General features: G+C 28.5%; 1 protein-coding gene, 1 long non-coding RNA gene and 1 pseudogene across 3 annotated transcripts; 1 reads left to right on the plus strand and 2 right to left on the minus strand.

Moving 5' to 3' along the window:
- Nucleotides 1–11,355: 11,355 nt before the first annotated feature.
- Nucleotides 11,356–13,280, minus strand: LOC149513434 (uncharacterized). The gene is made up of 2 exons (XR_016330391.1): nt 12,739–13,280; nt 11,356–12,265 (listed from the first exon to the last, which is right to left on the minus strand). It is a non-coding gene; the product is annotated as an uncharacterized LOC149513434 (long non-coding RNA).
- Nucleotides 13,281–32,863: 19,583 nt separating this feature from the next.
- Nucleotides 32,864–46,497, minus strand: LOC111310402 (nicastrin-like; annotated as a pseudogene).
- Nucleotides 46,498–46,605: 108 nt separating this feature from the next.
- LOC111310401 (Ribosomal protein L9/RNase H1) lies at nt 46,606–49,427 on the plus strand. Of its 2 annotated transcripts, none has more exons than XM_022909832.2 (6): nt 46,606–46,705; nt 47,032–47,182; nt 47,288–47,422; nt 47,970–48,074; nt 48,496–48,600; nt 48,945–49,427. In XM_022909832.2, exons 2-6 carry the CDS (start codon nt 47,039–47,041, stop codon nt 49,107–49,109), a joined length of 654 nt encoding a protein of 217 aa, XP_022765567.1. In that variant the 5' UTR covers nt 46,606–46,705; nt 47,032–47,038; the 3' UTR covers nt 49,110–49,427. The 2 variants fall into 2 exon arrangements, with proteins under 2 accessions (XP_022765567.1, XP_022765568.1); XM_022909833.2 differs by having other exon boundaries at nt 46,610–46,705; nt 47,018–47,182.
- The last annotated feature ends 22,662 nt before the right edge of the window (nt 49,428–72,089 follow it).

Raw genomic sequence — 72,089 nt, forward strand, 5'->3', positions numbered from 1 at the left:
ATGACGTTTGAGCAAAAAAAAAAAAAGCGCTTCCAAATTTAATGAAGCTTGTGTCACAAAATGTCGTTAAATGTTAAATTTAGTAGTGCTTGAGTCAAAATGATATTAAATTTAGTAATATTTGTATCAAAAAATATTGTTAAATACTTAATTTAGCAACATTTTTTTGTTAAAATTATCTCTAAATTAAAAAATTTACTTATTTTAAATTTTTTTATAATATTTATTATTATAATTAAATAAAAAATATTAAAAGAAATAAAAATAAACTTAAATTCATAAATTGAATATTATAAATATTTAAATATTTAAATACATAATTTGTTTTAATATGTATGTAACACAAAGTTTAATACATGCAATGATATTCAAATTATTTTAATATATTATCAAATTTTTAAAATTTATGAAATCGATAATTGTATAAATTAGTAACAATTTCATTTGATGAAGGATTTTTTTACCTTTGTTACTAGCGTACTCAAGAACTTATTAAATAAAATAATACAAGTTTTAACACTTAATAGTAAGCTATTTTTTATATTAAAAAAATAAAAATAGTTACTAAATATAATACCTGAGTTAGTAGACCATCTAGATTAGTTTTTGAAAACTATTGTTGCACAAAATTGATAAGAGTGTCAAATCGATCATGCAATTGTTAAAATTTTACACGCTTTCGATCTATTCTAGCACGTTGCTCTTAAATTTTACCACGTTCCTCTTAAAATTTAGCACATTTTTGTTCTTTTTCTGCTTTTATTTGTGCAAAACATTGTTGCATAGTTTACAACCCATCTTTCAATATAAAGATATCTCGCGAAGATTGATTTGCTGAAAATATAAATTATTGGGAATGTAAATTGATGAGAGTTACGTCCATAATAGCTAGATGGTGTTGGACCCAATCAAACGCCTCATACCCATCCATGTCTTTCTTTTCCAACAACTTCTATGAAATCCGATTTTTCAATTCTTGCATGTTGATAAAACCTTTGAATGCTGCTTCAATCTCAGCGATCATTTTATCTTTTACTTTCTCTTATAAATTAATTAGATAAAACTTTCAAATTTAATAATTAATTCATAATATATTTAAAATAGTAAATATTTATTTTCTATATAAAATGAATCTAACAAAATTATCACAATTTCTTGTGTTTCAACATTCATGTAAAATCTATCTTTTTTTATGTAGGTTAATCGAAAAAGTTTCACACGTCTAATTTTTTCATCTCTTTCAATCTCTTACATAAAAACACATTATTATTAAATACATATCAACTGTAACTTATTTATGCATATCAAGTACGGTTATCAAGTTCAAACATTCAGACAAGTTTAATATCATGTATGAGTTATTTAAACTGTTAAAACAAAAACATAACTATAAAATTATATTTTTATCCTTTAACAGCATAAAAAGTCCTAAATAAACATAAACAATAACAACAGTTTACCCTTTCACACATATCAATCGTGAAAACCAAGTTCAATCATTTAGACAAGTTTAATATTATGTATTAAAGCTATCCAAACTGTTAAAATAAAACATTAAGTTTATGCAAATTTGCATTTTTATCTTTTAATGGCACAAAAATTCCTAAATAGAGGTAAATAATAACTTTTTCACATATATCAACCGTGAAAACTAAGTTTAATCGTTCGAACAATTTTAATATCATGTATGTAAGCTATCCAAACTATTAAAGCAGAACAATAACAATAAATTTATATTTTTACCTTTTAATAGCACAAAAAGCTTTACATAGATGTAAACAATAACTTTTTCACACATATCAACCATGAAAACCAAGTTTAATTATTCAGACAAGTTTAATATCATATGCTGAACCTATACAAACTGTTAAAATAGAACAATAGTAGCAAATTTACATTTTTGCCTTTTAACGGCATAAAAAGTCCTAAATAAAGGTAAAAAATAACTTTTTCACACATATCAATTGTAGAAACTAAGTTCAATCATTCAAACAAGTTTAAAATCATGTATTTAAGCTATCCAAACTGTTAAAATAGAACAATAACAGTAAATTTCTTTTTTTACTTTTTAACAGCATAAAAAGCCTTACACAGACGTAAATGATAACTTTTTCACACATATCGATCGTGGAAACCAAGTTCAATCTTTCGAATAAGTTTAATATCATGTGTTAAAACTATCCAAACTGTTAAAATAGATCAATAATAGCAAAATTGTATTTTTGCCTTTTAATGGCACAAAAAGTCCTAAACAAAAAGTAAATAGTAATTTTTCACACATGTCAATCGTAGAAACTAAATTCAATCTTTTAGACAAGTTTAATATCATGTATTGAAGCTATCTAAACTATTAAAATAGAATAATAATAGCAAATTTACATTTTTACCTTTTAACAGTATAAAAAATCCTAAATAGAGGTAAATGTAACTTTTTCACATATATCAATCGTAGAAATCAAATTCAATCATTCGAATAAGTTTAATATCATATATATAAGCTATCCAAACTATTAAAATAGAATAATAACAACAAATTTGTATTTTTACTTTTTAACAGCACAAAAAAGCCCTAAACAGAGGTAAACAGTAACTTTTTTACACATCAACCATAAAAATCAAGTTCAATTATTCAAACAAGTTTAATATCATGTATGTAAGCTATCCAAACTATTAAAATAGAATAATAATAGCAATTTTGCATTTTTGCTTTTTAACGGCACAAAAAGCCGTACACAAACGTAAACAATAACTTTTTCACAGATATCAACCGTGGAAACCAAGTTTAATCATTCGAATAAGTTTAATATCATGTACTAAAGCTATCCAAACTGTTAAAAAAGAACAGTAACATCATATTTGTATTTTTGCCTTTTAACGACATAAAAAATCCTAAATAGAGGTAAACAACAACTTTTTCACACACATATCAACTGTGAAAACCAAGTTCAATCATTCAAACAAGTTTAATATCATGTATATAAGCTATCCAAACTGTTAAAATAAAACAATAATAGCAATTTTGCATTTTAACCTTTTAACGGCATAAAAAGTCTTAAATAGAGGTAAACAGTAACTTTTTTACACATATCAACTATAAAAACCCAGTTCAATCATTCAAACAAGTTTAATATGATGTATGTAAGCTATCCAAACTATTAAAATAGAATAATAACAATAGATTTGCATTTTGTCTTTTAACGGCATTGAAAGCCCTACATAGACGTAAATGACAACTTTTTCACACATATCAACTATGAAAATCAAGTTCAATCATTCGGATAAGTTTAATATCATGTATTGAAGCTATCAAAACTGTTAAAACAGAACAATAACAACAAATTTGTATTTTTACCTTTTAACGGCATAAAAAGTCATAAACAAAGGTAAACATCAACTTTTTCACACATATCAATTGTGAAAACCAAGTTCAATCATTCGAAAAAGTTTAATATTATGTATTTAAGCTATCCAAACTATTAAAACAAAACAATAATAGTAAATTTGCATTTATGTCTTTTAATGACATAAAATGTCATAAATAAACCTAAATGATAACCTTTTCACACATATCAACAATGAAAACCAAGTTCAATCATTTGAACAAGTTTAATATCATATATTGAAGCTATTCAAACTATTAAAACAAAATAGTAATAACAAATTCGTATTTTTTTCCTTTTAACGGCATAAAAAGCCCTACACAAATGTAAATGACAACTTTTTCACACATATCAACTGTGAAAACCAAGTTCAATCATTCAAACAAGTTTAATATGCTAAATTGAAGCTATCCAAACTATTAAAATAGAACAATAATAGCAAATTTGTATTTTTACCTTTTAACGGCACAAAAGTCTAACATAGACGTATATAATAACTTTTTCACACGTATCAATCGTAAAAACTAAGTTTAATCATTCGAACAAGTTTAATATCATGTATTTAAACTATTGAAACTGTTAAAATAAAACAATAATAGCAAATTTGCATTTTTACCGTTTAACAGCATAAAAAGTCATAAATAAACGTAAACGATAACTTTTTCACACATATCAACCATGAAAATCAAGTTCAATTATTTGAACAAGTTTAATATCATAAACTTACTTTTTTCTTTTGCTTTCTTCCAAAGCTTTTTTGATCCACTCGTGTGGCTATATTTCTATTGCTTTCTACTAGAATCTCGATATTTTCTCTTTCCTATCATAAAAAATAATTACATTTATAGTAAAAATACAAGTATTACCATCTAAAATCATAAAATAACTTTATTATTAAAAATAATATTAAAAGTTATAAATTAGTACCTATCATTTTCTTAAGAACCAAAATCTAACTAATTGTTCATATTGTCACCTAATAACATTCCAAGGTAGATTTTTCATTATGGCTTCTATAGTACTATTTTGAATGAAATATTTTTTCTTCAAATTATGCTTATAATCTTTCCATTTCTTTTTTCAATGACTTAAGCACAAATGAAGTAAGTATTTCAAGTACAAATCTTAACTGTAACAATATACAAAAAAGTTATAATCGATAAACTAAATTTAAAATAATTAATTTTTTATATGTAATTAGTTATACTAATACCTTAATAAAGTTTAAAGCATTAGCCTTAACTTTTGTTGGAACTTTATGCCATGTTTCATACTGAATAAGCAATTTCATTCCATTATAGGCAATCATGCCTAGAAATCCAGCCAATAATTAAGACTCTTCACTAATTGGTTGCCTATTAGAGTTTGCAAACACTACAATACGCTCATTTGGAGGTGGTGCAAATAATTCTTTCAAAGTTGTCTAGCTTCTGGTCCTTTGTTGACCATTGTTATCAATTGTGAAAAAATAAAAATTCAATTAATATATTATCAATATTTTAATGATTAAAATCAAAATCTAAATATGGGGTTTGTGATACTTGCATTTAAATTAAAAGCAAAATCAATTGGTAGGATAATAGCTAAACTTGGACCTTCCGTATTACCAAATCCAGTATCAATTGAAGGCTTGAAACTAATTGAGTTAGAACCTACAGTAGGCACATTTCCCTTAAAAAAATTTAGTCAATGGCCAAGATTAATAGGTGCCATAAATAGCTATGAACTAATATCTCTGATATGTATTCCCTTTAATCCACTCCTCAACATTGTAGCTTAGTTGTATCATAAAAGCGAATCAATTAAAAGTCGAAAAGTTTAGACATTGTAAATATAACAAATGATATATAAAGAATATATCTAAAGAACATATATAAAGACATCGAAAAGTTAAGAAATCATAACCAACGATATATAAACAACATATCAATTTAATTAAATCAAAAGATAATGTATAATTTATAATACAATAAATATATAAAAGCGAATGCCACATAAATTACATATAAGAATTTATTACATTATGTTTTAAACACTCTAATTACAAAATATGGATGATCCATCATAGTTCATAAATGTCTTCATCAACATCTTCATGGACCCACTGAGTAGAGGTACTAGAGATATTTTCATCGAAGTTTTGTTTAGCAAAAAGAAAGTATTCAATTCCATGTTCAACATCATCTTTGATATCTAATCCCATATCAAATAAGTCATTAGATATGTTATGAAGAGCAATAAACCAACCCAATTCTTTGGAGTCTTCAAAATAAAATACTTGTTTCATCAATGAGCTATTGTTTGGTGTGAATTAATCGAGAAAAATTTATGAGTGTAATTTCAAACTAATCTTTCTTAATACCTCTTGCACTATTCACATTAGTCCAATCACATTGAAATAAGACAACCTTGCACTTGCAATAATAATCCAACTCAATGATGTTATTAATTATGCTATAATAGTCAATATTTCTTTCTAAAAGATTTGTGTCCCTAGCATTAGCATAGCTAGTTGTTGATGACATAACAACAACTCCTGAATTTTATATTCTAAATCTCTCATGGAAATTTAGTGTGAAATCTAAATTCATTGATGATGAAATCTTTGTATTATTTCACAATCTTGCTCGAACCTTGTGAAAGACACTTCACCTCTTCACTAATAAACTTTTCACTCCAAACCTATAAAGGTGAAATAAATATATATGTTATTAATTTTATTTATATCTTATCCATTCTATGTACAATTATTGCAATGGGAAGTATGGATTACTTACAATTTTTTATAACCATTCATGAAAGTTTTTGGTGAACAACTTATCAAGCTTTTGAAGGTTTGATCATCAATAATGTACATGAGCTCTCAATTTATTTCTATACTTACTACATGCATCAAGATAAAGTACTAAAAATAAGAAAAATACAATTAATTATGCTCAATAGAATGAATTGTTTCCTCATAGGAAAACTTACATGTGAAACAATTCAATTAAGTTATGATAAAAAAGAACATATCAATGTGCTTATGACCAAGATTTATTATCTAACTTCACCACTTCAGCTTTGCCTATTGGTTGTCTAAAACTTTCAAACAATAAGTGTAGGCAAAGTCAATATGTTGCATACCAATATTTCTCGATGGTTTATTAAATCTATTTTCAACATTTTCCAAATAACAAGAACAAAATGTTATACACCCTTCTACTAAATATGCTTCAGTAATAGAACCTTCTGGATAGCATTTGTCACGATAATAAGACTTTAACCTTTCTAAAAATTTAAGGTATAAAACATTTGTCATACACCTTTCTAACTAGAATGATCAACACTAACAACTTAATCGAGCTATTAACAAATAATACCCTTTGATAGGATACATCCATTGATAATAAATTGGTCCACCGACTTTTGTTTCATATGGAAAGTGGATAACCAAATGCATCAGGAAAAATATTCTCTAAATGACATAAAGTAATCGCGGCTCTATCTTGAAGTTTGTCAAGCTCTCTCACATTCAAAATTTTTTCACAAAGAGCTTTAAATATGTTACTCAATTCAAGTACCACTGAAGTGACTTGCTTTGACATTGGTGAACGTAAATCAAAGAAAAGTAAATCCTGCATCAAAATATGATAATCATGTAACTTCAATGACTAAAGGTTTTGCTCTTTTAAATTCACACATTTTGATATATTTGATGTATACCCATTTGAGATTTTCACATTTTTCAAAACCGCACAAAACATATTTTTCTTAGCTTTGGACATCCTAAAACAAGTAGGATGCAATCGAGAATTACCATTAGAAAGCAACTTCGGATGAAGGTCATGGCAAATCCTTATATCAACTAAGTCATGCTGACTCTTTAAGTTATCCTTTGATCTTTAATTCACATTGAGAATTATCTTGATAAAATTTTCTCAAACATTCTTCTCTATGTGCATCATATCAAGATTATGAAGTAATAAATTATATTTCTAATAAGAAAACTAAAAAAAAATACTTTTTTTTCATAACTCAAACTCTTTGGGATCATATTTTTCATCTTTCTCCTCATCACTTTAAACACCAAGATCATCAACTTGAATAATAATAAGAGGTCGAACACCTTTAAAGATCTCCCTTACTCTTTTCCTTAATTAAGTCATTTTTTCATAAGTAAAATTGATGTCTTTTAACTTTGACAAGATATTAGATCCAATAATTGGTAAGGGCACTCTTTTCAACTTTTCAGTTTCATAAAAAATATGTTTTTGGAATCAAAATCAATGATTATCATTTAACCATCATATAACTAAACTTTCTACCATTATGTGACCACTTCGAACATGTTTGCATAGCACAATATGAACAAGCATTACAACCTTTTGTGCTTTAACCAAATAAATTTGCATAAATAAAAAAATGTTGATAGTCTATAATAAAATAGTACGCCTATTGAAGTTTTATTTTTTTGATGCATCATAAGTGTCAACTCTTGCCTATAATTATTTTAACTTTTCAATAAAAAGTTATAAATAGATGTCTATATCATTACCCAAATCTTATTCCTCAAAAATTATCATAGACAAAATAAATGACTATTGCTTCATGATAATCTATGGTGGTAAATTGTAAAAGACCAATACAATTGACCAAGTACTATAAGAAGTACTCATAACTTTGAATTGATTGAATCCATCAGATGCTAATCCAAGGATAACATTTCAAGGATCAAAAGCAAAGTTTGGAAACCTAGAATAAAATGTTTTTCATGCCAAAAAATCAACAGGCTACCTCAATGATCCATTATCCATCCTTTCATCATGATGCCATCTCATAGAATTGTAGTTTTGGATGACATGAAGTCATTGAAATCTTGATATTAATGAAAAATATTGTAAAACTTTTACAAGCTTCTTTTTAACATGGACTTCATCGTCATCCTCATTCAATTTTTCATCAACATTTGTATCCAACCAATGAGAATTACCACACAAATGATAAGATTCTTGATTTTTTTCTATCACCCCAATACAACATGCAATCATTTGGGATAACTATGAATTTTTTCATATCCAATACCTAAATCCTTGATCATCTTTTTTGAATCCTTACAAGATTTAGGAATTTTTGTAAAAAGGAAACTTTTCTTTCATAAACTTCAATTATAAAATCAAAAAGTTTCCCGCCCATTCACATAAGCATTTCAAGTGAAAACGATGCACCCAGAAAGATAACCTTGAATGTTTAGATCCCTCATAAAGTTCTTCATTCATATCTTCAAACAACCTATAGAACTTTGATGCTTCTCCACTAGGTAATTGGTCACCTACACCTATCTCATGTTCATCAAATTCATTTATTTCAACTTTTAACTCATTAAATCTATCATTTTGTAGAGACGGACTATGAAAATATTGGTTATAAATATTGAAAACATCTTGCAACATGTCTTCAATGTCATCTTGCCTAATAGGATCATGTTGGTGTTAGGGAGTCTTGAAGTTGAAGGCACTCTAGTTGATGATCTTGACGGCACAAACTCTCCATGAAAATACCAATTAATATATCCTGAGAGAAATCTAATACAAATTAAATATTCTAAAACAACTTCATGGATTTGCCAATCGATATTAGCATACCTCAAATATGGGTATAATATCATATTATCTTCACTTACATTCTCAAATGTAAACTTAAGAAAATTTTTCATTTCATCTCGATACTCTTGATTTAATCTTGACTTTTGTATCCAACTTTTATCCATTTAGTACTTGCAACATTATCAAACCAAAGTTATATAATTAATTATATGAAAATGAACTCTAACATAATTACTTAAACTAACCATAAATTGAAAAATAATAACAAGTCAATATCACCAAATAAGTTATTCAAATTTTTTGTATATTCTACACGATATAAAGAAATAAGTTAGTGCATCTATATCATGCTTGTCACATAGTAAAATATGAAATGAAGACAAAAATAATATTCCCAAATATTGGAAAGAAAGTATATGTTGAAACTGAACAACTATGGAATTTAGAATTTGAAAAAATGAACAAACACTCGTGAAGAGTATAGAGGTTGCGCAAACTTAAGCTTGCCTCAAGTGATAAATACTTATAATTCTCCAAATCTAGATCAAGTTGCAAAGAGAACTCTTTTCGATCACGTATCTACGATAAAAAGATAGCGTTAGTATGCTAATTAATTAATTAATATGCTAAACTCAAAACTAATGTTGTTACCTATATATATCTCAAATTTCCAACACTTCAACAACTAGATGAGAAATGTAGCCGCTCAACAACCAAATGAGTAAAGTTTCAATATTTAGTGTTGAAAATTGGGATCAATGGAGAAGAACAAAACTTAGTTTTTTTGGACAAGTCAGACAAAAAAGGTTCTGATCATCCATTTGTACAACAAGATTGCATCTATTATGTTTATAACTTGATAGGAAATGCCACTTTTGTCACTGTTTTCCTTCATGGAAGTTCCATTCCAGGATTATCCGATTGACAGCATATAGAGGAAATTATACGTCAATTAGTAAATAAATAGTCTTCTACCTGTTTTGCAGAAAATGAGCCAATTGCTTGAAATTTTAAATTTGACCAATGTATAAGTAGCTACCGGTCCACGGCAGGGTCTGATTGGATTTGAGTCAGTCTTGAGTTAGTAGAATTTTTAAGTTAAGAGTCTTGTCTGACTTGTGATTATTTTAGATAAATAATATATATTTATTTGAACTAGATTTAAAAATATTAACTTAATAGATTTTGGTTGATCATTTTAGATATAACATTATAATGAATATAAAAATAATATGAAAAAATATATATGAATGAAAAATTAATTATAAAATATATATATATATAAATTTAATAAAAATAAAAAATATATTTAGTATTGATATGAATTGTAATATAATAATTTTTATATTTTTAATATATTTAATATAAAATAAATATGAAACAAATACAAAAAGGATAAAATCTAAATTTTGGTGATTGAAATTTATTGTTTCTATGGTAGGATCAATGCGAAACTAAGAAAACATATTGGCATATAGCAAGATAGAAAAAACAGTGTTGGTTTGACCTCATCGGTAATCATGAGCAGGAAAGCAATGTCAAAAGCAGTAGGATAGATTTTTCAACAAAATTAGTATATAAGAAGTTAAGACTGCCAACTTGATTGAAATTTTTAAACAGGGATTGGAATATATATATATATATATATATATATAGAGAGAGAGAGAGAGAGAGAGAGAGAGAGAGATTCATTTATATTAGTGAAAGTATTACATATTTTTTAATTTTTGGATTAAATTTAAATTCATAACACTTATATAGATTAGAATATATATAATAGGGATTTATTTATGTTAATATAAATTTTATACACTTGTAAAAATTTTCTATTTTATCAGGATTATTATTCTTGAATGGGCATTGTACCACAACTCTAAGCTGTTAATTAGAAACGATCAATTTAAAAGATATCAATTAATTAGATAAGAGTACTGCATGTAACTTTGCTTTGAATACCAAATCATGAGACTAGAGGCCATGGAGAGCTTTATTATAGGCAATAGATCATAGAATGCAGCTTTGTTGAATCCTTTCCATGTATTGGGGCACCAGCCTCCAAGGATGAACACAAACTCACCTAAAACCACAGCCCAACTACACATATTCAAGGAACCCATTTCCCCAGCAACGACTCAGCTCAGTTTGTAAACCAGGATCCATGACAACAACAAATGAAGAACTAATACCATAATATAGAAACCATATGCTCAAATTGCAAATCATTCAGTCTTTTGGTCATAATATTTATTTATTTATTCACTTTCAGGCACTGTGCGTGATTTTCTTTCTGGTAGTAAAGATATGGTACCCTCTTCATCTCGAAGCAACCTTTCTGACAAGGTATCTAGCAAAGAGAAAAGGAAAGAAAAAACAACATACAGATCCTCATGCGGAATCAAAAGAAAATTTAGTTGATGACGGAAATCCTAGTTCAAGAATGAAAAAACACCGTAGTCATGGTAAAGAGAGAAGACATAGAAGTCCAAGGGAGAAGAATGCTGAGGAAAAATAAGATACTGGTCAGAAAGAAAAAGAGAAGAGTAGTTATTGCCACGGTAGGCATAAATCTCGACAAAGAGCTGAAGAGCCTTTGAATGTTTCTGCACAAACACCTGTGATTCCTGATTTCCTTTTATAGCATTAAAACATTTTTATCCAATAGAAACTGCTTGACAGAATTGGCCTGTAATATCCTCTGTATTCGTCCTTCTTGCAAGCTGAGGTTAGTTCTTCTGTAAATCTGTACTTTCTGCTTTATTTGGGGTTTGTCGTATATTTCTGCTTTATTTGGGGTTTGTCGTATATTGTAAACTGAGCATTGAGGTTAGTGCTCACTCCCATTAATCACTTTTCAACTAATATCTGTTTTCTTAATGCACCCATCGTCTCTGCCTCAATCGATTTGACACTTTGTAAAAGGTAGCAATCAGGCACTCCTTGATGTGCTCTTCTTGAGCTATTATCAAGTTTCATGTCTTAATTATGGACTGGCTTTCGCCTTAATTCCCAATCATGCCATCATAAAAAAGAAGATTTCAAGTTTCTGAAAGCGGCAAACCAGAGTAACCAAAAGCTGCTCTTAAAGGAATTTCATACAGGTAAATTATAGTGCAACCTAAACAGATTACCTCAAGCAGTTTTCCTTAGTTTTTAGAAAATCAAAGTTGGCCAAATGTGTCAATTTCATAAAAGATGTGATTGGCCAAAAATATAATTACATAACATTTGTAAAAGTATAATTCCAAAACGAAATCAAACAGATTGGATGGGGCAAGCCTTTTTCTTCCCCATGATTTTGCTCTACAACAAGACAAATAGAGCCATTATCAAGCTTTGATACATTTTCCCTTTTAATATAAGGTCATTTCATAAAGATGAGGCCTTGTACAAAGTTGTAACATCTAGATGACTTCTTTTATTTTTTCCTCCCTCAAATTAATGAAACAGTTTTGGGGAAACATTTATGGCAGACATCTAATTTGAAGGGGTTTGTTCACCATTTGAGTTGCAATCTTCTGAACACTAATTTTCTTCCATTTGAAACAACCAAAAACTTGAATATGATTGATTACAAAATTCAATTTTGTGAAGTAAAGTTTCAATTTTGAAACATTCTGGCCCGTGAGACCTAAAATGAATATATTCTCTATATGTTAAAGTTTTGAGTTTTGAAATCTCTATCTATGTTTCAAGTTTGAGTGTTATTTGTTTTGAACTTTCAGTCAACAAATTAGGCTTTACTGACTCAATGCAACAAATTCACTTTACCTTACCTTGTAGTGTTTCTTCGTTCCACTGTACAAACTTTGTCACAACTGCAACAGGTATCTGCTGATGGGAAGAAGCCACTGAAGCTCTTTTAGAGCGCCCTATTGTTCCACTTGACTCAGAAACTTTTTGGCCTTCAGCACGCAGCTGTTCCAATTGTACAGCATCATAGATTTTACAAGCTGCAACTATGAAGCAAATCAATTTCTTAACAAATTGGGCTCTGTCTTTGCCACCTCTTTCAAGACAATGTCTACCCAAATTTCTTAACAAAGAGCAGATTTTTGTACCAAAGAGGAGTGAGGGTACGCAAATTTTGGGAAAGGAAAAGGAAGACCTTTAGCAGAAAATCGGGAAAGGAAAAGAAAGGGAAGACCTTTTAGGGAAAGGAAAGGGGAAATGAGGGGTAGGGAAAATCAGGATTAGGTTTAATTTGGGCAATCATTTGCGGGGTTTTAGTGGTAAACACCACTAAATTATGACCTTTAGCGGTATTTATTAACAAAAAAAACGTGATTAAATTTTAAATTGAAAAATTTTTTATGATATTTTATTATATTAACATTATAAAATTTTAAATTTAGTGGTATTTTAAACTCCAAATGTCGTTTTTTTTTTTAGTGACATTTATATAATAAATGTCGTTAATTTTATACTAAAACATTAAATAGCAGTGTTTATCGAAAAACATTACAAAAAAAAGCCACCAAATCTTTATTTTCCTGTAGTGAAGTAGGGAAAGAAAAGAAAAATGGAAAAGGAAAGGAAAGAAAATAAAGGGGCGACCAAACTTGAGTTGGCAACATCATTATACGATCGGTATTAGAAAATTGACTAGTATTGATAAAACAAATGTGGAAAAAGAAAAAGAAAAAAATGGAATAAAGTTTTGTATTAAATAGTTTTATTTTAGTTATCTATTTATTTATTTTTATTTTTCCTTAATATTGAGTTATTTTCCTTTTTATTCATTTGATTAAATTTTTATTTTCTTTTTTATGTTATAGGAAATTTAGTGGTTAATTTTCTCTTTCACAAAATTTTTTAAGCAATTCTTTAGATCAAATGCCTGTTGATAGCACTAAATTATTTAGAGATTTATAAGTCCAAAATGGTTGAAAAAGTTTGAAATTTGAGTAAATTTGGTACCTTTAATGTTTATTTTCTTGATCTTTAAGTTTTAATGCTTGGAATGTGATTTTCATGCAAGATTAGGACAAACCTAATCATTGTAATATTTGGCCAGGCAAGGATCAATTTAACCAAATCCAATTTAATAGAGGTTTCATAAATCACTTGGTTTAAGGAATCCTAATGGCACTTAAATTTCGATAGGTATTTGGTTTTCCCAATTCCCAGAGGACTCCTACATGCATTCAATAGTTTAAGACTTATAATTAAGGAAGGACTCTTCAAAGCATTCAACCAAGAAGAATTATAATTACCCAAGGACTCTTTAATCACCAGTGAAATAGTTATATTAGAAGAAGGACTCTTTAATCTTTATTCTTAAGAGTTTGAATCAAAAGCAACTTCATGGTATTAATAATTCGAGATTAGCCAAACTTGTCTCAAGATGGCAAGATTAAATCTTGCAAATGATGATGAACATCCAAGATTGCATTCTAAGGTGACCTATTTGGCCAAGGCTCTCTAAGAAACAAGAAACCGCATTCGATCAACCTTTTTAAAATCAATATAACTCATATCCTTTAGAATTTAGATAGAAATCAACTTATAATCTCTATCATTTCCTATAGCCGAACCTTCTATTATAAATAGGGAAGCTTTCTCTTGTATTTAAAACACACATCTCTCATTATGTCTCTCATATCCCATTTTTATTTTATTTTCTTAGTTCTTTTTATAATTTGGCTAAGGTGACAGATTAGCCATAACTACTTGTTTTTTTAATCTTTCTTTCATTACAAGTATATATATATTTTTTATTTTCAAGATCAAGTTCTCTTAATGCTTTCTTTACTACTTTTAGTTTTCGAATTCTTTTATATTTTACAAGTTTTGGCCATAATTCTTTTACCATTACAAGCATTCAATTTTAATGCAATTTGGTGTTCTATTATTTCTTTTATGCTTCTTTAATTTTTTAGCCTTCATAATCTTTCTTTCTTTTAAAGCTTTAAATCTTTGCTTCTTTAGATCTAGTATTCAACCTTAATCTAAGATTCCTAATGATAGTTGGATTTGAGATCTTGGCCTATACAATTGTGTTCTTGATTTATTATTCTTTTGCAATTCAAGCCAATCTTTCATTAGTTTAGATATAAGATAGTGGTTAGTTGATTTTGGTACTTAAATCCACCCAACAAATTTAATTCTATAATTCTCATAGGAACAATACTCTACTTAATCACTGTATTACTTGATTACGATATGTGCACTTACAAGAATTATAAAAAGTATCAATCACCTACTGAAAATTTTTTGGTGTAAAGAAATTGTAAATTTTATGGTTTTTTGTATTTTTGGTGTTGTGCATGGACATTAATGTTTATTTAGGTATGCTTTTTTTTTTCTTTATATATTTTCAAAGTTGAATGTTTTAGATTACCATACAAAGACTAATTCACTTCTTTATAGTTTTTATTAGGAAATTACCTTAGAACAAACTAGCTTTTCTTCCTAATTGAGAGAATTCTTTTATCATGTCACATATATCCCTTTTCCATGTATAATTTGATCCTTAATGGAAGTCACATTTTCAATTGATTTGTCATTTACATTTTTTTATTTGCAGTTTCTATCCTAGTGGATTAATCAATGAGCAAACAAGTGAATATTCATACAATGGTTTTATGGTGTTCTACTTTTTTGGATTTCTTCTAATTTTAACATTAATCATATTATGCAAATTCTTTATTCTTAATAATTAATTTTTTGGCATTTGATTATTCATGACAAATATAAATTAGGAAAGAATTAACAAAATTAAATCGCTAAATTCCTCTTAGTTTTTTAAATTTGAGTTGATGCGGATTTTGAATGCACCTTAACACTGTGTTTGACATTTTAAAGTAGAAAGAAAATGAAGAGAAATCTTATAGATTAATTTTGTAAAGAATGAAAGAAGGATAAGGTGTCCATGTGGCACACCATCCTTCCTTTATTCTCAAATTTTTTTATTATTTTATTTTATTTTATTTTTATTAAATTTATTTTTATTTTTATTTTTTAAATTTTAAATTTTATTTTTGTTAGATAAATTTTATAAAAAAAAAAGTCAATGGAAGTAAAGATGATAAAAGAATCTATATCCAATTGATTTTGATTTGCATTGACCCAACATAGGTGCCTTTTTTTTTTTAATAATCACAATTGAATTGATATTTTCTTTTCTAAATATGAAGTTGGGTTAGAGACAAATTTAAGGTATCTTGTCTGACTCAGGTGTCCACATGGCACCTCCCTCATTTGTTTTTTTCTTTATTCTTTAAAGCTTTTATTTTTTTTTGATTTTTTTTCTTATTTTATTAGATAAATTTTGTAATAAAAGTCAATTGAGATAGATGACAAAATAACCCATATTCGATAAGTTTTGATTTAGCATAATCCAATTGATGCGGTTTCTTTTAATTGGGGATAAATGAGTTGAGTTTTTTTAAATCGAGCCCAAATCAGATAAGGTTTCATTGTTACACAACAACCTCGGTATACATAAAATATATATTTTGTTTATTAAATTCTATATTTATATATGTATTTATTTTAAAATATTATTTAACACATTAATTTAATAAATTCATGTGTCACCCTATTTGATTTTTTTTATCATTATTTTATGTTATTTATTTGATAAATTTTGTAAAGAAAAAGTCAATGGATGTAGGGATAACAAAACAACTTAAATCCTATGGGTTTCAATTTGTCATGATCCAATTGATGCATTTTCTTAAATAAGTATTGGATTAAGTTTTACATTTTTAAATAATTTGAGTCAATTCGAGATCGAATTGGGGGTGTTCTAACGCCACCTTCCTTGGGATATAGGAAAGAATTTGTTTTATTATTTATTTATTTATTATATTAATAAAGATATTATTTAATACATTGATTTAATAAAAAATTATATTTATGTGTAATTAAGTTATAATTTATATTAAAAAGATAAATACACTTATATTCGTTAATATGTTGTCATCCATTAAAATTTGGTATAAAAATTTTACTTCTTTCTATTTAAAACATAATTTTAAAAACAAAAAATAGTCCCACAGTGAAGCGTGATTGTAAATCTAGTGATATATAAAGTTTAAAGAAAAATGATTGAAAGGTACTCGTTATACCTATGAAAGGAGAAATAAAAACCTATGAAGTAAATTGCTTATTTATACTTGATCCTATTATTCCAAATTTCAATCAAAACAAATTATGATCTAGCCAAAATTTAAATTTCGGATTGATTTAAGTTGTTTTGGAACTTCGGATTGTAGAATCATAGAATTCTACAAAGTAGACAGTGTGATTTTAGAAAACTTCATTTCATAAGAGAAAAATATGATATTTCCTTCCTAAATGAGAAATTAATTGTTTTAAAAGTTTCTTTAATGATCATTATTTTTTAAATTAATTCATAAGTTGCATTACAAATGAGATTTACTTTGATGAGTTTTTTTAGAATGTTCTAGATGGTTAGGTTTTAAAATAGATGATAAAAGACTAGACTATTTAAAAATGAAAGGAATCCTTAAACCTAATTTAATACATGGTCCTAAAAAGAAGCTCAATACATGTTAAATTGGACATGTGACTGTTAGCTTATGAATTTTAATAAAGTAAATAATAATAATAATAATAATAATAATAATAATAATAATAATAAATGGGGAGAAAATATAAAAAATCCAATGAATATTTTTTTTCTTTTCTCGATGGTTTTGTATAGTAGTAAAAGAAAATATTTGAGAAATTGAAAAAGCCCTAAAGGAGTAGAATAGAGGCTAGAACTTGATATTTAGTCTCATAATTGATGGATTAAGGTAAGATTATCTTTTTAATCCTTTTAATTGTAGTATTTGTGAGAAATACCCAAACATTAGTTTAGAGTTTTTAATCTTTTTAAATTTTCCCTTAGGAATGATATATGGAATTTGCTATGTATGAATTATGCTTTGAGAAAGTATATGAATATTGAAGTTGTATATGTTAAGTAATCTAAAAATTTGTTTTGATTTTTATCTCTTAATATGACTATGTTTTGACCTTGTTAATAAGGGTTAATTGTTGGCAATGTTGATATGTACTTTGTGATTTAAAAATCGATTTTTAATTGTGCTATCAGTTGGGAATAGTAGTTTTTATTCAAAGTGTTGCTGGTGATATACTTCAATCTATTGCATTAAAGGGGAAATTTTGATTTTTTTTTTTATTCAGTGTAACCATCTGGATACTTCTAATATACTTTTGTCTCATTGGATTAAAAGAGAAATTATGATTTGTGTTCTATTCAGTCAACCATCCGATTGCTTCTAATATACTTCTACCCCATTGCACTAAGGAGTGTATGTTATAGGAAACAAATAAAACTTATAATTTTGTGATATTTTGTCTCGCTTTGTTATATAAGAATCTAGTTTTGATAATATGATTTTTATAAATATGTTTATAAATATAAGATTACCTAATAATATTTTTTAATATATAAATAATGTTTTAGTCTAAATGTTTTGCAGCATACTTAATATAGTTGAAGAGAATGTCAATTACTTGTTAAGTTTTTGTACTCATTCTTTTAATTTTCTTATTTTTCATATTTAGATAATTACACTTTCAAAGAATTGGTTTTGACATAAGCACTATTAGCAAGTTTAGCATTTATTCTTTATTTAGTAGAACCTTTGAAGTGAGTATCTTAACGTCGATTTAGAAGATTTGTTAGTAGCTGAATATTTTGTATCATTTGATTAAGTTGTATCATATATAATTTTGGAGGCATTGATTTGACTTAGTATGATTTTTGTTACCGTAAATGCTTGTGGAATTCGTCTAATAGTTATATGGCATTATTACGTCTTAAATTCTTAGGTTTGGGGCATGACAAATTGTGGTATTAGAGCTAGTCTATGATTCTAAAGATTTGGAGTATTTAGTTTGATTAACAAAAATGTATTAGGTTTGAAAATTCGTGTTAAGGCAAAAGTTTGGTTGGGTTGATAAGGAGTATTGATATTTATAAATGAAATATTTGATGTGATTTTTGGTAAAATAGATACTTTAATCTCAATGATTATTGTGGACAACGACTTTGATCTTTGGTAATTTTAAAGATTTGAGATTAATTTTCAATTTATAGAAATTTTAGAGGTTTATGATCTTGTAGATATAGGGTTTTCAATTTGATTGATATTTAGGCATTGAATTTGGAATTTATGATAAGGATAAAGTTTATTAAATTTAATTAAGAGTAATGATTAGTTTGCAAGCGATTGATTTTTTTTTTCTTTGTATCTTTGATAATATATAACCTTAAGTCAATCTTATTATTGAGTTTACTTTTGATATTTGTAGATCTTATACAATTGAGTTTAGGTTTTTTATATTTAGTGAAATATTTTGAGCTTTTCTTATGGACTTTTAATGAAACTTTTATCATGATCTTCAAGATACCTACTTGAAAGTCAAAATACAAAATATTATAATTTTCATGAGATGATATGTCTATAAATGAAGTGACTTTGATGGCAATTTTAATAAGTTGAATATTTTAAGCCTAAGAATTATTATAGAGAATGATTTGGATCTTTTGAGGCAATATGGTATTAAAGTCGAGTTTTTCATCTATTAAGATTTTAGAATTTTGTGACAGATCTTCATTAAATCTTTGATCATGAATATGAAGTTTTTTTGTTGAGATAAGGTATGACATTTAGGTTGACAATAATTGATATGAGATTTTGAGATATTTATTATTGTTGATTGAGAACCTTCCTTATGGATTATAGTCCAAACTTGTATTTAAGGTTAGCAAAAAATATGATATAAATGAAGATTTTGATAATATTAGTGTGATTTTATTTTCAATGAGTAATACATAACTGGATGGTAATAATAGACATTTCAGGTATTTGTTAGAATTTGATTATTAGGTGAGTACAATATTATGGTTTTAGAATTGGTATTAATGGATTTTGTTTTTCATATTGCGTTAGTGGTAAATAGCATTATATACATAAATAAGGATATTTGTTTATATTGATAAATTTTATTTTATTATGAGGTACTAGTCTTTCATGAGAAAAGTTAAAACCTTTTGTAACTAGCTTGAAGTGTAATAATTATATTTGTATTGGGAAGGAAAAGAATTTATTAATGGTTGTATGATTAAATTGTGATTATAATTTTGATTGAGACAAAATATGAGTTTCGTTTGCGCAGTGTTAACAAAAACTATCACTATGGTATAAGATATATGTTGTGATTCTTACATAGATAATAAGGTTGCAATCATTGAAATATGTCATTAAAGAAGTAGATTTTGACTATGTATTCTGAACTAGAAAATTATATTTTGCTAAGAATAAATTGTTGTGCAATAAGTATAGAAGCTATATTGGATAAAAGTTTTTAGCAAATTATTAATAGTAATATATTGGATTACAAGGAAATTTTGGAACATTATAATGTTATAAGCTTTGTGAAGATTTCGATTGTTATCTAATAGTTGGCCTATAGAATTTGAAAGTTATTAATATATGAATTTTGAGTTATATTGGGTACTCAAGGTGTTATCTTTGAATTTGTGTGACATGAAACTTGAGGATGTCATCTATAGCATTAGTTTGATCATTGTTATAGTTTATGATGATTAAATTGATAAGAAATATTGTTATTAAAAAATAGCTTGAATATGTGAATTGGGTTCCATGGAATTGTTTGGTGTCGATTATTCTATTTCAATTTTGAGTGATTAGAATTTGAAAAAGATCAATGTGGTTAATTTTTTATTATAGTTTTTAATTAAGGAGAAATTTATGAATTATTAAATAATGTTTTATTGAGACTACACATGTCATGAGCATATGTTGTATTATGTGTGTAATGACTAAAGACTAAAAGTATGGTTACTTGAAGGTTGTAATAAGAAAGCCAATTTAGAATAGGTATTTTAAGTTACAAAAGGTTATTTGCAAAAGATAAAGTCTGATAAGTTATGAGGACAAAGAATGATTTTTATTATGGTAAGGTTGATTTTAGCGATGATTTTATTATTTGGTACTTTTGAGTATGGATACAAATTTTGAAGAATTGAAAGAAAATTAATATTAAGTGATACATTTGGTTGTTTTATAACTATACGTTTGATTTGAATTATACTTTTGGATTATATTGCTTGAAATTTTCATAAAAAGATTTTCATATGGTATTTAGATTTTTAACATTAACTTAAAGCTAATAATAGCATACTTGCTTGAAGGGAAATTTGGGATATTACGATGTTTATAAACTTCATGAATATTACAATTGTTATATTAAATATGATCTTTGAAATTTAAAAACTAATGATATTGAATATAGAGTTGTATTTTGTGCTCATTTTAAGTTTTATTTTTGAAGTTGTATAGTGTGAAATTTATGGACATAATAAATTGTATAGGTTTGATATTTATCAAAGTCTTCCAATAGTCAATGAGAAAGAAATTGAAATCAATATGTGATATGTTTGAGGCAGCCAAATTGATGACATGATTATTGAGATTTAAGGTTATATATGATTATCTTTATAAGAATGAATTAGAAACTCTATTGCAAGAGATGTTATGGACAAATGATTTTGATGGTACCAAAAAAATTATGAAAGTCAATTTGGTGTTCTTGAAGTTATTCTAAATGAAAAGATCAAAGTGGGCAACAGAAGCATGATTTGATTTAAGTTACAAATTTTGGATTATTATCAATTTAGCAAGTAATGAATTCTATTTATTTAGAGATTATAGGTTTTGATATTTGAAATTTTGAGATTGTATATGGCTTGTAAAATTGTGTCATGTTTAGTATATTTATTTTGGTAATAAGAAAATAGTTGAATAGTCAAAATTACATTGAGGTGTATTTGATTAGCTATGATTTAAATTTATCTATCATGTATGTTTTGGAGTGTATGAAATTGTAGAAGGTTGGTACTTTAGATAACTATATCGTACTATGAAACAAAATTAGAGAATGATATTTGTTTACTTGGACTCTGTATTATTTGAAATGATAGTTCCATCGATTTCGATATTCAATCAATGATTATATGAAACTTTAATTGAAGTATATTACATATCATGTAATGGATCTTTCAGAAGGAGAATTGCATGTTAGATTTGTTTAAGAGATGGGACTAGACTTTAGCTACGTATTTTAAATTTGAAAGATCAAATTCTTTGAAATAGGAGAGTATGTAATGCTTAATCCTGAAAAAAGCCCAATAGATGTTAAATTGAAAATGTGGTTATTAGTCTATTAGTTTTATTAGAGTAAAATAAAATAAAAGGAAGAGAAAAGATAAGAAAACCTATAAGGAGTATGTAATACTCAATCCTAAAAAAAGCCTAATCTATGTTAAATTGGACATGTGGTTATTAGCCTATTAGCTTTATTAGAGTAAAATAAAATAAAAGGAGGAGAAAAGATAAGAAACCCTAGGGAGTATGTAATACTCAATCTTAAAAAAAGCCTAATATATGTTAAATTGGACATGTGGTCATTAACCTATGAGTTTTATTAAAGTAAAAAAAATAAAATGAGGTAAAAAGATAAGACAACCTTGAGACATTTTTTTTTCCCCAATAATTTTCTCTAGTATAAAACAAAATAACTTGAGAAATTGAGGAAACCCTAGAGAAGGAAAAGAGAAGCTGGAACTTGAGATTTAGTCTCCTAATTGATGAATTAAAGTAAGATTAATCTTTTTATTCTTTTTAATTTTGGTGTTTGTGAGAAATACCTAAGCATTAGTTTAGGATTTTTAATCTTTTTAAATTTTCTAGCAACCTTTTGGTGGTCTTCCAAGAACATATCTAGTATCGATTGAAAGCCCTTTTGAAAACCTTTACAATGGTCTTTGTAGCACCTAATTTTTTTTTGTATTTTAAAAGTTATGAATTTTTTCAAGTTGTGAAAAATGGTTATTTGACAATTTTGGAGATTCGACTTTAGATAGTTGGAACTCCAAATTCCAATAACCTTTTTAGTTAATTCTTTGAGGGATTTTGCAATATGAAATGTGATCTTTGTAGGGTAATATTTGATTTAGTTAGATGAGTTATGTAATATGAAACTCCAAAATTAACTTCTTGAATGTGGAAACCCAAAAAATATGAACTATTTGTTTAATTTTCAACATTTTTATTTCTGAAACTTAAGTTTTTGAAATTTATTTTTATTGAAACAAAATTCTAAGTTGTAGTACAATGTTCCTACTTTAAAGTGGTGTTATTTTTTTGTCATTAAAAACCACAATATGTTAGAGATTTTGGGGCTCGAAATAAGCCGAATGATCACAAAAATGTTGAAATTCAAAATTTATAATATTGCATTTTAATTATTTTAAAAATTATTTTTACTTAATAGTCAATCTAAAATATTATAAATAGTAGAAATTTGATTATTTGAATTTTATTTAAATTTTGGTTGCTTAAATAGATTTTTGGTTAACTTATCTTCAAAATGGTATTACTTTGAAATTTTTTATTTCTTTAAAAAAAATATAAAAAGCTAAATCTTCATCCATATTATGATTATTTAAAAAAAAAATTTATTATTGAATTTATGTATTAGTTTCTAAGTTTCCATTTTTATACATTTTTATATATTTTCATAACATAAAAGAAAATTGTTTTAATCTTGAAAAATATTTCTAAAATAATTTCATTTGTAAAAGAAGGTTATCACACACCCTAAGTGTCCTAGAAAAATCAACAAGGAATATTAATTTTGTTTTGATAATTTAATAATGTTGATTTCTGATATTGAGTATTTTGGAATAATAGGTTTTGAGAAGTTTTGAATGTTTTGCTTTTTGATTTTAGTTTTAGCGAGATTAGGTAAGTGACTTGATATCTTTTTGGCTTTTCATTCTCTAAAAATCATCATCAGTATGTTTAGATTTTGTATATGTAACATATAATGCTTTTATCCTTTTTGGTTTGTAAATTGGGTTAAGCATGCAAAATGTATATACGATTCTTTGTGATATCACTTTGATCTTCGAATATGATTTCACAATAATATATTTATATATCCATCGATTTTTGAAATATGAAATTTTGCTTTGGAACGATATACATAATTTGCTATGCATGAATTATGTTTTGAAAAAAGTATATGAATATTAACTTTGTAGATGTTAAGTAATCTAAAATATATTTTGATTTTTATCTCCTAGTATGGTTAGGTTCTGACCTTGTCAATAAGGTTAATTAGTGATTATGTCGACATGTACTTTGTAATTTAGATATTGATTTTGAAAAATGCCACCAATTGATAATAGTGGTTTTTGTTCACCATGCAACCGATGATAATACTTTTATCCCATTACACGAAAGAAAAAATTATAATTTTGGCTTTGTTTAGTGCAACCATTTGGTTGCTTCTGATATACCTTTGTCCCATTGCACTAAAGGACAATTTGTTACTAGACTAATAATACTTATAACTTTATAATATTTTGTTCCACTTTGTTAGTTGAGAATTTGTTTTTGATAATATGATTTGTATAAATATGTTTATGAATATAAGATTACCCACCAATATTTTGAATATATAATTAATGGTTTGGTCTAAATGTTTTATGACATGCTTAATCAAACAAATGGGATGTCAATTACTTGCTAAGTGTTTACAATTATTCCTTTAATTTTGTTATTTTTAAATTTTGATAATTACACTTTCGGATAATTACTTCTGATGATATCATTTTTAACAAGTTTAATATCTATCTTTTGTTTGGTATAACCTTTGAAGTGAGTATTTTGATATCGATTTGGAAGACTTGTTAATAGCTAGAATATTTTGTATCCTTTGATCAAGTTGTATCACATATAATTTTGAAGATATTGATTTTGATTTAGTATGATATTGCTACCTTGCATGTTTGTGGGATTCATTTAATAAGTCATACAACATTCTTACATCTTAAAATTTTAGGCTTGGGGCATGACACCTAATGCCCAAGATTCTTCTGCTTATGATACTTCCATTATTATAAAATGGTTAGCAAGTTGAATGTTCTTGCATTATGAGATCAAATGATGTAACAATCATAACCCTTAAGAGTTTAGAATTTAATGTTTGAAAATCTATTATTTGGCAGTTTACTAATGTAGTTTTATAAAAGATTAAAAAAGTGTCCGATTTACAATGGTGATTTGGAGTTTTGTAGTAACATAGATTCTTGCAGAGGATCACCAAGGTAAAATAAATAATGCTTGCTTGATAAATTACGATTAAAGTTTTTAGCAAAAATTTTTTGTTATTTATTTTATATTAAGCTAAAATTTTATTTGTGCCATTTTAGTTTTTGCAAACTCTTCATTAAAAGTAATAGTACACCACGATCCCTTCTTGGTTTTTATGGTTTTAAAGCACAAAAAATCATAAAATAATATAAAATTATGATTTACAAGTTTTTGTGAAAAATCGACCTCAAGAAAGTCAAATTATAAAAGTACTACTTAAGGGCATTTTAGTAATCTTACACCTTTTGAAGTGCGATCAAAGTTTTTAATGCATCAAAAATCATATAATAATATGAAAACATGATCTAGAGCGTTTCGTGAAAAACGATCTCGAAATGGTTAAATTATAAAAATACCTCTTCAAAGTGTTTTAATAATTTCATACCTTCTAAGGTGCAATCAAGGTTTTAATGCATAAAAAAATATTATATAATATAAAACCATGATTTGGAGCTTTTCATGAAAAATTGATCTTGAAAAGGTTAATTTATGAAAATACCTCTAAGGTTATTTTGATAATTTCAAACTTCTTGAGGTATGATTAAGGTTTTTAATGCATAACAAATCATAAAACAATATTTAAATGTGATTTGAAAGTTTTCATGAAAATCCAACTTCAAGAAGGTAAAAATACTCTTAAAGGCCATTTCGGTAATCAAGGTTTTTAGTGCATAAAAAATCACCAATTTCATTTTGTAGCCTTGTTAATCCCATTTAGTTGTGAATTTAGAAAATTGACTCAAGTCTAATCCAGTTTGATTGATTTTGACCACATTTGATTTTGTTTGACTAGTTTGACCAAGTTTAACTTTAGGACATTTGGGTTAAATTAGTTCTAAATTTAATTTGAAAACTTATCAAATTTTTTATATTTGCATCAGTTTGAGAGTGTAAGATGTAAAATTTTAGAAGCATGAGTGTCTTTTTAGTTTCTATTTGTCTACTAATTTTTTATGGGCTAGAAGTGTTTGTTTCAATGCCTTTTGGAGGTTCTTTATGCTATAGGATTATATAGTTATTATTAATTTTACTATTGTATGGCACCATCCTTTTTCCTTTTATTGTGCCATTTGACACAAATTGGTTACTCTTTTTTTTTTTACTTTTTACATTTTTTTGTTTTTTATTTTTTAAAAGATTTTTTAATTCTTTTCAATTATTTTTAAAACTTTTATGAATATGTTTTTAAAATTTTCATTTTTTTAGGTGGGATCCATTTTATAAATTTTTTCTTTTTTTTTACAATTTTTTCCCTTTTTAATTCCATCCATTTGATAAATTTTGTTCTTATACAGAGCATAATTCGATGTCACATGGTACTTCTCAATTTTTTTGGTTTTTTCAAAGTTTTTAATTTTAACACTTTTTTTTGCCTTTTTTTTTATTTTTTATATTTAATATTTTTTATTAAAATTTTTAAAAATGGGACCTACCTTATAGAAATCTTTCTTGTTTTTGCCTTTTTTTTTTTCTTTTGCTTTTGCTTTTTTTTTTTTATAACAATTTTTATAAATATTTTTATAACATTTTAAATTTCTTTTTGTATAGAAGTCACTTGATATTAAGGATATATCATGTATTTGTTTTTCTTTCTTTTTTTTATTTTTATTTTTTATATATTTTTTAAATATTCTAAAGATTTTAAATTCTTTTGTGTGACCCACTTGATACCTAATGTCACATGTCAAGTTATTTGCTTCTTTTTTGTATTTTTATTTACTTTACTTTTTTTTTTCTTTTCTTAATATTTGATGAATATTTTTTACTATTATAAAACTTTTTTAGTGATGCCCTTTTAATATTATTGATGCAAAAATATTTTTTATTATCTATTTAATTTTATAAATATATATTATATTAATTAAGTTATTATTTATAGCTTAATTTGAGATGTTAAGATTTTAAACTCAATTTGGATGTTCATACAGCAATCCAATGATTTCTCTTTTCTTTTTTCTTTTTTCATTTTCATTTTTTATATTTCTTTTTTTTCTCTGAATTTTTTTAATAAATTAAGTTACTATTTAATACCTTAATGTAATATATTAACATTTTAAACTAAATTGTAATGTCATGTTATACCCCAATGAGCTCCATTTTCCTTGTTTTTATTATTATTTTTTGTTTTACTCATTTTTTCATCTTTCTTTTATTTTTTTTGTTTTTATGTTTTTTAAGTTAAATTAATTTTGTTGAAAAAGAAGGCCAATGGAAATGTCCACATGATATCTCCAATTGGCTTTTTATCTTTCACATTTTTTACTTTTTAATTAGATAAATTTTAAAACAAAAGGTACCAATTAATAGAGATACCAAAACAATCTGTATTCAATAGGTTCCGATTTATCTCGATCTAATAGGGGTAATTTTTTTAAATCGAAATTGAGCTAGGATAGGATTGATTTTTTGAAAGAAACGAGATTTGGACAAAAAAGTAAGTAGGGTACTCTGTCCTAACCCATTTTTCGTATATATAAAAGTATATATATTTTATTTTTAATTTTATTATATACATTATATTAATAAAGTTATTATTTGATACCTCAATTTTAGAAATTAATATTTTAAACTCAATGAAAATGTACATTTAACATCATCTATAAACTTTTTTTTTAACTTTTCTTTATTTTCATTTTTTCCTTTTCATCTTTTTTATTTTTTTTTGTTTTCAGATAAATTTTGTGAGAAAATTTTATTTGTTGAGTCTTTGTACTCATTCATTTAATTTTCTTGTTTTTTTCATATTTCGATAATTGCACTTTCGAAGAATTCATTATGATGAAAGCATTGTTAGCAAGTTAGCATCTATCCTTTATTTGGTATAGCCTTTGAATTGAGCATTTTGATGTCGATTTAAAAGATTTGTTAGTAGCTAGAATATTTTGTATCCTTTAATCAAGCTATATCATATATAATTCTGGACACATTGATTTTGACTTAGTATGATATTTGTTGCCTTGCATGCTTGTGGGATTCATCCCATAAGTATGTGGTGTTGTTACATCCTAAATTCTTAGGTTTGGGATGTGACAAATTAGTGGTATCATAGCCAAGTTTGTGATTCTAAAGATTTTGAAGTATTTAGTTCAATTAACAAAAATGTATTAATTTTGAAAATTCATGTTGAGGCAATCGTTTGGTTAGGTTAATAACGAGTATTGATGTTTATAAGTGAAATGATTTGATGTGATTTTGGTAAAATGGATACCTTAAACTTAATGATAATTATGGAGAATGACTTTGATCTTTGGTAATTTTAAAGATTTTAGATTGATTTTCAGTATATGAAAATTCTAAAGGTTTGTGATTTTGTGGATCTTAGAGTTCTTAATTTGATTGATATTTAGGCATCAAATTTGGAATTCGTGATGACGATAAAGTTTGGTAAATTTAATTAAAAGTGATTATTAATTTGTAAGTGATTGATTTTTTTGTTTGTGTCTTTGATAATATATAACCTTTAAGTCAAGCTTATTATAGAGGTTGGTTTTGATATTTATAAATCCTCTACAATTGAGTTTATGCTTTTTATTTTTCCTGAAATATTTTGAGTTTTGCTTATAAACTTTTAATGAATCTTTGATCATGATCTTTATAATACCTACTTGAAATCAAATATAAAATATTATAATTTTCATGAGATGATATGTTTGTAAATGAAATGATTTTGGTGGGATTTTTGATAAGTTGAATATTTTAAGCTTAAGAATTGTTATAGAGAATAATTTGGATATTTTGAGGCATTATGGTATTGAAGTCGAATTTTCAATCTACTAAGGTTTTAGAGTTTTGTGATGTATATTCATTAAATCTTTGACCATGGATATGAAGTATTTTTGTTGAGATAAAGTATGAAACTTAGGTCGACAAGAATTGATTTGAGGTTTTGAGATATTTATTATTGTTGATTGTGAATATTCCTTATGAATTATAGTTTCAAACTTGCATTTAGGATTTGTAAATATTACGATGCAAATGAAGATTTCGATAATATTGGTGTGATTTTGATTTCAATGAATATATAACTTTATGGTAATAATTGACATTTCGAATATTTGTTAGAATTTTATTATTAGGTGAGACTGGTATTATGGTTTTAGAATCTGTATTAATGGATTTAGTTTTTCATATTGTATTGGTGGTAAATAACTTTATATATGTAAATGAGGATATTTGTTTATATTGATATATTTTATTTATTGAGAAGTATTTGTCTTTTTTGATGACAAGAGTTAAAACCTTATGTAACTAGCATGAAGTGTGATAATTATATTTGCAGAAGGCAAATAATTTATTAATGGTCATGTGATTAAATTGCTATATTTTCAATTGAGACAAAATATGATTTTTGTTTGAATAGTATTAACAGAGAAAATCACTTATTATAGTAAAAGATATATGCTGTGATTCTTGTATGGAAACTAAGGTTGTAATTGTTGAAATATGTCATTAAAGAAGTAGATTTTGATTGTGTATTCTAAACTACGAGATTATGTTTTGCTAAAAATAAATTGTTGTGCAATAAGTATAGAGGATATATTGGATAGAATTTTTTAACAAATTGTTAATAGTAATATATTGGACTATAAAGAAATTTTAAAACATTATGATGCTATAAGCTTTTTGAAGATTTTAATTGTTAACTGATAGTTAGTCTATAGATTCGAAAGTTATTAATATATGAATTTAGAGTTATATTGGGTACTTAATGAGTTATTATGAATTTGTGTGACATGATACTTAAGGATATGATCTATAACCAATGGCGGATCTTAACAATTATTTTTTAAGGGGGCAACTATGCTATATTTTATCTCATTTTTTGTTAAATTTTTATCACATATATATACTAATAAAAAATAATCAAGTACATAAAATACAACAATAAAACCGAGCATATAAATAAAACTATTTCTATGATAGTATTAAAAAGTTTAAGAATAACACTCTCAAATTAATGGTAGAATTACTAAGTATATAGTCTTTCAATGACTTGCAGAGATTTTTTTTTTTTATAATTTAAAATTTAAATAAAAAAGTATAAATAAATCAATCATTAAATAATATTATTTTATCAAAAACAAGAAAAATATATAATTTTAAAAGAATGTAATTGAAATTTTAAGATTAGAAGCAGTGATTTATTTCTTATTTTTTAAAAAGGGTTAGAATTTGATTTTTTTTGGGAAAAAAAAGGATTTTAGGATAGTACTAGATAGAGATCTAAAGTAAAATTAAAAGAAAGAAATTCAAATCATATGAAAATGAGAATTGAAGTAAGCTAGAAAGAAATAGAAAACATATAATTATTACTTTGTTGGAAATTAGAGTCTGATTGAGAAAACTAAAATAGGAATTTGATTTTTGTTAAAGTCACATAATTATGATTTAAAAATTCTGACAAATCTTTTGATTTTAAAGATTTTTTATTGATACAATAAATAGACAAATAATACTATGATTTTAACCCCCTCTTTAATGATAATAATACATAACATTAAATTATAAAACCATAAACATAATAATTTTAATTTGAAGGACCAATATATACACATACTAGAAACTTTAAAACTTTAGGGGATGTTAATTCATCCTCAAGCTCTAAAAACATAAGTCCTCTCAATATATATCAATATATATGCTAAAGGTGTTTAAAAACTTTGAAAGGGCTAAAACCCCCTTCAACTTCAACAAGGTGTCACCTCCATCTATAGCATTAGTTTGATCTTTGTTATAGCTTACAATAACTAAATTGAAAAGAAATATTCTACTAGTTAAAAAATGCTTGAATATGTAAATTGGTGTTGCATGAAATTGTTTGAAGTCGATTATTTTATTTCTATTTTAGAGTGTTTGGAATTTGAAAAGAGTCAATGTGATCAAATTTTTATTTTAGCTTTTAATTGAAGAGAAATATGCGAATTATTAAATAATGATTTGTCGATACTATGATTATGATGTGTATATATTGTATTTTGCGTATAATGACTAAAGACTAAGGTTATGGTTACCTAAAGGTTGTAATAAAGAAATCGATTTGAAATAGATATTTTAAGTTACAAAAGTTGATTTGCAAAAAATAAAGTTTGATATGTTATGAGTGCAAAGAATTATTTTTATTATAATAAGGTTGATTCTAGCGATGATTTTATTATTTGTAAAAGATAAAGTTAGATATGTTAGGAGAAGTACTTTTTTATATTAGGTGAATATTTTTAATATTAAAAAATTATTTTAGTGATACCCATTTGATATTATTGATTAAAAAGTTTTTTTTTTGTTATCTATATTTATTATCTATTTAATATTATATATATATATTATAATTACTTAATTTAAGATATTAGCATTTTAAACTTGATTTGGATGTTCATATGGTAACCCACTTATCTCTCTTTTCTTTTCTTTTTTTTCTTTGTTTATTTTTAATTAATTAAATTATTATTTAATAGCTTAATTTAATATATTAACATTTTAAGCTAAATTGAAATGTCATGTTTTACCCTAATGAACACTATTTTTTTTCCTTTTTTTTTAATTTGAATTTGAATTTTTTTTGTTTTTTTATGTTTTTATAGTTTTTAAGTTAAATTAATTTGACCGAAAAAAAAGAGGCCAATGAAAATGTCCACTTGGCATCTCCAATTGGTTTTTTATCTTTCACATTTTTTATTTTTTTAATTAGATAAATTTTAAAACAAAATGTGCCAATTAATAAAAGTACCAAACAATTCGTATTTAATGAGTTTTAATCTATCTTGATCCAATAAAAAATATTTTTTTAAAATCAAAATCAAGTTGAGGCAAGGTTGAGTTTTTTTGAAAAAAATGAGATTAGGGCAAAAACGTGTTTAATGTACCCTGTCCTAACTAATTTTTTTGTATATATAAAAGTATATATATATTTTATTTTATTATACATATTATATTAATAAAGTTATTATTTGATACTTTAACTTAGAAATTAATATTTTAAGCTCAATAGAAATGTACAAGTATCTATAAGCTTTTTTTTTTTTGTTTTTGCTTTTGTCCTTTCCAATTTTTTTGATTCTTTTTGTTTTTATTTTTTTAATTTGATAAATTTTGTGAGAAAAATGTTAACCCCCTTTTGCTTTTTTTATCTTTCATCTTTTTATTTTTTAATTAGATAAATTTTATAATAAAAAATTAATAAATAAAAATAACAAAAAAAAAAAAAGAAGACCAGCGCCCTCGCGCGAGTATTATGCTAATATTCATAAGTGTTGCCTCATGCATATATTTGACGATTGAGAAGACTATGCAATGCTAAGTATTTTATTGAGTTTACCATACATTGGTTTGGGATTTCTCCATGTATGAATAAAAATGAAAGTCTCTATCATCTTGAAGCTTAATCTAAAAAAAAAAAAACTTAATCTAGATTAATATGTTGTAGTTTTATACTGTATGCATCTTTTCCGTTTCAAACTGTTGATGTTGTTAAGACATCTCATAATGCATGATATCAACTGCCCTGCCTTGGTATGATTTGTTCAAACTTATCTTTTTTTTTTTTTTTATATATATATCTATACTTATAAAAACATCTGTTCAAAGGTATTCTTTATTATTGATCAGAGCAAGATTTGAGAGATTGTTGTCAATCTGGACTACATTTGATGAGAGAGGATGCTGTCATAAATGACTAGATTAGCAACTCATAAAATCATCTACAAGATACCTATATCTTGAATTTATCTGTTGGTTCGAGTGACGATATCTTAAATGTATCTGTTAGTCCGAGTGACAAAAAACTCGATTCATTTTAATCAAGGTCTTGATTTTGAGTCTTGTGAATGAAGAAAGCAAGCTCGAAAGAGTTTACTTCTCTTATGAGATCCAACTCTACTTGACTTCGGATTAGTTGAGGTCCAAAGTTATTACCGAATAATGAGAGGTTCTAGACAAAAAAAAAAAAGGAAGATAGGTGTTTAAATATACATTAAATTCTACAATCAATTTTAATGTAAGAGTTAAATTATATATTTTAACCTGTGGAAGAAAATAGTTTTTTAATTTTTATTCTTCAAAAATATTATTTGCTTTCTATATCTTAACGGTCATTTTGCTTTTAATTTTGGAAGTCAGAAAGTAAATAACAAAAGCAATAACCAAACTATTTTAAAGAGAAACAAAGTAGTCAATGAAACTGGGTAAGATTTTATTTGACACTCAAAAAAGAACATGAAAAACTTTCATCATATGAGTGATATATTTAATTCAAATTCAACAGCAATATGTGCTGCAAATCTTGTTAACAATTCACTTGAGAAAAATAGACTACAATCAGCTCTCATCTTCAACACATCCATATACAACTACAATTATGCAACTTCCACGAAATGATTCAAAAGTTTTAACAATCAAAACTAATATGTGGTATAACATCAGTTACCGTGTTTAACGTTTTGGTCCTACCAATTTTGTGTGTCCCAAAAATTTATAAGACATGAGTTGTCAATCCTGCTTCAAGGCCGTTGTTATGTAGGCTCTTGCGAGTACTATTGCTAAATATGCTAAGATTGTGACAGCGATGCCCCCGAGCAAAACCAGTCGATCATAAGTAGCATCCTGGACAGTGTAGACCCGGAGACCAATCGTATATCTATACTTATAAAAACATCTGTTCAAAGGTATTCTTTATTATTGATCAGAGCAAGATTTGAGAGATTGTTGTCAATCTGGACTACATTTGATGAGAGAGGATGCTGTCATAAATGACTAGATTAGCAACTCATAAAATCATCTACAAGATACCTATATCTTGAATTTATCTGTTGGTTCGAGTGACGATATCTTAAATGTATCTGTTAGTCCGAGTGACAAAAAACTCGATTCATTTTAATCAAGGTCTTGATTTTGAGTCTTGTGAATGAAGAAAGCAAGCTCGAAAGAGTTTACTTCTCTTATGAGATCCAACTCTACTTGACTTCGGATTAGTTGAGGTCCAAAGTTATTACCGAATAATGAGAGGTTCTAGACAAAAAAAAAAAAGGAAGATAGGTGTTTAAATATACATTAAATTCTACAATCAATTTTAATGTAAGAGTTAAATTATATATTTTAACCTGTGGAAGAAAATAGTTTTTTAATTTTTATTCTTCAAAAATATTATTTGCTTTCTATATCTTAACGGTCATTTTGCTTTTAATTTTGGAAGTCAGAAAGTAAATAACAAAAGCAATAACCAAACTATTTTAAAGAGAAACAAAGTAGTCAATGAAACTGGGTAAGATTTTATTTGACACTCAAAAAAGAACATGAAAAACTTTCATCATATGAGTGATATATTTAATTCAAATTCAACAGCAATATGTGCTGCAAATCTTGTTAACAATTCACTTGAGAAAAATAGACTACAATCAGCTCTCATCTTCAACACATCCATATACAACTACAATTATGCAACTTCCACGAAATGATTCAAAAGTTTTAACAATCAAAACTAATATGTGGTATAACATCAGTTACCGTGTTTAACGTTTTGGTCCTACCAATTTTGTGTGTCCCAAAAATTTATAAGACATGAGTTGTCAATCCTGCTTCAAGGCCGTTGTTATGTAGGCTCTTGCGAGTACTATTGCTAAATATGCTAAGATTGTGACAGCGATGCCCCCGAGCAAAACCAGTCGATCATAAGTAGCATCCTGGACAGTGTAGACCCGGAGACCAATCGTATCCCAGTTGCTCTCTGTCCAAATAGGGTCCAGCATCCCCATGGGATCCGATGAGTTCGGTGGCAACACTTGCCAAGTTCCAGAGTCAAACTTCAAACGAGTTGAATAAGCAGGGACACATCTATAATGAGGAATCACATGCCTTACTGATTTTCGAGAAATTTAAGGATCACATTGTCTATCAGTAAATAAGGATGATATATCAATCATTTTGCAAGTCACCACACTTAATAATACAAACTGCTGCAAAGCATACCAACAACACGCTGATAATATGGTAGTGATATGCAGCAACCAGACAAATGATCTTCCAGCACTAGAGAACACTGAACTGTGAATTTATTATATACTTCAGTCCAAGCATATGACAAAGGATCTAATCATCTAAGGCATCCGAAATTATAAAACATCTTATAAGTATTAATGACCTCTTTGACAGAGTGACAATATATCCACTTGCCTGAACTACTGACTCTCACTCTGAAGTGGGTTATCAGTATGATTGACTCAAGATAAATGAAGGAAACAATGTTTGGTGGAATAAAAGCAGTAAAGACAACATCGAGTAGAAATTATCCAACAAAAGTCAGATTTGGGACAGGCTTCAGCAGAATGGAATTTACCAACTTTATGACCCATTGACCATTCAAAGGCCAGAAATCCAAAGCATGAAAGGGGGAATGAGGTAAGACAAAAGCAATGAGCAGTGATATATGCACTGCTCCTCTCCTCATAATGCTGGCTTACTAGTATCTATTCAGGGTCTATTACAACAACATGCTTTTAGAATCTTCAAGCTGTGAAGTTACCTGGTTGTGGAGATGACACAAATGCCTTTCCCATCTGTTTCTGCTCTAACGCACACTCCACCCTTTTGACCACAATCCTGTGAGTAAACAGAAGTATTGCCCTTGGGAGTTGATGTTCTATCCGCCAGAAAATTCCACTCAAACCTGGAAACGTCATCCACCTGATTAGGGTAAGGCGTTGAGGACGGTTCTCCAAAAACAACACCAACATAATGGCTTGGGCATGTATTGGTGCTTGAAAAATAGCTCTTAACCAACTCACAAGACAGACCAGGATTACAGTCCAACAGGCAACTAATTAGTTCTTCAACTAGAGAGGCATTCACATTGATTTCACTTAGAGTTGAACTGGTTAAATCCTTGTTATCACTTGCAAGAACATAGAGGTCCGGGCAACAAGAGAAGCAGCTGCTACTATCGCTGAAGAGTTTATATTTTCTGCAATATAGATGATGCCAAGAAAAGTTTCAAGTTTGGGTAACAATAAAGACAAATGAAGAGAGGGCAGATAAATACAAACAAGAATGTGATTTAACTCACCTGAATCATCAAGATGACTTTGGTAGAACTTGTTGGAAAAAATGGCATCAAAATCCTTTAACACAATCCCAGAAGTTGAAGAGTTCTACTAAGAGAAAAAAAAAGATACTAAGACATGTTCTGCTTTCTTTGTTTTTGTATTACCGAAAGAAAACTGACATAAAAGAGAAAAGATAGAAAGTGCGTAGTGGAAGCTCTTCTAAATTAACAATAATTCACATGAAATGAACAAGCAAAGTTCAGCAACAAAGAATGGCAAGAAAAGTTTGTGCTTCTATACCTTCAAGATGTGACTCAAGTGAAACCAGAAATATTCTTTGAGATTAATGGGTTAATAATAAAGCTATAGTTTGTTAATTCTAAAATTTATATATAAAAATTAACAGGGCTATATATTTTAGGGGGTACATGTAAGAAAGTCCAAGAGGAAGGTAGAACAACCTTAGAGCTTACCCAGCCTTTAGAGTAGTAACAATGCTTGGCCGAGCACATGTTAAAAAAACTTTATAATTGACAAAAAAAATCACCAAAAAAATGAATCATATTTTTATATTACATTAAGGTAATATATGGTCCCAAAAGAACTCTCAATAGTTAAAAACTTGAAACTCCAACTTGAGGTATTAGTATCAAATCCAGAAATGTGCGGGATGGAGGGAAGGGGGTTAATGGGATGAAAGAGAGTTGCCTCTTATTGTGTAGCCCAAGACCCAAAGGCTATGCATATGTACCAGTTACCAAAAATAAAAACTTCTATCTTCATCAAATAATTTCTAAATGTATAAAATGAACTACTCTCAGTTACTTGTTTAACATATAGGCTAACATTGTCCACAAAAATATTGATCTATAATTTTAGTTCATAAATCTATAACATAACAATATATTATATTACTTTAAGGTAACAGATTAAGGATTGTTTTAAGGGTAACCTCTTAAAATAAAAGTAATATCGAGTGAATTTCATCTTTAGTACTAAGAATAAACATGTAAATGAATGACTAGAAAGTAAAAAACAAGAAGAACTTATTTTCGCAGCGCAATTGACTATCATGGGATAGACGCATCAACAAGAGAAAATTTCAGGATTTATTGTTTAAGGAACTCTCAATTACTTTCCAGGGGAGGTTTTTTTTTTTTTATTATTATTTTATTTACCAAAGTACAGTCAAATAAATCAAACAGCTCAGCAGTGTTTGTGACTTGATTGTCTTTCTATTCAAAATAAAGAAGAGGCGATAAGTATGCTACATCACCACATACATTATCACCATTGAAATCATTGCCATCTAACCTTATCATGTAACGGTCATCCTAGTCCTGTTAAGTTATCATTGTCTCTAAAAGGTAAGGAATTTTCAACAAGAAAAATCCGTGAAAAGGAAAAGGGAAAAAAAGGCTTTCCGAAGGTGGGGGTACAGGTCATAGGTTTAAAACCCTCTTCACATCATGCGACCAAGCAAACTATGAATCATTATATTTCAAACATGGAACATCTTCAATGAGAAATAAACTACATTGTTACAGATGTTTCATAGGATTAAAATGACTTAGACTCTAAATCAGTAGACATACTCGACTGTACAAATATGAAATAGACCTAGGAATAGTCACTGCAAACATAAGATTTCAAGTTCACTTCCCAAAACATTTCTCAAAAATGTCATCAAGGATGATGGAGGGATTCCAGGATTTGAAGAATTAGCAGTTGAAATTGTAACACCTTCAGATTGAAGGGATTCTTGAGCAAGTTTTAAGGCATCCAAAGCTTCATTTGCACCAGATGAAACCTACATCAATAACCACTGAGACTTGAGCAACAGTGGCAAGTTACTTATCAAAGGATGATAAATACTTGATAATTAATTTGAGTACAAGAAATTTCACATGAAAGCATAGCATGCATAGTCTCAAATTCCCAAGCATGCTAGCATAACATAGTATAAACTATCTCAATCAAGAGAAACTAGTGGAAGTCACAAATTAAGAGCAATTACCACAGCAACTACTGTTCTTATAATAATGATTATAGTGCTCATCCAAAGTATAGAAAACCAGGATGAGGAAATTGGTTAACCAAGCTAGTCCATGTCAAATATGTTTACAAAAATATAAGCAACTATGACTTTACTATGTCTTTGACGGCTCAAGTTTGATACTAATTGCCATAAACAAATTAAGCTGAGTTTGTTCTTACTATGGGCTCTAAGCTTTAGTAGATTATCCTTTACTTCCATCAATTTCAGTCTCCAAACTAGAGGTTATTATATGTTGATACAAGCCAGGTTGGAAGCTTGAGTTAAAACTGCAACTGCCTTTTACAAGTCGGAACATTCTTGAACAAATTCTAATATCCACCATGGTTCCACTTTTATTTTTAAAATTATTTTACGGAATAAAAAGTTTCAATTTGCTGGATGGCCATTTTGAACCCAACAGAGCTGCAATTACATTTTAACCATTGCCACCTTTTGAACAGGAATATCAATAGGGAAGCCACTGGAGCAAAATATTTTCTTTGCTACCCTTATTGTAAATGATCCAGCGTCAGTACCAGATTAATGCAGCAGTCAGACATTAAATCCACAACCAAATAGCATTAATGCCTTAACACACTGCTGTGTTAATCAGTCAAATCAACAATTTCCTCTACCATCATCTTCACCTTTTAAACCTGCAGCACCATATTGTCGTATTGCATACCTCAAACAACCCTGTACAGAATTTTAAATATCAAAGAGCACAACCAACACTGTGCAGAGTGTTTAAAGTAAATTTTTTGCATATATAATGCAGATACATGATTAAAATTCATAAAATAAACAGTCATTCACCACCTCTGTGAGTGCATAGAAAGTTTTGTTTCCTTGACTTAAGCCCCTTCCAGTCGACCCAATTTCCATGACCTTTTTCAAACCATCAAAGAAACAAATTATTTAATAGATATATTTATATATATGAAAGAGCAAAATTGACATGAATCACAAGCAAACTACTTGTCATAGAAAATGCAAAAATGAAGTATCGATTACTTCATACACATACACAAGCATACACACATGCGCGTACACATGTAATCTTAATTGACCAAAGAAAGCAACAGTAGCCATGGTAGGCAAAGAAACCCTTTCAATTACATGAAGCAAAAAGTTCAACCAAAGGAGAAGAATACCAACTGAATCAATGTGCTATTGAGGCCCTGAACAGTATTTGACCGCTGATCAAGTTCAAGTAAAAATATCCTGCTACCCATGTAATCCCAGGCCTCGCCAGTGCAAACAATAAAGACAAGCTGCACTAAATTTATGGAAACATTAGCACACAAAAAAGTTTTTTTGGAGGTTCATCACCTCCTTCCAATGCCAGTCTTAGAAAACCTGTCTATTAAAGTCATCTAAACATCTATGCGAGAAAGGGCATCAACTGCTGCCAGCAATGATATTAGTCCCCGGAAAGTGTTTGTAACATAAATTTGGATTCAATCAGTCAGAAAACACAATATATAAATGAAATGAATCTTAATATGAACGATATGAACTTACAGATATAGGGGAATCTGCAACAAGGCTTTTGTCCCCAAAAAAATGATGCAGCATCCATAGAAGCCACTGTTAGTATAATGAGCTTGGGTTGATTTGAGGATGAGCTGCTATTTGATGGGAGTGCTGACCAAACACTGCCCTTCATGATTAAGATGAATAAAATTAGACATTGATGTAAAACTTCAGAAAACATAAGAATCCTTGAAACTAAATAACAGCACACAGCAACAAATAAGTTTTAGCTCAAGAGAAAACATGATATAACATTTCTTTTTTATTTAAATTTCGTTTTGTTGGGAAATTGATCACATTTTTTGTTATATATCTTCCAGAAAAGACATGATTTTGAGCACATTACCCTCACCATCCATTTAAGAACATATGCTGGAAAGTGATCAAATACTACTACAAACAGAGACGGGTTCTAAACGTCACCAACATTAAGAATCAAAGAAAAAGCTAACAACAGTTTGAATATCTACTTCTCAGAAATGGTTAAATGCCGACTAACTTAAAAAAAAAAAAAGGGAATAAACAGGTATTTACAATGAGAGTAAGATGTCAAGCAATGTGCTTAGAGTCGGAAGAGGGTGAATGAAGCATAGAAAAATATGAAAAGGTGAAGAATGTTGTAGGGCCTATAAAGCATGATGATACCCTCGCGTGATGGGCTAGTCTATTGGGTTGAGGCCATTCTGTGACAATGTGGTACCAAATTGACCCATTCCCTAATCAAATTTCGTGCTAAGTATCTTGAAGGGAAGGAAAGGCATGATGGAAACTAAAACTGGCGGCATTCACTTAAGGTGTACAAAAGGGAAAGGAAAATTGGCTCCAGGATGCAAATTCTAATTTGGGATACCTTTGAAGATTTAGCACTGACATGGGATCTTGATGATTTCCTTCAGGTTGAGTTTAGTTTGGCATTGTTTGGTGCTGTTTTCAAGTTAATTTTATGGCTGTTTCAGTTATAGTTTTCATTTAGTCAAGTGCCTTATGTAACTTCCAGCTTGGCTAGAAATAAGTTTTACTTTTGTGTCATGGCTCTCATGTCGGTCTAATAATATTGTTGCACCTTACACAGGTAGCCCAAGAACATGTTAGTGATATATCTCATGAGTCATGTCCCAAGTCTACTTATCTATTTCTTTACTCTCTTTACTCCGCCAGACCTAGTAAGAGTTTTCTCTCATAATGTTGATTTCTTATAACAAAGTGATTAGCATATTTGTAGGTGTCCCAAAATTCCCTTTCACATCTATTGTCCAACATCTGTAAGATCCTAGGCAGGATGGTCCAACTATTAACAAGGTTGTCACATGTTCAGGTGAGAGAATGGTTAAAGCAAGCATTCCAAGGAGTTATGAGCAAGATGCATCGATTCCACATTGGATAGGAAAGAAATCCATGGAGCTAATAAACTGAGATAATTTCCTCACCCAGCAAACTAGTCTTTTTTTGTTGTGGCCCATCTCATGACAAAGGGTAGTTGAATTTTGGCTAAATGAAAGAGTTTTTATTTCAACACTAACAGCGTAAACGATTTCCAAATGTGATTCTGTAGACTGAAATTCACAAATTGAAGAATAGAAATCTAATGCAGCATAAGTTTATGTCAACACTAACACCGTAAACAATTTCCAAATGTGATTCTGTAGACTGAAATTCACAAATTGAAGCATAGAAATCTAATGCAGCATAAGGCTCACTCCTCTTAGCATTCTACCAAGAAGTAAAATAGAAATGTCACAATAGGAATAAACATCACCCCATCTTCTATATGCAAAGCTATTGTTAATTAGGCAAATTGAAAACACAGATAAAACAAAAATAAATGAAGCAATTGTTAGTTAGGAATAGCTAATTAAATGGTCCTTCACACTTATTCTTCAAAAGAAGAATCAGATTTTTACTTTATGAAGTTATAATTCTGTAAGGACAGAAATGAAGAAGTAAAGAATTGATGAATTGCATACTTTGAATAGATACCAGACAAATAAATCTATTATGGACCCAAATTGATTAAAACTGAACTAATGGATTAGCCAATGAAGAAATAACTTCACCTGTATCCTCCTAATGGAAGGCAAGTCTGTTCTTTCAAACAAGATTCTGAATCATGAGTCCCAACCTTAGTTGTCTAATCCATGGCAAGTTCATCAAAAACTAGAATGTAAGTCACAAAAATGGTACAAAAAAGTTACTACTCAACAAAATCTGCAGGACACAGTTAAATCAGAAGCAACATTATACCTGCATCACCACATCAAATTCTGCCACATTAGTAGTATAAGCTTTCTCTTTTTTTCTCATTCTTCATAGCAATCTGCATAGTAAGTCAAATCATTAGGACATTTGCATCGGACCAGGACTACGATGTAACCAAATAAGTGACACTAGCCGGCATTATGATTCAGTAGTTCAGTCCCCTAAAATATTATTGTACCAACACATTTGTAGTTCTGGTATTAAAATTGTACTAACTTCACCTTACAGATAATTACTTTTTACATAATTTGAGATGTAGGAGCATCTAAGCACCAATCTAGGGCTAAAAGAACAGTTCTATCTCTTCAGCTTTATTAGTCTCTATTGGAGGCTTCAATTCCTTGCACTATTGTTGTTTTACTAAAGAGTCACATAAATAACATGTAATTTACAATGAGCTTGGACGGTCTAAATTAAACTAGATTGTGAGATAAAGGGCCATGATTGTAGAACAATCATAACTCTCTCTTACATGCCTAGTTAGCGGCCATCATGTTATAGTTTTAGATGCATATTTCTTCTGGTTGCCTTTTTTTTGGCTACATTTCATCTGCCTGCTTTGGCTGTTTTCATATGTCCTGCTTATATAATTCTTCCAGCATGACATTAACATTGCAAGAATAAGTGCATCACATATTGCTGTTATTTGATAAAAAAACCATATCCAGCAAATCAAAACCAGAAATGAACCAAGCAGGAATAAAAATTATATCAAAATCAGAAAACTTAATCATTCATAAGAAGTTAACACACCACTTAATCTATTTTTGTCAAACAATAGAAATTAGATGAAATAAATCAACAAAATCAGTAACTGTTAACCATTGTAACAGGCTGGCAGAAACAACCTAAGAAGCTTCTTTCATTTCATGCATGCAAGAGATATGATCACTACATAAGACTTAGTATGATATTACAAATCATAGCAATGACATCGTAATGAAAGATATAGGAAATTCAAAGGTGCAAGAATTACCTCTTGCAAGGTTGATGTCTACTTTCAGAAAGATTTCCACATCAATCCAGATCCCTGCAAAAAATCATGAAGGCCCATCATAACAGATTTTAACGACAAAAAACAGAGAGTTTGTACAACAAGAACTAGCTAACAAAGATATTTCAAAACTCAAAGGATCTTTATCCTAATATAGACTAATGGCATACAATTGGGTTCCACTCATAAGTGGTGTTATTATAAGGTGCAAAGTCAGCTTGTGGAAACTTCTGAGCAGGAGAGAATCCTGCAAGAAAAAGAAGATTAAACTGTTAGCAAAGTAAGCATAGTTCCTTGACCCACCGTAGTTCTAAAGAGAGAAAATTGACAGTAAAAAGTAAGAAACTGCATTTACCTTTTAGCTTATGTTGGATTTCAACCCCCGTTTCAACTAAAACACCACCAACATTCCTAGCAAAGCTTAATCATTTGATATTCTGAAATAGAAACAGGTATTTGACAATAAGATTACTGAAGAGAATTATAGTCCCAACAGGAAAAATCATCAATAAAAACCTTCTGCAAAATTTTCAACTTGGAAACATATAATCAGTGAATATTGACTAATGATCAAGCTCATATGATAAATACATTTGGCCTCTGAACTGGTACTATTGTGCCAACACAGCAAATTTTCGCTATCTTTATTCCAGTTTAGTGGCCAGACTCAGAGTAGAAAAACATGTTTTTACATCAATTCTTAAATGAACTTGATCATTGAATATGATCCTGACCGTAGAGAGATTACCTCAAAACTCATCATGTATTGCTGCAATAGACTTTCTTTTTCTCAAAAGCCTTGATATGACCCCAAATGTACAAAGATTACCTCAAAAAGTATCCAAAGTTGCTACAATTGCCTTCCTTTTCCATGTACTATAGTAAACATTCAAATAGTACATTCTTATCTTTTTTGCTCTCAATTAAACCCAAGAATACTGATTTTAAAGAGCTTTCTGAAACTTCAAGAAAATTAATTCCACATTCACAAAAACATGCCCAATCCTCAATTAAATTGACCCTACTTTCATCCGTATCGTTTAGAAAATTCATCTCAAATTTAAAACCAAAAAGTAAAAAAAAAAGTAAAAAAGAAACAAATCTCTACTCTTGATGTAGTGCACAGCCAACAGCTTCTAGAGGTGTTTAAGAGGCATGCTAAGGTTGGTTGGGATGCCCAAGCCTAAATTTGGCACATGGACATGATGCTGCAAGCTGAGAGCTTGGGCAGGCTTTAGTAGTTGCTTTTGAGTCTTAGATTTATGTTTCTTTATGTTAAAGTCATTAGTTCCCATTTCAGTATCTGTTTTCTTGAATTTTCAGTGCACTGGCATTTTCTTAATTTTCTGGTTTGCTGCAAATTTCTGATTTTGAGTGTAGAGTAATAGTGTGGATAAGTTTATTAGTTCTCTATTTGGAGTCTAAGTATCTGTTAAAGTCATGATACAAAAAAGAGTTCTATTCCTTTTAGGATTAGGAATCCATTTAAATCAATACTCTTTTTGTGAAATATAGTTTAATATAAAAGAATTTTCAGCATTATTGTTTTGTGATTGTATGATGCAATCAACCTTAGTTGTGACTCCTAAGGACCTTATGGTGGTGTTTAGAGATTGCTTTTCTTTTCCGTTTTCTTCATTTAATCTTCTTGTTCTCCTCAAGTATTTAAATCAGAAAACTGTCATAAATCCTAACCACCAAGCAGCCCTACATCAATCTTGGCCAGAAACTTGTCTTCTCAACATATGTTCTCAGCTTGGTTGCAGCATTTTCTTGTTTCAGCACATCCTAGTCAACAGATACTAGTCATTGTCAAAATGACGATATTTTAACCTTCATGCATCCGAAGTTCATAGACTATTCTTATGAACCACCATGGGAATACAATACCTCCTCTATTTAAGTAAATTTTTTTCAGTAAAGTAAATAGCAGAATCATGGATAGGGAACTATGCTAGTGACCTACCCAATTTTATTTAGAAATTTTTGGGATCAATGATGGGACCATGCAAACTAGAAACCAAAATTAGAGACACAAACTTTAAGTGTCATAACATTAAGGCCTTTTCAGGAGTCTATCCGATAGATTATTTAACGAAATAAAAAATAAGAAAAGAGATTTTTTTTTTATAAGTAAGTTTTATTATCCAAAAGAAGCAGCATAAAATGCTACAAGTCCACTGGCTGCAGTCAGCAACTACAAAACGAACTCATTATGCTACGAAAATATAGTATCATACATCCCCCAAGCATTACATAAATACATATTAACAGAGCCCCCTGCAATATTCTTAAAACCAAACAAAATTGATTCAGTATATTATATAGTTATCTTTTTGATTGAATATTTAATACATAAGACAGTTCTACAACAGGTTTAATATCATAACTCAAAAGATGTATAACACAAATGAGTAAAAAAGAAGATTAATAAGACATTATTATGCACACATAGACACCTAAAAAACACAAAACTGAAATGAACCTTTTGGTAAACAATACCAATTAATGAAAAAAACTAATCTGTAAAGTAGAAGGAAAAGTACATGCATGTGCGAGAGACAATCCCAAGGAGGCTTGCAAAATAAACTGATATGCATACCTGCAAAAGAAACCTTCCACTTCATCCATTGACAACAAAACTGCGGATGGCTGAGCCAACTCTTTGGTGTTCTTGTATTTTATAATTGGAACTACAACCCTGTCTCGTCTGGGATCTGAAAACAAAACATTAGAAGGAAAAACATAAGTTGACAAACAATAGTTGAAAGAACTACTCTCAGAAAAAGTGTTAGATATAAATGAGTACAGTATAAAGAGTTCGCAATCCTCTAAGGGATCTTACTTGAGCAACCAATCTCTCCCGAAAGATTGAATAGATGGACACAAGGGTATCTATCAACAACCATGTACATTGACTTTTGAAGATCAGGAACTGCCTCCATTGAGTTCATCTGTCCTATAATTTTCAAATTGAAGAGAAAAGCTAATTTCAATTCAAAATGCCAAATTCAACGATTAAACAATAATAATAAAAATGAAAGCCGAAGTAAACCAAAAGATAGCAAAGTAGATATTGCAGAAACAGGAACAATCATGAAGAAAAGTCACAAAAGAAAATGATGCTTTGATTGTATTTTCATTTTCTAAGAAATCAAATCAAATAGCATATCCGAATTTAAGAGATTGTATAAGAAAAAGAATTAAGAGTTAGATATTGCATACGCAAAAGAGAAACTTACCAGACAGAGAGACGAAACTGGAAAATGAAGAGCAAAACGAGAAAACCGATTTTCATGGCCATAACGGAGAATCGGAGGGAAATAGAAACCTAGCCATTCTATAAACGGATTCAACTGAATAAAGCTGAAAAATTCCTAAAAAACTTTCATTCGGTGACAGTAAAAGAAGAAGAGGAAGGAGGGAGTGGATTCGTTCAGTGAAAAAAAAAAAAATTTGTGAGCGGAAAAGACGAGTTTTAGTAGTTTTATGCCTTTAAACGACGCTGTTTTGATGAGGGTAAAAATGGGAAAAAAAATCGAAAGGAGTTAGAAAAGGAGAGAAGTGGACCGCGGCTAAAGATTCGTACTTTCCCACTCAAAAAAAAAACCTAACCCAGCAAAGCTCCACAGCTCCTCTTCGCCGGCGAGCCATTCTCAGGTATTCGTTCTAGCTCACTTCCATTTTTATCTTCTTCATTTCCCTCTCTCTTTTCCTTCCAGTCATTTTCTTTCGGTTAGATTTTCCTGAATAATTAACCATTGAAAATTTAAATTTTGTGCATAAATAAATTCTTGAATATTCTTTTATATGTTGCAATTTTGTTCGTTTTTAATTGATCAAGAATTCTGATTATGAGCTTGTCACTTGAAGATAGGTTTGTATTTGGTAGATTATTGGCATTTTAATTGACTTAGGTTAAAGCATTTGAAATATTTGTAGTTTTGTATAATCTTTTTATTTATGTGGAAGAAATCTTGAAATAGGAATTGGATGGCCTATATCCAGTATGGAAGAAATGCCCTCAGGCAAATTATCAATGACGCAAATATTCATAACCGTGATTGTTTGATGCATCCTCTCTTGTATGCTTGTCAAGGAATTAGATACAGAAAGTTGGAAGTCATTCTTACAACGGTGAATACTTTTAATCCATAAATCTCGTAATTTTTATGTTGCAATTTCCTTTTTTATATATAGAAAAATTATTACTCATTTTTTTCTGTCCTTCCATGTGTTTAGAGTATTGAGAAGCTTGGCAAAGCTGGTGAAACTGTCAAAGTCGCTCCTGGTTATTTTCGCAACCACTTGATGCCGAAGTTGCTTGCGGTCCCTAATATTGATAAGTTTGCTTATCTCATTAGGGAGCAGCGTAAGGTCACTTTCTTCGCTGTTTAATTCACTCTGTCCACTTTTGAGTATAATCTGTGTTTTATGCTCGAAACTTATGTTCATCCATTGCTGTAAATTTATGTCTGTTGATATCAATTTGCATCCCAAAGTCTCATATAAACCTTTTATCATTACACATTCTAGGAAAAAGGAGCTTGTCATAAAGGTTGAAGTTTTTCATATTTCTGCTGGTTATGATTTAAGTAGTGTCATTTCTCAGATGTATATCATCTGTTATTAGTGCCTTACATAGGAACAATGTCCCCTGATGCAATTATATTAGTTCTTGCTTACCATATGGCTCTTTTGCACCTTTTTGAGGATTCACATGTGCTTATGAATATTAGATATTGATGAAGTAAAAATCCATTCTTTATTTTAGATAATTATGCACATTCTGCTTTTCTATTTTGTCAATTTAAGTTACTGTTGTGAAATCTTGATTCAGTGGAGTTACTTCTGATACAGAGGGTATCTACAGTTTTCCTTTTCAGTTTAATGATAACTTTCCAGTGGTCTAATTGCACACCAGATTTATCAACCTGAGGAAGAGAAGGTTCAAGTAGTTACAAAGAATGTGGAAGATAAGACAAAAGAATATGAAAAGGCAGCAAATCGTCTCATTAATGCACAGCTGGTTAGTTCTCTATCTATAAAGCCCTTAATCTAGAAACCCTCTTTTAGGTTTAAATGTCTGCTTCTTTTATCCCCCACCCCCAACACACATGCACACCAAACACAAAAGAGCCCCAGTAACAATTTGTTTATTTTTTTTTTTAAGGTTTTGGGTAACAAGGTCCGGGGGTTGGAGATTGAAACATTGGACCCACCCTCTACTGGTGGGCTAACAAAAGCTGAACTTAGTATATGTTGTTAAACAATGATGTTAAGAATTTCATAGGACTTATTTAAATTCTGAAAGATGCTAGAAAGTGATAATTGATTCAACTTGTTATTGGTGAACAATTATCTTTTCAAAAGTTAGTTGAAGCTTGGAAACAATAATTGCTGTTGGCCTTTGTTTGGATCTTGTGTATAACTTGTATCACATTTTATAGGTATTGAGGAGATTCATCAATGTTGAAAAGTTTCGTGCTCGTGCTACCAAAGATGACCCAATTGAATTGCGCTCACCTGTGACAAAAGATGAACTTATTGCTGAGGTATGACTGTGCTCTTTATTTCTAGTAATTGTTTCTCTCACATCTTTACAATAAGTAGTCTCCTTGTGTTATATCTGTTATTGATGTCATATATCTGCTCATGTTCTGCAAAAGGAAAAACAAGTACTCATATAATTGTAAAGAGTTAGATATGTCTGTAGAACCTATGGGAGCTTTGGTCTCTGGATAAGAACGTTTTTCTGTGAAGTTCGTTTGAAAATCACTTGGAGGTGCTACTTTCATTCATGAGCTAACCATGAAAGCTTAAGATGTGGATTTGGGACATTATATTTTTGTTATTTCCACGTGTTCCATTGTTGATTAATTCCTTCAAACTGTTTCAGGTTGCAAGGCAGCTTTGTGTGCAAATTGAACCTGAAAACCTGTACCTACCAACACCTTTGTCAACATTTGGAGAGTTTGAGGTGCCATTGCGTTTACCAAAATCCATACCTCTCCCGGAAGGAAAGGTTCATTGGACTCTTCAAGTTAAGATCCGAGGTAAATAAACAGAGATATTGGAGCTCTCGATAACACCATGCAAGTAAAGGGCTTTCAAACGTTAGTGCTGGCTCAGAGATGTGCCTTGATCTTAATATTATTGCGGAGGAATCATATCTTTTTGAATTAGCTAATTGAGATGATGGGAATCAAATTTCCAGAGACTATTGATCTTCGTTGTTCGATGATGTGATTTACTATCACATGGAACTGTTGTTTGACAAAACAATTTTTCTTTTTTTTTTTTTGGAAGTAAATTTATTTCGTTAGCTCAAATATGTAAGTCAATTCAAGAGAGGTGAATTGGATTGTCAAAATTTTAAATACATTGAAATTCAAATATTAAGAAACTAATAATGAGTAAGATAACTGAAAATAAGTAATAAAAGAATTGGGAAAGAATATCAAATTTAACGATGTATAATGTCTACGTTCTCTCTTTTAGTTTTTAAAGTCAAGCTACAAATCTACTAGTAGAATATTGTTTTATAAATTAAAATTTTTATCTTTTCAAAACTCAAGATAATAACCTTTATAACCTCACTGTACAACTTTCAAGAGGATAGCACATCTATTACTGTCTAATCTTTTTGAATGTCAAAAGGAATTTGCAAAGCAAGAAAACCTCTAATAAGTGAAGTGTAAAGATGGAAAGATAGTACAATAAGAATTTTGGCTTGAATAATTTAAGAATTTGCTTTTTGTTCTTTGAATGCTTTAGAAATGGAAAATCTTAACTTGCAATGCTTTGAATGTAATCTCTTACTCTTACTCTTCAATGTATTGGAGGCTTTTTTGTTTTTATGTGGGTTTTTTTTTTAATTTTTATTTCTAACCGTTGAGTCATTAAATTCAGAGATAATCATTATTTCCATCAATTTTTGTCTTTATTTTAACTTTTTTGAGAGAATGGAGCAATCCTTTTCCTTAGGAGATTGATCATTATAATTAAGAAGTATAGCTGTTAGATTGAAGACAGATTGAACCTCTAACTCAAAAAATAGAGGAAAAGCATTTTGACTTTGTAGGAATTGATCCTCATGCTTGAAAGCAGGCGAAAAACATTTTGGAAATAGGGGATTGATCTTGAAAAACAGATGATAACTATTCTGGAAGTGATGTGATCAATCCTCTCAATTGGGGACCGATCCTTTTTCCTAAATTTTCATATTTTGATATTTTGATCAAGGAAAAGGTGTTGATTTTTTACAAACATATTTTTACCGATAATGTTCATTTTAAGAGTAGGGAATCTTTAGAAATTTGAGGTCCAATAAAATTTTATAATTTTTCCAAGAATTCAATCAAAAGTTATTTTAAGAAATAAATTGCTAAATGGTATAAGTTGAAAAGTAATCAAATTTAATTTAATGTTCTGTTACATCAAAAACCTATATCAATTCAAAGCTAACATATTTCTATCTAAAAGGCCTTTTCTTCGAAAATCTCATATAAGGTCTAATTTGGCTTAGCCCAATTCTAAAGGCTTGAAACTATTTTAAGAAATTAAATATATTTTTATATTTAATATATTAGTTTTTTAAATATATATTTGAATTAATATTGAATAAAAACTAATTATTTAACAATAAAATATGTTTACAGATTGAATCAAACCTAAATTTAAATATTTATATTAAAGCTTGTATTGAGTCAGGTTTATGGACAGACATACTGATTAGAGATGATAATGAATTGAATCAAATTTGGTTTGGTTATTTCGATTAATGCATGGTATTATGAATTTTCAAAATCCAAATCAAATTATAGTCGACCTCTCTAAAATACGCAATTGATCGGAATTGAATTTTATTGGTTACGTTCATCGGTTTTTGAAAATTAATTGTCTATAATTTTTCTATTATTTTCATATTATTTAAAATATAATTAAATAAATTTAGATATAAAATAATTATTTTATTTTATAAAAATTTAATGTATATATATAAATTAATATAAATATCTAATTTGATTTGATTCAAATTTTTTTTATTTTTTCACTTTTTATCCAAAAGTCGAACTAAAACTACAATATCCGAACTTAAACTAAATCTAATAAAAATTAATCCAAACCAATCAAACTGTTATTTTGACTCAATTTTCAATTTTTTTCAATTGTTTTTTCACCCTTATGATTTATCTCCTCCTTTTCCTTAAGAATGCTTATTTCCAATCGTAACAGCTCACCTTCATCTCTCGTGAAATCACTATCTTTTTTGTTTTTGATTTTTTTTATCTATTGTAATAACCTTAAGAAAAATCTCATCTCCTAAAGAATAGTTATTTCCTATCATAGTAGTTTATCCTTATCATTCAAAAAGCCATTATTTAGCATATTTTATACTTACTTTTTATCTCTTTCAATGACTGTCATACCATATATGTTTGAAAACTTAATTGCTAGACATAGACTTTAAGAGTTGACATCTTTAGATATGATTGGCTACCTAATTGAATTTGTCTCATTTTAAAGAAAAGTTTCAAAATTGATTTGAGTATCTTTAATAGATAAATTCTAGTATATAAAACTAGAACTAGATTCAAGAATATGATTAATGAGAACCAAACAACTGATAAAAGAGATGGTAACCATTTGGAGTGAATCGAAGGTGAGTGGAGGGGTCCCGGGTATGAAAAAGGTTATAATGCCCCACAACACCTATCGAAAGATGGTACTAGTTTGATTTCGTGTTATCCAAGCCTTAAAACATGTTTGTATTTTTATCAAATAATTTAATTATTAGAAATTGATTTAAAGTTACTCCAATCATTTGGTAACAATTTAAGACAATTTTCTTACCTCAAGAGTATTTATGGATACTAGTGTTTCACTTTGAAAAGGCTCCGTCGTTAGATTTATTAATGTATTTTCTAACTATTAATTATTTTTTAAAACAATCAATAAAATCCTCCAATAATTTGGTAGGATTTTATTTCGATACATATTTCCCAATAGTTTTATGGGATTTTTTATTCAAAAATTTATCCATAAAATTTTAGAAAAAGTTATTAAATCTTCTAATAGTTTGTTAAGATTTAACTTGAAATTTAAATCCTCTAACCGTTTGATAGGATTAAAAAATTATTTTTCAAGGAAATTTATTAAGTTCTCCAATAATTTGGTAGTACTTAATTTGAGATTTAAATCTTTCAATCGTTTGGTATGATTGAAAATTTATTATTATTTTTTTTACAAAATTTCATTATGAAATTCTTGAATCGTTTGATAGAATTCATAATTTAAAATATCTAAACCCATGAAAATTCTCCAGTCGTTTGGTAGGAATCATTAGTTTATTTTGAAAACTTCCTTTTTTTTAAGAAAAAAATTAAATAGATAAAATTTACACAAATAAAATAAAAAATTACCAATTAAAATCAATTAAAATAAGCAAAATTTAAATAAAAAAAATAAAAAATTTACCGAAAAAAAGGATAATTCAGCTCAAGTACAAAAAAAATAACTCGCTAGAATGGCTTGAGTAGTAGCTCAACTCAACTTGGAGTATGCCTTCAAAGAATCGGGTTAAAAATCGAGTTGTGACTGAACCAAGTTGAAATTGGTAACACATGCGAATCCTAGAGATTTTTTTTACACTCAAAACGAAGCCATTTAACTATTAGTATATAAGACCGAAAATTTTGTTCTCTAAAAATTCCTCTACCTCTTCCTTCTCTATCTTTTTTTGCTATTTCTCTCTCTAAAAGAGAAGATCACCAATGGCTAACCTTTCAAACTTTGTTGGAATCTAGGTTTCATTGTTGAAATCTCATCGGGATTTGGTTGCAATTTGGGTTTTATCATCAGATTTTGAAATTAGTCTTTGGAATCTAGGAACTTATCGAAAAACTCATCAAGAATTAGGAATTTGGCTACGAAACTTACTAGGAAATTTAATTCTATTGGAAAATTCATCCAGATTCTAGAATTGTAGAAATTTTCTATAGAAACACCAAAAACACCAATTAAAACTCCTTGGATCTTCTAATAATTGAATCAAACTAAATCAAACCCTCTTAAATCCCAAACTAAAAAAAAAAAAATTCTTCAAAACCTTTTTACCAGAAAAACTTATTACTTTTTTTTTCTTTTGAGTATTTTTCTATGCTGTTCTAATTGTTGTGTTTGCTGTGTGATTACTGTATTTGATTGTGTTGATTACAAATCCTTTTATAAGGGCTATTTTGGCTTGACTAGTGTCTTGATAAAGAATGGATTCTTTAACAATGAAAATTCAATCTTTTCACCGAAAAAATATTGAAATTATCCCCAAGTAAACTCATTTACTCAAATTCAATTTTGAAAGTATGGTATCGTTTAAAGATAAAATTTCAAGCATTTCCTTAACTCAATCACCTAATTTGATCACTAGCCAGTCATTCCCAATCAATTTTTGGCCATTCAAGAATTATTTCTTTAATTTTCTTTTTTTTAAAAACTCTTTTTTTTTTTAACAAAAACTAATTAGATAATAAAAAATAAAAAAATAAATGAAATTAAACTAGAGATAAACCACAATAAAAATAAAATTTTAAAGCAAATAAAAAAAGAATAAAAATAAAAAATAAATAAGATAAAAATATATATATATATACAGATAAATACAATAAAAGTAAAAACATACAATAAAATAAGAAAATATATAGAAAATTGGACAATTAGGCGTTGAACGAGTCATAACCCAACCGAGTTAGACCTTGGACTAAATAGGATGTCTACAATTGCCCCTCTTTGCATAGTTTCTATGAAACAAGAATTGTGCAAAGATATAGACATCTACTATGTTTGGGCCCAAATTATTCAACATCTTTTTTTAATTTTTAATTTTTTACTTTTTTTCCTTGAAAGGTTGCTCAAAAATAGAGGCACAACACTATAACAAATCAAGGGATCCTTTAATACAAAGACACCCAACTTTTAAAAATTAAGACTTTTTCAACACAAAGGCACATAACTTTAAAAATTAAAGATAACACCTGAAGGTTTTGATAATAATGCCTAGAGGTCTTATAGATCATGTTTGAAGAACTAGGAGATTATGCTTGAGGTCTTACAAATCATTCTTAATATTGAAAAATGCTTTCTTTAGAATAAAAGATCCACAACTTTATGAAATGTACTTGGAGGTTTTAAAAGATCACGCCTGGAGGTCTTATAAATCATGCGCAAAAGACTTGAAAATTATGCTTGGAGAACTTAAAAGATTAATGCCTAAAGTTTTATAGATCATGCTTAGAGGATTTGGTGATTATACTCGAGGGACTTAAAAGATCATGCTTGAAGGTTTTATAGATCATGTTCGAAGAACTTGGTGATTATGCTTAAAAGACTTAAAAGATCATGCTTAGAGATTTTACAAATCATACCTAGAGGACTTGACAATTATACTTGGACGTTTTACAAATCAAATTTTGAAAAATGGCTATTTTAGAACAAAGGCTCAATAACTTTAAAAATTTGAAAAAGTACTGGAAGTGTTAATGGTCATACCTAGAGATTTTATATATCATGCCCGAAAGATTTTGAGAAGAGTATTCAGAAGCTAAAAAGATGAACCAAGAGATTTCAAGAAGTATTACCTAAAGGCTTTTAAAACTAATACTTAAAAGTTTTAACAAATATACCTTAAGGTAAAATCTTGTTTGATCTCCATGCAACACATGGAATGAATGTGATGCAGATAATGCATGAAATATATACCATATGTCTTTAATTGAGGTAGTATGATTCTTGAAACCTTTTCTTTTTTCCAACTTTTCATGAAATAACCTTTGAACTAGTTAACAAGTTTTTTCACGCACTAAAGCAAACATTCTCAAAACATTTTCATTCTTGAAAACCATTCTTTTTGTCCATAAATCTTTTTCTACTAGTAATTCCTTACATTTGTCGTTCTTCTTACCCTAGAAAGATCACTTTTATCAAAATATTTTTGAACATTTTCCAAAATTTCAAAAATAACAATGGAAATTGCCCTACACTATTATCTTTCTAAAATAAATCATTTTTTCATATGTGATCAAATTTCTTAAAAATTGGTGAATACTACCTAGATTTAATGTGATGAATCACAACTTGGTCTTTCTAAAAAGATGTAATGGTTTGGCTCATCATGATCTTAGTTATCAAATGAGATTTGGTAGCTGAATGAGAAAAGGAATATCTCTTCATCTAGGCTCAAAAATGAAAATTATCTTTTAAAGCACAATCTATTTTAGCACTTTTTAAGTTCTTGATATATGGTAATTTAATAAACACCAAGACTATTCATACAAGGCTCAAAGTTTTAGAAAAAAGGGAAGGCTCAGATTTAAAAACAATTCACCAAAATGGCTAAAAAATTTCTAATGCCTAGAAATTCATTAAAAAATACCTTTATGTAATGCTTCTTGCATCAATTAGTTTCATGAGTCATTTTCAAAATTTTGCTCTTGCTCTAAACCTCCCTTTATGGTTTTCACCTTAGAGCTTTATTCTTTTTTTTTTCTTTTATTTTATTTATGATTATTCCACTATGCATTTGAGTACTTAAAATTCATCTAAAACAAAATTGATGATTTTTTTGAGGAATAAGCCTTCCAACATAGGTATCCATGCATAATCAAAATTGACTTTTCAAAGAATGTAATGTACACGGGATTTAAGATTTTGAAAGAAATGATAAAAAAAGCCTAAAATATGTGTTTAAAGGTAATTGAACCAAGGATCATTTTTTTCTAGAAAGATATTTTCCATTACTCCAAGCATGCCTTTTTTTTTTCTTTTCAATTTTTTTCTTTTTGTTTCTTACATAAGTTTAAAATTTTTGGAATTCAGCTTACATTAAATTTGCCCCTTAACATAAGGCATTATTTCCTAGCCTTCAAAATAAAAGCAAATGTCATCTTGATGATTTTTTTTTTTGAATTTGCCCCAAAATTTGGAGGGTGATCCTTAGTTAATGGTTCATTAAAAAAAAAATCAGTAAGCTCAAAAAAGGTAGCAAATGAATTTTGTTCTTTTGTGAAAGAAATTTAAAATATGGCCATTTTTTATTTCAAGTATGGATACTTCTATTAAAAAGTAATTCCCAGGAGATAACATTTTTCTTATTGATTTTAGATTCATTTAAATGTCTCAAATACATGATGTCATCTTTTCTTTCTTTTTTTTTTTTTGTAACTCATACACATGATGCATTTTCTCAACTTCCTACTCAAGTGAAGTGAAACATAACAATTTTTCTTTTCACAACCTATTCGAATGTTCATCAATCAGAATAGTAAAAATGCATTATTTGTGACATCAAGTAAATTTCGTTTTGTTTCAGTACATTTACCCCAATGTGAGGTAAAGGATCACTTGGTGAAAGACTAGAAAGGGAGAAGATACTTAGCAAATACGACTTTTAAGAATTTAGGATTTGGGTGGTGAAGTGTTTAAAATAGTCTTGACATTTATTAAATCACCAAAATCCAGAAAGTTTAGTAAAGTGCCTTAAACGATTTATAAATTAATCAACTATCTTGTTATTTATAGCCTAAATAAATAATGATAATTTTTAAGGTTCATCATGGTCAAGTGGGGTGAAGTTTTGAAGCTTTCATCTCTAAAGATTCTAAAGGTTCTTAATTTTCAAATTGAAAAGAATGACATGTCTAGAAAAATGTCTTATGATGCTTATTCTTAACAGTAATCACTAAATTTCTTGAAATTTTTTCACATGCATTTGCAAGTACTCAAACAATAAAAAAAAAACCAAAACTCATTGCAAACCATTGAATTCATGTTTGAGACATCAATGTACAAAGAAAAATCAACTTAGGATAAAAGTAGATTTTCATTGCTAAAAAAACTCTTGAGTCAAGGTGCCATTATGGATGAAACTTTCAATATTTTCTTTCAACTGCCTACATTTCTTGATCGAGTATGCAATCGCTCTATGTGATAGTCATATTTACTATTTGGATCATAACTTTTCACTGATGGATTTGAAATTATTTTCAAAGGTACTAGGGTAAGATACTAGTACTTTACCAGTAAAGGTAAAAGATCAAAAATTGAAATTAAGATTTTCTCAAGAATGTTTTTTTATCTTCTTTGGCTATTCAAAAGTCGAGTAGTAGATTAGGGATAAGAACTTGTATGAGGAATTGATTGTTGGGCTGGTTGATAGAGATAAGAACTTTGGGAGAGGTTAGTTATGGTAGGGTAGTAAGGTTGGTATATCAAATAAGAATGGTATGGGGTAAAGTCTTCAACCTGTTTCCTTTCATAAGTCATAACTTGAGCATATTTTCTTTTCATTTTTAGTGCACTTGCTTTTCCTTACAATAGTTGCATCATCACTTTTAAGCTTTTCATTTTTATGGCATTCTCTATTATCTCCCTAAAAATAACTATGTTAGTAAAATTCTTAGTTGTATTTTCGATCATCCTTTCATAGTATAGAGTTTTAAAAGTGTTGACAAACAAAATTGTATTTTTTTCTATCAGAGGTGGTTGAACTTGGGTAACAGTATCCTTTCACCTTTGGGCATATTTTCTGAAGCTCTCAACATATTTCTTGTCCATATTTTATAAAGACAATCAATTTGGGGCCAACTTTACAATGTGCTTATACTTGATTACAAATGCCCTAACCAATTCTTTCCACGAAATGATACAAGTTTTGTCTAACTAAGCATACCACTGAGTAGCGAACTCTGTAAGACTATCTTGGAATACATGAATCAAAAGCTTGTCATCAAGGGTATCGACAATCATCTTTTTACAATACATAATGACATGGGTCATTAGGCATTTAGCCCTATCATACTTCTCAAATTCTGTGACCTTAAACTTAAGGAACAATCACATTTGTCATTAAGCAAAGCTCCGATGCATCCATAGATCCATAAAAATCTATTCCTTCAATAGTTCGAAACCTCTCTTCTATGAAATCCATTTTTTTTAGGCACTTGAATTTTTTATTGCTTTAAATGATTTGTTTTCAATTTTTTTGGTTTTTTCAAATCATTAAGGATATGGATTAGATCAGATTTATCTTCGCTCAAAATATAAAATTATATATCCTTGAGGCTATCTATGTGTGGCTACTGAAGGTATTTCAAAATGAGAGTATGCCCCAAAACGTGGTGTTTATTATGATTGTGCCTCTTGGGATTCTTCAATGCGGGCTTCCTCTAGTACTTCATTCTCTTTATTCAAATTTTTTAGTGTTTCCATTGTCTAGGCTAGATCTTATCTCATTTCATCTTGAACTTTCTCAACTTTCTCAATTTGATTTTATTGTTTTGGCTCTATGAGTGGCAAGTAGATTATCTTGACGATTAGGCTCTTGAACTGTTACTACCACAATTAGGAATTAAGATGATGTCTAGCTATAATTTTATGCAAAAAGTAGAAAAAATTTATATATGAATGAATAGACGCATGCATTGAGTGCTATCACATAATAAAAAAGAAAAAGACAAGTTTTTAATTACAAATTAAAAATTATTCTAACAAAAATATAAAAAAATAGTCCTAAAAAAATCTTAAAATATATTGTTGGTCCTATATTTCATCTTTAAGATCTTGGTGTTTCCATGGATAAGTTCTTCAGTCACTATGATTAGGCAATGACATTTTAACAATCTTGGGCTCTTCTTCATTCCCAAAACTCAATAGGTTAGCTTTGATCAAACCTTTCACCTTATGTTTGAAAGTAAGGTAATTTTTTGTTGAATGACTCGTATTCCCAAAGTGATAATCACACTGAGTATTAGCATCAAACCACTTAGGATAAAGAGGTCTTAGTGGCTAAAGAGGAACTGGTGTAATCAAGTGATTTTTTAAGAGTTTTATGAATAGCTTACTGTAAGTCACAAGGACTAGATCAATAATAGATCTCTCTCTTTTTTTTTACTTAATGATTTCTTAGGTTGAGTAGTTGTTTGACTTACAGATGCAAGTTTTGAAGTAGAATTTGGTGTATACAACCAAAGGTTCATTGGAAAACTTAGTTGGTAAATAGGTTGATAATCACCAAGGTTTTGAAAAAGCATTGTTTATAGCTGGGAAGTTGTATGGGTATGACCAATCCAGGGGTGTCGAAAGGGAGCATTTCTTGTTTGGGTTGCAAAAGAGGTTGTGAAGGAATAACCGATTTGGGATTTGGGAATGAGTTAATTTATGGAGTTAGCGTGGCGTTAGAAGGCACTGTCTCTTATTCTTTTTTCTAACTTGGTCTTTTCTTGGGCCATTGGATGCATTGGCATGACTAGGACCAACATTAGCATCATGAAAAGCTTTTTGATCCTAGCAAAGTGGTTGCTTAATGCACACACAAATTGGAGTTTGTGAGGACTCTTAAAAATGGGCCATTTTAAGATTTTCTATCAGCTTGGTAAGTTACTTTTTTATTTCTCATAGGTTATGCCTAAATTCCTATTGGTTGAGTTTTAAAGCTTAGATCATTACTTCTAATTGATCTCTTATGTCATCTGAATTGCTACCTTAAATAAAGCAAAAGATTTTTATATTATGCAATGATATGTTGAATGCGATAAATGGATGATGATATATGAATGAATGAGATGCATGAAATGATTAAAAGAAATAATTGCATTCCTATTATGTTAACATGATTCATGCAAAAAGGAAGTGACAAACAATAACAAAGTTAACAACCAATATAAAGAAAGAAAATGACAAAACAACTTAGTGCACAAATCATATATAACAAAAGGTATGTGTGCTAAGCTTGGGTCATTTCTACAAAAAAGTAGAACGTAGCCCTACTTATAGATTAGGCTTATAAGGTTAACAAGATGCAATTTGAGTTAATTTTAAAGGTTCCCAAATTATTCTTCACATCATTGTCTATCACAGATTAGTAAAGTACCCTAATTCTCCCCTATCATATGCTATAAACGAAACACGTTCAAATTGAGTGAGAGTGTTTTATTAGCCCATGCAGAGATATGAAATCTCATAAGAGCATAGGTACTTTACTCTTTTCTTAGGAATAGAGTTTGAGTATAAAGCTCATGTTATGCATATACACATTAATGACAGAATATTAAAAGCTTGCAAAATAAATGAAGAAAAATTTTTTTTTTAGGAAAACATTAGGCTTAGATAACACAAATTCATTTATAGGCTTAACTCTCGGCATATCCCCAACGAAGTCATCAAATTGTTGTAACGCATTAATCTAAAAACTTAATCGCTAGACATAAACTTTAAGAGTTGCCATGAATCTTTTTTTTTAGGTACAATTGATCATCTAACTAAATTTGTTCTATTTTAAAAAGAAGTCCTAAACTTGGTTCGAGCATCTTTAAAAGGTAGAGTTTAGTCTATGAAACCAAAACTAGATTTAGGAATATAATTACATGTGAGCAAGGTTATAGCACCCCTACAACACCAATCAAAGGATGGTATCAGTTTGATTTTATGTTAACCAAGCCTTAAAACATGTTTGTATTTTTACTAAATAATTTAATTATTGGAAATTGATCTTAAAGTTACTCTAACCACTTGGTAGCAATTTAGACAATTTCCTTACCTTAAGAGTATTCCTGAAAACTAATGTTCTACTCTAAAGAGGCTTCGTCATTGGATTCATTAATGTATTTTCTAAGAGTTAATTATTTTTTAAAACAATCAATAAAATCCTCCAATAGTTTGGTAGGATTTTATTTCAATGCATATCCCCCAACAATTTAGTAGGATTTTTTATTCAAGAATTTATCTATGAAATTTTAGAAAGAGTCATTAAATTTTCTAATAGTTTGGTAAAATTTAACTTGAGATTTAAATCTTCTAATCATTTGGTAGGATTGGAAAATTATTTTTTCAAAAAAATTCATCAAGTCCTCCAATTGTTTGGTATTGCCTAATTTGGGATTTGAATCTTCCAATCGTTTGATAGGATTGAAAATTTATTTTTTATACAAAATTTTATTATGAAATTCTCCAATTGTTTGGTAGAATTCATAATTTAAAATTTCTAAACCCATGAAAATCCTTCAATCGTTTGGTAGGAATTATGAGTTTATTTTGAAAATGTTTTTTTTTTAAAATTAAAATAGATAAAATTTACACAAATAAAATTTACTAATTAAAATAAATTTTAAAAAAGATAGCATTACTCAGCTTGGGAAATATGACTTGATTGTAAAAAGAAAAATTGGCTAGAGTGACTCGAGTAGCTACTCAGCTCGGCTTGGAGTATGGCTTTAGAGAATTAGATAAAAGTTGATAACACGTGTGGATCTTGGGGATTTTTTATGCTAAAATGTACACTATTTGAATATTATTGTGTAAGACTAAAAATTTTTTCTCTAAGAATTCCTTTGCCTTTTCTCATTTTATCTTTTTTTTTTTTATTGTTTCTCTTTCTAAAAGAGAAGACCACCAGTGGTTGACAATCCAAACTTCACCAGAATCTAGGTTTTGTTGCCAGAATCTTGTTGGGTTTGACCGAAATCTAAGTTTTATTGTCAGATTCTGAAATTAGTTGTCGAAATTTGGGAACTTACGGGAAAACTAATAGAGAACTGGGGATTTGGTTGAAAAACTTGTCAAAAATTTTAAATTATGTCAAAAAATTTCAACCAAATTCTAAAATTATAGAAAATTTCTAGAAAAATGATAAAACAAATTAGACTCCTTGGATTTTCTAATAGTTAAATCAAACTAAATGAAACCTATAAAATCCCAAACTCAAAAAAATTTCTTCAAAACCTTTCTACTAGAGAAACTTATTGCTTTTTTTTTTTTTTCTCTCGAATCTTTTTCTATGCTACTTTGATTGCTGTGTTTGTTGTGTGATTGCTATATTCAATTATGTTGATTGTAGGTCCTTTTATAGGGCCTATTTTGGTTTGATTAGTGTCTTGATAAAATTGGATTCTTTAATAATGAAAATTCCATCTTATCATTGAATAATATCGAAATTATCTTCAAGCAAATTCTTTTACTCTAATTCAATTTTGAAAGTATGGATTGTCATTTTGAAGATAAAATTTAACGCATTTCCTTAACTTAATCACCCAATTTGATCACCGGCCACTCCTTTCCCAATTAATTTTCAGCCATTCAAGAATTATCTTTTTCTTTTCTATTTTTTTTGAAACTTCTTTTTCAAAAAAAAAAAACTAATTAGATAATAAAAAATAAAAAAACTAAATGAAATTAAACTAGAGATAAACTACAATAAAAATAAAAATTTAAAGTAAATAAAGAAAAGAATAAAAATAAAAAATAAGTAAGATAAATAAAACAAATATATATAAACAAATAAATACAATAAAAGTAAAAATATAAAATAAAATAAAATAAAATAGAAAATTGGACAATTGGGATTGGAATAAGTTCAAATCTAATCGATTTGGGCTCCAGATTAAATAGAATATCTACAATGACCTTAAGCAAAATCTGTTGTTCAAGAATTTCATCAAATTTCATATCCTAAATAATTTTGAAACTTTTTAAAATATGGTAAAATTAAAATCCACGTATTAACTAATTTAAACCAATTTAAATTGAAGTTTAATTTTTCCATTGAGTAAGTTCCCTATATCAAGAAAAAAATTAAGTCTCTTGTTTACTTGCAGATTTGATCATTTTAAGCAATATTTTGAAAAATAATTTGTCATATTTTTTAAATGTTTTATCTCGTTTCAAATAATTATTGAATTTTTTGTCTGTTAAAATATTTTAGTCCATGAGGTTAAATTGTATATTGTTAAAGGGATATTATTCAAGTTGGATTTTTCTACTTATAGTTAACTACTTTTAAATGTTTTATCTCGTATTAAATTATTATTGGATTTTTTATTTATTAAAATATTTTAGTACATGAGGTTAAATTGTAGATTTGTTAAAGGGATATTATTCAAGTTGGATTTTTCTACTTATAGTTAACTACTTTTAGCAGTTAATTAAGTTTAGGTTAAAGACTTAGCATAAGTTCAAAATACAATTTTATTGTTGGTTGCTCCTAATTATTTGTTTGCTTAGCTGTTACACTACTAGAATTTAGAGTATCACCAATGAAATTTTACCGACAGAATAAATCTATCGATAAATATCGATTGATTACTAATCGATTATCAATAGACCATAATTACAAAACAATGCTATATCCTCCAACAGAGACAATTTTCATTGATGTTTCGTAGGTAAAAATTGGGTGAGATTAGCAAAAGTAGGTGTGAGAATCACTAATGGATTATTTCGTTAGTAATCCATCGATACGAATTATTCCATCGGTATTAAAAAAATAAAAAAATAAATAAAAATTAATTTGAAAAAATAAAAAAATTTTATTGATAGAATTTTCATCTGTAATTTGTTGGTAAATTCATTTAAAATAAAATCCTTAATTCCCTTCTTATTTTCCCTAACCCCAAATCCTCAAACCATTTTTCTCTCATTCAACCCCAAATCCTTAACCATTGTCAAACTGATCTGTCTGTCCCTTTGTCGTCAACATATCTTCAGGTTTCCACTGCTGTTCTAATTGCTACTTTTCTCCTTTCATTATCACACCGTTGTTGGCTTTTTTAGGTATTTAGGAATTTCTCTTCTTTTGTTTGCCTATCAGTTTCTCTGCATCTATGTTTGTTAATTAGTGACCATTGATAATTTGTCACTGCCATTTGTTTTTGAAGAATTATTATCTTTATCAAGTCTTTAGTCAATTCTTTGACATAAATTGTCATTTTCCTCAAACTTTTACATTTCATTTCACATTTTCAATGAAGAGGAAACATAGGATTAAGAAAAACAAAAAGAGGAAGCTACCTACTAATATCAGTTCTCAGACTATCCCTTTTTTTATTTTGCTTTATCATTAAGGAAAAAAAGTTTTTAGTAATTGGATAACCACCAATCTCCATCAACTATGCGGTGGTTAATATATTCAATTTATGACCAAAGTTGTATATTAAATCATGATACTCTATCTAATTGGCCCTATATTTTGGAACCAAACTTATTGATAATTTTGTTATATTTGAACAAAACAATCCTAAAAGAAAACCCATGACAGGAAGGAAAAATTGTTTCCATTCTTTTCCTAGTTTTTTTTTTTTTAATTTATGTAAATGGAGTTTTAGTTGAAACCTCGTTATTTTTATCATCAGATTATATATTGGTGGATGTGATTAACCAATTCATTTTTCACTTAATGAAAAGTTATCATTTTTTTTTTTCATATAAGGTAATGGTTTCTACAAAAAAAAAAAAAAGAGCTTGAGCCACTATTCCTCTAGTTTTGGATGGCTTGTTAAGGATTCATAAACATATTCTCGGTCTAAACTAATTCTACTTATGCTACATTGGTGTAGATGGCATAATTATCACATGGCTACTAGTGGCAAATACTCAAGCATGAAGCTTAATTGGTGTAGACACCTAATTTTATTCAAAATATTTTATTGTTTTAACCTCGGTTCGATTTTGCAATTGGGTCTTGACCATAATGTTTTGAGCCTATTACATGATCCATTTTTAAATGTTCAAGGATAAGGCCCAATGTAAGCCCTATAGTAAAGCTCATTGCATTGGCCCGATAAAGGTCTATCATGAAAGTTAATTAATAGCCCATTGTTGGCCATTAAGCAAAAAACTAAATAAAATAATAATAATAATAATAATAATAATAATAATAATAAGTTAAAAAATTAAAAAGCTTGGCAAAAAAATTAAAAAAAAAGCCACAAAAAATGAAGTCCAAATAAAATAAAGGTCCATTAAAACTTGTTTAAAGTGGCTAAGGTGCACATAAAAAAAAAAAGGCCATGCATTTTGGCCTAACTTTGTATGCATGAAGCCAAAAAAGCAAAAAAATAAAATAAAATTGGCTAACATGAAAAATGGCAAAGGGGAAAATGCATGGCATGGCCTTGTACATAAGGCTTGTTATGGGAGGAAAAATTGGAAAATAATAGAAGGAGGAGATGTGGCTAGTTAGTGAGATTCAACGACAAAAAAAAAAGGAAACAAAATAAAAAAAAGAATACCAAAAGAAAAGTGATGGGAACTAAAAAAAAATAGAAGGGAAAAATTGAAAGAAGAAATAGTAAAAAGACGCAAGTAAAAAAAAAAAAGAGGAGGAAAAGATACGAGTAGCAGAAAAAAGAGGCGAAAGAAAAAAATTAAGGGGTATGATGCAGCGACGAAATGAAGAAAGCTAAAGGAAAGGCAGTTAGTAGTGAAAGATGAGAAAGGAGGAGAACATGAAAAAAAAAAGAAATAAAAAACTAGTAGAGGAGAATACCAAAAGAAAAAGAGAAATGTGGGCAGTCGGAGGGGAAAACCAAAAAGAGCTAGAATCACCAGCAAAAAAAAAAGAGAAACAACTAGAAAAATACCACAAAATAAAAATGAAGAAAAAAAGAAGAAGAAAGAAACAAGCAACAAAGGAAAAAAAATAAAAGAGAATGGCAAAAACGTTGGCAGCAAAAAAAAAGGACATGAATAAAAGTAGGAATAAATTGGCAAAAAAATACCAAAAAAAAAAAAACCAGCAAAGCAAGGAACCAGACATGGAAGAGAAGTAGAGAAAGACCAAAAAAAAAAAAAAGAAAAAATAGAAGAAAAAAAGCAAACTGAAATGTGACGTAGAGAAAAATCAAAAGAAAAAAAATTGGGTAGCAAGCATGTGTAAGGATAAAAAAAAAAGCAAGAAAAGAAAAAAAGACTAGTAACATAAAATTTTTTAAAAAAAAAGGGAGAAGAGGTATTGTTTTTACCTTTCTTGGCTAGCTTATGTGTATGATGTAAATGCATTAATTCATATATAGGATTTAGGATGGAAAAGGCTTAGTTTAGGTTTTGTATATAAATGAAGCAAGCATGAAATAGTTTTTTAAAGGAAATAGTATGTGAATAAAGCTTGTTAACAAATAAGTTTCTTTTAAGAGAGAAAAAATGTTAAAAGGGTGCTTTGTTTTCTCTTCTTGTTTGAGATATATTGTATGGTGATGTTTTGGTCATGGCTTGTAATAGATGAGAATAATTGCAGTTAGGTTCCACCTTTTAAAAATGCCATCCCTGCTTTTTTTTTTTTTATGGGATTGTTAGTAAGGGTTTAATGTTTGTGATCCTATCTTGGATTTGAACCACCATGATTTGTTTAAAAAAAAATCTCCTTCATGTCCTTTTATGTAGTGTTGAAAGTCATGTTCCTCTTGGACATACTCTAAAAAAAACTCTTGTAAAGTTTTTGTTTCATTTTTTTTATTTTTATGAAAAGAAAATTTTTAAACCTTTTTTGCTTATGTGTTTGCACATAAGGCTTTGCTTTGGGTGTCCTAGACTTACAAAATGATAAAAAAAAAAAGAGGTTTTAAAGCTCACAGACATGTTTTAGTCTTGCTTGAATCCTTTTTTTGTTGTCTGTGAATTTTAAAGTACCATTGTTCTTGGTATATATAAAAAAAAAAGGTAGACTTTTTTTAGACATCCAAAAGTTTTTCAGAAGATTAAGTAGGAGAGGAAGTTAGTTGGCATGAAAAAAGGAAGGGCTTAAAGTCCTTGTTTTACTTTTCTTACTTGTTGTCATTGTTGTTCTACTTGGTTTTTCATTTTGGCATGATTATGATTAATGGAATGAAATAATAATAATAATATTGAGTAAGTAAATAAAATGTAAAACAAAAAATTTTTAGAAAAATGGTGAATGATGATTTTGGAAACCTTGCCTAGATATTGAAGAGAATCCAAATCATCTTTTAGAATTTTAATTTTGCCAAAATGTTGGAAAATTATTAAATAATAAAAATAAATAATAATAATAATAATAAACTTTAATGGGAAAGAGAAAAGTATAATAAAAATAAATAAATAAAAATATAAAAATTTATTTTTTAGAAAATTATAAAAAATGAGCTTGTTTTGAAAATTTGCATAAAAGTTAGAGAGTTTTATTGAGGTTCGTTAATTTTTTAACCCTTAATGAAACTCCTACATCTAAAACTAAACCCCGAAATCTTAGTTCAAACCCTAAAGGAAAACTTAAGTCCTAAAATCCTAAAACTCTAAACCATCCCAAAATTTAAGGATTTGTGTGAGAAACTTTTGTGGGATGATTTGTTCCTAAGTACCGCCTAAATAATGGGGCATTTAGGAAATTTTACTCCATTAAGAATTTTCATATAATTCTTTAATCTAAAAAATAATCAAATTAAATAAAGAATAAAAATTAAAATGAGAGTTAAATATAAAATCTAAAAAATAATAAAATTAAATAAAGAAAAAAAATGAGATTTTAAATATAAAAAGTTGCACTCAAACTCTACATAAAGGTTAGAGAGTCGAGGTGTTCTATTTTTATTCAAGAATCTGATTTTAACTTTTAATCTCATCGTCATTTAGGAAACACATTTACATCCATATTTGCATTTATTGCTTATATATATGTTTATCTTAGTTATTGATGTTTATGATTAGCTAATTAATTATTTAATTATTTTTAAAAAAATATTAATTTTAAAAATAAATAAATAAATAAATCTAAAATAATATTTTAGGAAATATAATCTTTGGTACTTTTCTTAAATGTTGGAGAGTCACCAATAATTATCATTTTAAAAAAAATATTTTTTTTATTTTTAAAGAAATGTTGTGGTAAATTTAAACGAAGAATTATCTTTGAATTCTGCCTTTATGTTAGAAAATTTTAAGGTACTTATTTAATTTAAAAATTTTCATAGCATTTTTAAATATATATTTTTAGTTGATTTTATTTCTTAAAAATAAAAGGAATTATAATTAAATTTCATATAAAAACTATTTTGTCCAAAATCATAAATAGCACATGATTAATTGGTACCAATTTCATGAGAGGTATGGGGTTCTAATCTTTCCCTATAAATAACCAACTCCTGAAATTATCTTTTTAATAAACTTTAAATTTGTTTTATTGTTTTATTAAAAAGATAAAATTTTTTTGGTGGTCAATCTCACCTTAAAAAAAGATTGGTAGCGACTGTAGACACCCATTTGTGTCGAGGCCCAATTAGGCCCATTGGTGTTCGGGTTCAATTAGGCCCATTGATGTCCAGGTCCAACTAGGCCTATTTGTGTCACTGTTATTTGATTATTATATTTATATTTATATTTATATTTTTCTTTCTTTAGTGTTTCTGTGTTTATATTATTATTATTATTATTATTATTATCATTAGTATTTTTATTTTCTTCTTTTTTCTTGATTTTTGGTGAGAATTGTAGAAACAAAAACTGAACTAGATCAGAATCCCATAGTCAATGATGAATCAAGCTTGGATAGTTGACCAGATTCGATCGAGACTAAATTAGACTAAGGCTCGGGCATAATCAAGTTCTAGGATTCAAGCCTGGATTGATTCTATCAATTTCCTAAAATTTTGCTCTAAGGATGGCTCTAAATTGAATTTATAATTAAAAGGATGGACACGATCACTAGGGGGAATTTTCGAAGAAAAGGAAGAATGAAAAATTTCTGGGGAGTAGGTTTATGAGATTCTGGGTAGTAGGGAGTTTATGAAATTTTGGGTTTTTACGGCTTGATTTTACAATCTTGGGCATGGATCTAGGTTCCTAAGGTTAAGTTTCAGTTTTTGAAGGCTTTCTAGAGTAATCTAAAAAAAAACTGAGGAAAATCTAGGATTTTTTAGGGTTTTTTGGTTTACAGGATGAATACAATGAATTTTTGAATTTACCGATGAACTTTCTGATGAAAGTTTGAATTTTTCAGCCAGATTCTGGCCAATTTTCTAGAAATTGGTGAAAAATCTAATTTTCGATTGAATATTTAGGAATTGTTTAGAGAAAAAGGAGAGCGTTTGGGGTTCAGAGAAAGATAAGCTTAGGGATTTTTGAGCCAAAGAAATTGGGGTTTGGCTTATATACAGACCCCAAAATGGTGCCATTTTGATAGCTTAAGATCTGCGCCTTGACCTGTTGACCCGCATTCTGACCCAACCTGAATCGTAGGTTTTCCCTTTTCTATTTTTATTTTATTTTATAATTTAATTTTCTTTTGTTTTTATTTTCTTAAGTTTTTGTTTTATTTATTTAACTTCACTTGTTTTTATAAAAAAAATCTTTTCTGCAAAGCAAAATAAAAAAAAAAGAACCTTTTCAAATAAGTTTTCAAAGTAACAAAAAAATCTCTCTTTAAGTTTTCAAAAATATTTACAAAATAATAATAATAATAATAATAATAATAATAATAAAATAAAAAATATTAAAAGAAAAACCTTTCAATAATAATAATATATATAAAAAAATCTTTTTAAACAAATGAAAATATTTTTTTATCCTCTAAACTATTTGAGGATTGCTTCAAAGAAAGTCCTACGAAACTATAGGGAAAGTTACTTTTTTTGAATAAAATACTTTAATGAATCTGATGTGGAGCCTCTTTAGAGTGGGACACTAGTCTTTTGAATACTCTTGAGGTGAGAAAATTATCTTAAATTGCTACTAAACTATTAGGACAATTCTAAGACTAATTTTCAATATTAAATTATTTGGTAAATCACAAGAATGATCAAGGCTTGGATAATTTGAAATAAAATGGTACCATTCTTTGGATGGGCATTGTGGGGGTGTTGCAACCTTTCCTATGCATAGCCGACTCCCGAACCTAACATCTATTTTCACAGACCAGAATATATTTCAGATGGCCAATCACACCTAAACAAAAAAGATTGGTGGTGACTCATCTAATCCATGTTTAGTGGTAGGTTCACGGATTTATATGTTATGACAGCTTTGTGACTCTACTGGGGACATTGAGAGTCAGGCCGGTAAATGATTCCTTATTATCCAAGCCTTGCTTAATAAACTTGAAATTTATTTTCTTTCTTATTTTCTTTCTTTTCATTGCTTATATTTGTTTTAGTTATTCATTTATTTACTATACATATCTATCATTCATTTGCATGTGCATAACATAAGCCATCCACCAGAGTCCTACCTTTAGAAGGAAGTGAAGTACCTATGCCCTTATGAGATTTCATGTCTCTACATGGGCTAGTGAAACACTTCCACTCATATTGGACCATTTTTGCTTGTAGCCTCTGATGAGTGAGGATCGGGGTACGTTACTAGTCTGTGATAGACTATGATGTAAAGAATAATTTGAGAACCTTTTAAAGGCTGTCCAAACCACATATAGTTAACTTTAAGAGCCTAACCATAGATAGAGCCATATCCTTCCACCTTTTGTAGTTAATCCAAATTTAGGGTTATGTTGTTATTTTACTTGCTTTGTAGTGTTTATTCTTTATTTTGAAGTGATTTTGAGGTGACTAACTAATTTTCTTATCTTCTTTTTATTTCTTTTCTTTTTATGCATATTCATAAACATACATGCAAATTACATATTATGCTTACTAGCCCTTTTATTGTGAATGCATGCATTCATGCATCATTGCATTCATTTTATGCATAATTTGATAGATCCATAAACATCATTCTAAATTTGCACCATGATTATGGGAAATCAAGGTTCAAGGATAGCTTAACACCATTACTACACTTGGGCTAGAGATAAGAAAATGGGGTAAGATAATGTAGACCGGCTTGAAAGAATAAAAAAGGCTCAGGAGAACTTGAAGGAAAATTGAGTAGAATTTTGGAAGCTTTGGAAAAGGGAAATAGAGGAAAGACAACAAAAGAGGACATCTCACATGACGATATTGAGCCACTATATCCTTTAAGTTTTGACCTACATCATATTTAGACTATTCTAAGCTTTCATCAATAACAGACCACATTCCCAAATTTTAATCAAGGGAATGTTTAGAGCTATACCAATCCTATCATCATTAAAAAGGTAGATGAACCAATTCAAATTCCTAAAATAGACAAGATTAAGAAAAAAAAAAAGCTACAAATGGTTGTACCTTTAAAAGACTTTAAAATTGATCAACCCATGAGCATGATTGAGGAAAGATTGTCGGCTATAAAGGGAATTAATTTCTATGGATCTATGGATGTTGATTTTTATAGATCCATGGATGCTGCCAACCTTTGTCTAGTTCTAGATGTTGTGATTCTTTCAAAGTTTAAAGTACCAAAATTTGATAAGTATGATGGTACCAAGTACCCCATCACACATATCACAATGTATTGTCGTAAAATAGTAGCTCACACCAGCAATGAGAAGCTGCTCATACAAGTGTCTCAAGATAGCTTGATCGAGTCTACTGCAAGATGGTATGTCTAACTGGATAAGACTCGTATTAAGTCATGGAAAGATCTAACTAGATCTTTCATTAGCCAATATCGTCACATCATGATGTGGCTCTTAATCACCTTTCGTTACAAGGCATAGAGAAGAAAGCATTTGAGTTTTTCAAAGAATATGCCCAAAGATGGTAAAATGTCGCTGCTCAAGTACAACAACCTTTAACTAAAAAAGAAACAATAGTTTTGTTTGTAAGTACTTTGAAGTCCTCTTATTATGAAAAGATGATAGGAAATGCAACAAAGAACTTTGTTGATATAGTGATCTCATGAGAGATTATTGAAAATGTCATCAAGAGTGGTAAGCTTAAGGACGAAAAGACCAACAGTGCCAAAGAAGGTGGGATGCCTAAAAGAGAAAAAGATGAAGCCCAACTGTGGGTTTTGAAGGATAGCAACCCAGAAGTTATGCTTTATATCCACCATATGTTTATCCTGTTTGCTATCCAATAGCCAATAATGTTGCACAAGTTCCTTACAAGCGTTATCTCTCAATTATGAATAATATTGCTCCAAGTCTTTTTTAATCAGCTTTTCAAGTGCCTGCATATGGGCCTTATCCTATTATTACACCAATTCCAAGGTATAACAATCAAGTGAGTGGTTTAAGAAGATTCCAGGGCAATTAAGAGAGAGCTCATATTGATCTTATACCCATAACCTATACTAAGCTATTTTCAAAATTAATCCAGAATGACCTAGTATCCCCAGTCTTTTTGGAACCATTAAAGCCACCTTATCCCAAATGGTACAATGTTAATACCACATA

The sequence above is a fragment of the Durio zibethinus genome, chromosome 19 (assembly GCF_047325235.1).
Source record: "Durio zibethinus cultivar Kanyao isolate XHJ-2024 chromosome 19, ASM4732523v1, whole genome shotgun sequence".
NCBI lineage: Eukaryota > Viridiplantae > Streptophyta > Magnoliopsida > Malvales > Malvaceae > Durio > Durio zibethinus.

What these genes read in the sequence shown, in the direction of transcription:
- LOC111310401 (XM_022909832.2), top strand. Translation starts at nt 47,039, where the DNA reads ATGGCCTATATCCAGTATGGAAGAAATGCCCTCAGGCAAATTATCAAT. An exon ending in TGGAAGTCATTCTTACAACG is followed by an intron (nt 47,183 to 47,287) that starts GTGAATACTTTT and finishes CCATGTGTTTAG; the next exon opens with AGTATTGAGAAGCTTGGCAA. An exon ending in TCATTAGGGAGCAGCGTAAG is followed by an intron (nt 47,423 to 47,969) that starts GTCACTTTCTTC and finishes ATTGCACACCAG; the next exon opens with ATTTATCAACCTGAGGAAGA.